Source organism: Ochotona princeps, chromosome 6 (genome assembly GCF_030435755.1).
Source record: "Ochotona princeps isolate mOchPri1 chromosome 6, mOchPri1.hap1, whole genome shotgun sequence".
NCBI lineage: Eukaryota > Metazoa > Chordata > Mammalia > Lagomorpha > Ochotonidae > Ochotona > Ochotona princeps.
In genome coordinates this window covers 6431657-6494265 of record NC_080837.1, presented here as the reverse complement: position 1 = coordinate 6494265, position 62609 = coordinate 6431657, and the positions used below count along the sequence as shown (strand labels likewise).

The window sequence follows — 62609 nt, the reverse complement described above, 5'->3', positions numbered from 1 at the left end:
CAAAATGCCCACATCCCACCTTGGAGTGCCCGGGTCCAAGCTCCAGCTCCATTTCCAATTCCAGCTTCCTGCTAACATGCACCCTGGTGGGCAGCAGTGATGACACAGAAGTCACCGAGTCCCTGCTCTCTATGTGGGAGACTTGGATCGAGCCTTGGCTTCTGCCTTTAGCCCCAGCTCAGCCTTGGCTATTTGTGGGTGTTTGGGTGGTGAAGCAATGGGTGGACACCATTTCTGTCTCTTTGCCTTTCAAGAATCATTACAAAAAACACAAAACAGGTCAGAGGAAGATCATGAGGTAAGAATGTCATCTCTGAAAGACAGGCTGTCCATATAATAATCTCTACATCTAACGTGTGCTTGGCTGTTCTTTACTAGGACTTATAAAATTGGCAGCCCTGCCCCTGCCCAGCCTTCTTGCCCTACAGCCCAGGTAAGATCAGATGTTTGCTTTTCTCTGAGACATTTGCCCTTCCTTTCACTACCCTACGGATCAGAGGAACCTAAGGGGGACCAGGCATATGATCAAGCCAGATACAGGCCTCCTGACCATGGTAGAAGCAACTCAATAACTACCACTGAAACACAGGGTCCAAGCCAGCCCACCAACCAGCACAGCCAGATGCCAGTTCCTGGGGAATAATATGGGGCTCCTGGAGGCTGGAGATGGAGCAGGGTGGAGTGAGAACACGTGGCTGGTGGCAGCAGCTGTGACGAACAGGAGGCAGGCACTGGCCATCATGAAGTCCACCTGTCTCCTCCCCTTCCGTGACAGGGCCTCGGTGCTCTTGGGACACTGCTGCTGGGTGCCAGTCTGGGCAGGGCCAGCAGCCAGGAGTGAGATGTGCTCCTCCAGGCAGGTGGATTTGCCTTCTGTTCCAACTCAAATCCTATTCATCTGAAACCTTCTCTCCGGGAGCAGTCACAAAGGTGCAGGGAGAGGGATCCTGGGGCATCCCTTTTTCTTTTTCTGCTATTTTTTTTTAATTTTATTTTTTAAAATAATGATTACATGGTTGATCAAAGTGGGAAGGATCGAGGTTTAGGAAAAATTGAGTGAATGCATTGCTTCCAAATTTGCTTGTTGTTCCTGGGGGAGGGGAAGAAACCACTCAAAACTTTCCACATGTCCTAATACCTAGGGATGAGGAACTGCCACCTCATATCAACCCGGAGTCTCAATGTGTACATATTCCGAGGGTTCTGTCCAAGTGGTTTGGACAGTTCTGAAATGCTGTTGATTTCACCGATCCAAGGATGACATCACCCTCCCAATGTCCATTGGCTCCATTCACCAAGATTTTTTGCTGTCATGGTTTGTTTGGGGTTGTTGTCCAGTTAGTTCTGTTACAGCACCAAATGTGTTGCCATATTCTCCTTTTACAACAAGGCCTATGTCCACTGCTCCACCTTTTTCATTAATTAGGGCATGTTCTTGCAGGTGAGTCCAAGTACCTGGGCCAGGTGTCCCAAGCATCACTGGATCCCCCACCCCTGGGGCACACAAACCCAACACCCACCTGCTAGGTGGGCCCTGGGACTTGAGTCAGGAGACCCAAGCCCCGCCAGATCCCCCACCCCCAGGATTCATGAAACCAACACCCCCCTAGAAGGCAGGCCCCAGGACCTGGACCAATCGACCCACACCTCATCAGTTCCCCTGTCCCCAGGGCTCAGGAACCCATCCCCCACCACACATGTGGGTCCCATGACCTAAACCAAGCTACCCTAGCCCTGTCAGATTCCCTGTCCCTGGGACTCATGTGCCTGGCTCTTACTGGGGCCCAGGCTGGCATGACTCGCCTCACCTCAGCGTCTGCAGTCCTATTGTGCAACCTGCCCTAGTCTAGTCTGCCCCCTTGTTCCAGCTCCTGCTAGTGGGTGCTGCAGCCTACCCCAGCCCAGCCTGATTGCTGTCCTGGTCCTAATGTGTACAGGCTGGTGTTGCAGCCCAATCTGGTTCTTCCTGCCCCCCGGCCCTGGTTCTCAGATCTGCCACTGGGTGTTATGTGCTGGCCCAGACTGGTCTGTCCCCAGATCTGACCCACATGTATGCCGGCTGGTACTGTAGCCTGGCATGGTTCTGGGCTGTTCCTTACCTTGCTTCTTGTGCTCACCAGCAGGGGCTGGGTCCCAGAGAAGGAGTTTCCCAAGCTCCCCCATGGAGTCTCTTACCAGTGACAGTTCTAACACACACCACTGGGTCGTTGGCCCAGGTTGACTTTGTCCACCTCCAGTCCTTAGGAGAACTTGCTCAACCAGCCACACCCACTCTGGTTCTTATTGGTTGTTGCAGCTCAGTGCTACCTGGTCTGTGCCAACACAGCTTTCATGTGGTTCAGCAGGAGTCAAGGCCTAGCCTGGCCTGTTCTACACCCAACCTAGTTCTCACAAGTACCAATGGAGGTTGGAGTCAAGACCAATATGTTGCTCCACCATCCCAGTGAACACCCACGCTGGTGCAGCTTGTAGCCACGTATAGCCATGCCTGCTGCCCTCGATCCTACTCTTGTTCTCATCAGTGGGAACCCCAACCCAGCTGGGCGGGGGCTTTAGATCCCCAGCAAGGTCTGACCCCATCTGCAGTTCTTGGATGAGCCACCAGTTCCATGGGGGTGAGCCCACATTGCCCCCACAGATTCTGCTATCAGACCCACTTCTCTCACTCTTATTTTCCCCTAGAAATCACTTTAGTGTCAGTCCCCTACATATATATACATGTCATGGACTTATAAATGGAAGTCCTTCAGCTGTAATTCCTAATTGGGCATAAAAACCACAGGTCATCTCCCACTGCCACCTGTGCCATCCCATCATTCCCCCTGTACATCAAGATTCTCTAACCATGAAGGTGTTCCCAGGGGCACACCAAGGGGCTTCACCCAGAATTTTTGGCACCTGGACCACCCAGTTATAGGCACCCATGCAGGTCAAAGAAACCTAACCTCCAGGATGGGGTGGTCCTGGATGCTCTCTGAGCTTCCCTTCTCCCGGGGAGCTTGTGTGCTCAGCTGGACATACCTGCCTGGGGATTGGAAAGCCTCCAAGTAGGGGCTCTTGAAGGCCCACTGTGAGCTCCCCTTCCCCAGGGCAGCACGCAGCTCAGCTGCCCATCCCTTTTTCTTGATGACACATCCTGTTCCCCCAGTAATCCCTTGAGGGACAGGGCATCAGGCACCTCATCCTGGGCACGATGAGCCTCTGTGCCCTGGATAACTGGGCTGCATAGGTGAGCTCTCTCTGGTGCAAAGCATAGCTCTCCATTTTGTGCTGGCCAGGAGACGGTCCTGATCAGATTCTGCTTTTTCCTTGCATACGTATAGGTTCATACTAAAGTGGTCTTTTCCACAGGCAAAGGCAGAGACCTGGGTGCAGGGTGAGAACAGACTTGGGGGACATCCTCAGCTCTCACAGCAGGCCAGCAGCCCCATCCTAGCATGGGTGATCACTGACATGGCAAATTAATCAGATACCTGTCCACCGCCACCAGTCTCCTTCCTCTTGATTCTGCTCATTGCATTAGTGTCTTAGCTCTGAGCTTGACAAAGCCCCCAGTCCTTCAGGCTCTTCCCTCCATGGGAACCTGCTGCTTTGTGCTGCAGTGTCACAGGTAACTTCTGTCCCAGGGAGTGGAGACTCCAGGACCTGTCAACTCTGGCTCCTCCTGTCTAGGGACTGGTGATAGGGCCACAGCCGTGCCTGAGTCAAGTGGACCCCAATTAAGGGATTCTTCGTACCCAGAAGCCGCTCCTGAGTCTGGCTGGATTGGAAGAGGAACTTGGGGCCCTAAGGCATACCTGCCTCAGGTGGCCTTACCACACGCTCTGCTGAGTCCACATGTGACTGCCACACACTGAAGCGCTTTCCGGAATAACAGTCATTAGATGAGATGGTGCATGCGGACAGGCAGCAGCAATTAGCTGGCTGTGCCCAGGACACAAATGCTACTTCAGCTGATGCGGTAGCCTGGTGGTTAAAGTCCTTGCCTTACATACACCAGGATCCCATATGGTTGCCAGTTCTAATCCCTGCGGCCCTGCTTACTATCCATCTCCCTGCTTGTGGTCTAGGAAAGCAGCAGAGGACAGCCCAAAGCCTTGGGACCCTGCAGCTGCGTGGGAGACCCGGAAAAGGCTCTTGGCTCCTGGCTTCGGATTGGCACAGCTCCGGCCATTGCAGCCATTTGGGGAGTGAATCAGTAGATTGAAGATCATTCTTTGTCTTTCCACCTTTCTGTATATCTGACTTTCCAATCAAAATAAAATAAATCTTTAATTGTACATTATTTGATAGGCAGAGTGAGGGAAGTTGGAGGAGAAAGAGAGAAATCCTCCATCCACTGGTTCACTCTCTAAAGGGTCACGTCCCCAGCTGTAGGCAATGGCTGGTTAATGCCAAATTTGTGTTAACTATACCAGGATACCAACATAGTTGCTTCTTTTTTTCTTTTTTAAGTGCAGAAGGCAGGACACTCTGGGCTGGGACACACTACTCCAGTCCCTGGGTGGAGGGGTTGCATTGGGCAAAGTGTCTAGGGACATATTGGGATGGAAGCATCTGAGGGCATGTTTGACAGGGAGGGAATGATTTCCAGGGTCTTACACAGGCCTGGTCCTCTCTACTTACAGGTAGGTGAGGGAGCTGAGCTGGAGTGGTTAAGATGGAAGAAGCCAGAGGCTATGTGTGGGTCAGGCCAGGGCACCTGCCCACGTGCTAAACCTGGATTCGGCTAAATAGCACTGCCCACCACCCATGGGCACTCTTAAAAACTGGGGCTGGGAGCATGTCTGCCTGGGCTAGGCTCTAGTACCCACCCCTGGGTGTTGAAGGAGGTAGGCCATGTCAAGCTGGGCCTCAGCACCCAGCAGAACATGAGAAAACTGGTTCTGGGAGCAGATTCTGCAGGGAAACTGTGGGCTTACCTCTGTAGGGCTGCAACACCCATCAGTTTACCTGGAGAGCTGGGGGTGGTGATGGGCCAAGCCAGGCTAAACCATGAAACTCACTCTTGGTCGTGTGCCTCTGTCACTCAGGCACTCTGACTTGTGGCCTCCCCAGTACCTGTTTGCTCTCTGGCTTCCCAAGGACAGACTCTGAGGAGAGCCATCTCTTGAGCATGGCCCCTGTATGTCTGTATTCCTCACCCTCTGCTCACTGCTTGGCTAGAACAGTAAAGGTGTTAGTGCTAAGATGCTTTGTATTTCTAATGTGTGTGCTTTCAAGAGTTGCAGGAGAGGTGAGGCCTAGCAGTAGTGGAATTTGGGCAGAGAAGCCGGGGAAAGGTGAATGTCTGCAGCTTTGTAAGTGTGCCCAGGTTGTTCAATGTATGTCTCTTAGGATAGCTTATATTTTGGGGGGAAGCTGGAACGTAAGTCTTCAGTTTAACAGATGGACTTTATGATAATGACCATTTATTCTTTTGGGGCTTTTAGTTGACTGGATTGCTATTTGGATTTGTGATTTGCTATTTCTAGTGGGCCTGTTATCACCAAGCTTGGTTAATAAGGACTTCTTAATAAACCTTCAAGAAATAAGTAAATAAACCATGAAACTCACCTGACACTTGTGGGAACCAGGGCTGGGAGAAGGCATGCTAGGGCTGGGATTAAGGACAGACCATGCCAAGCAGGGCTGTAGCCCTTGCTGGCAGGCGTGAGATCCAGGGATAGGAGCAGACCTGGTAGGAGAACTTGAGGAACTCCGCTACCAGTTTACAGCTCTTTCTTGTGAGCATGGGAGTTGGGACTGGGGGCAGGCCCAGCCACACAAGGCTGCAGCACTCACAGCATTTGTGTGCTGGGTCTGGGGATAGGCTGGGCTGGACCAGGTCCTTGTACTTGCTGGCACACAAAAGAGCCAGGACAGGGTGTGAGCCATGCCCAGCTAGGCTGGGCTGCAATACCCACAAGTGAGAAGCTGAGACTGAGGGTGGGCCATGCCAGGTTGGGTTGAAGCACCCACCAGTGTGTGCATGACCTGGGGCTGGGAACTGGCCTGACAGGGGAACTCTGGGGATTCCCCTGCTGGGCTGCAGCTCCAATTGGTATGAGAGCCCAGGCTGTGAGAGGACCAGGAGGGGTGCAGCAGTGGCAACTATTGGCCTATGCGAGGGCTGGGTCTGGGGGCAGGTTGAATTGAGCTAGGCCACAGTACCCACAGGAAAACATGAGAGGCAGATAGGATATGGGAAAGGCTGAGTTAGGCTGCAGCCAAGGCTGGCATGTACAAAAACCAGGCCTGGGGCTGTGGTCCTGGTGAGGTTATTGAGTGTCACTCTGACTAGGCCATGCAGCCAACGGTATGCATGAGGACCTGGTCTGTGACAGGCTGGCTGGTTGGGCCACAGCACCCATTGGTTTATGCGATATGTGGGGTTGGCGCAGAACTGACCAGGCAGCTGTATCCACCGGTATGTGTGTATTCCAACCTTGGAGAGCATTTTCGGGACTGGGGTTCCTCAGTTGCTGATACCTGTACAGCGGAGTGTCCAGATGCACGTGGGGGACATGAGGGCCAGCAGAGGACGTTGAGTGCCTTGTCAGAGGGCGGAAAGCAGGTTAGGTTGGGTAATTCTGGCCAAGCTTTGCAGCACGGTCTGTGGATGCATTAAAGTGGACTTTGTCAACCAACAGACCTTAGAAAGATTTTCTCAACTCTGAGGCAATAAAATCAACTTCTAAGAACCATCAAAAGCACTCAAGTAATACCTTCATCACACTATTGGGGTCTCTAAGGTGCCATCAAAGAACTGTCCCCCATCCCGCGATGCTGACGTGGTTTAACAGCAAGGAGCGGCTCTCTCCCCCTGCTCCCTTGGGACTCAGGAGGAAAACAAAGCTGAAACACATGTCCCGCCCACTTTCCTCCATACCTGACTCTTCCCACCATTTTCAGAGGTCCACACGAGCTTCCATGTCACTCAACTCTATAAACAACATTTAAAATAAAATAGAAAGAACAATGTCCACAATGGCTAGGGCTGGCCAGACCAAAGCCAGGTGGCAGGAGCTTTTCCGGGGAACTGCAATGAAAGTGGGACAGTTGACTCTAATAGGTGTCCATATGGGATGTCACTGTCACAGGCAACGGCTTAACCCACTATGCCACAATGCCAGCCCCTCCAGATTTCTTCTAAAGAATTCTTTGTGTCTGAAGCTTCCTTTTCTTCTGCATCTCTTTTATCATTTTAAAAAAACTTAAAATTTTTTTTTCATAATTACATGGTTGATCAAGGTGGGAAGGACTGAGGGTTAGGGATATATGGGTAAAATCATTATTTACAAATTTGCTATTTCTTGGCCTGGCGCAGTAGCCTAGTAGCTGAAGTCCTTGCCTTGCAAGGATCCCATGTAGGCGCCGGTTCTAATCCCAGCAGCCTTGCTTCCCATCCAGCTCCCTGCTTGTGCCACGGGAAAGCAGTCAAGGACAGCCCAAAGCCTTGGGACCCTGTACCTGTGTGGGAGACCCAGAAGAAACTCCTGGCTTCAGATCAGCTCAACTCTGGCCGTTGAGGCCATTCAGGGAGTGAATCATCAGACGGAAGATCTTCCTCCCTGACTCTCCTCCTCTCTGTATATCTGACTTTCCAATAAAAATAAAATAAATCTTAAAATTTTTTTTTGTAATTTCTTCTTGTTTCTAGGGGAAGGGGAGAGATAAAGAGGGAAGCCACACCTGGCTTTCCAAATGTCACAGTGCCCAGCTATGGGGAGCAGCCACCCGATGTCCACCCAGGGTCCCAGTGTGTGCATGTTCCCAGGTTCTGCCAAAACGGTTTGGATAGTTCTGAAATACTGTTGATTTCACCAATTCAAGGATGATGCAGCCCTCCCAATGCCCACTGGCTGACATAGTCAACCTCAGGATTTTAAGAATTTATTTATTTTTATTGCAAAGTCAGATATAAAGAGAGAAGACAGAAAGATCTTTGATCTGCTGATTCACTCCCCAAGCAGCTGCAATGGCTGGAGCTGAGTCGATCCAAAGCCAGGAACCAGGAGTCCCTTCCGGGTCTCCCATGTATACCTAGGGTCCCAAGGCTGTCGACTGCTTCCTCAGGCCACAAGCAGGGAACTGGATGGAAAGCAGGGTCGCCAAGATATGAACCAGTGTGTACAAGGTGAGGACTTTAGCCACTAGGCTACCCCAATGGGCCCTAAAAACATTTTAATAGCTGCAGGAAACAGCTGCTGAATTGCTCAAGGGATAACACCAAGGAACCCTGCCACTCATTAGCATGACCCTATTTCTATCTTAAATCAGCGGTGTTGGTCCCTGGTCCCAAACCTGGCACTTTCTATCCCTTCCTACTGTCAACTCTCCTTTCCCCATCTTCAAGTCACAGCCAAGGCCAGTCTGGGGAAGATGGCAAAGAGCCTGCCAGAAAGCAGCCCCTCTCCTCCTCCTCCGAGGCCAGCAGGCAGCCCTCTGTGCACAATGGATCCTGGCTGGAGTTGGGGAGGTTCCAACCAAGCTGGTATACGGACTAGAAAACCCCAGAGGGTTCTCGACAGGAACTGGAGAGTGCAGTAGTGAAGCGAGGCCTAGAAACAGTGTGAGGCTTCCCATCTCAACAAATGCCATGATGAAGAGCAACTTAATCCCTCTTCAAACACCAAAAGCATATTCAGCTGCCTCCCCTTTCCAGAGATGGGAGGCTATAGCATTATCTGGACAGTGGCTGTCTGCACAGCCCTGTGTCTGCCCAGACCAAGCAACAGGGCCACAAACCCTGTCACTTGAGCACTCACTGTGGCCCTAACCTTACACGGCTTTATCAATTGTATTTTGGTTGTTTTTTCATAAATTGATTTTTAGCTTATAGGCTCTAACACATAGCTCAAAATGTGGGTGGATTGGGGCTGGCATTGTGGCATAGCAGGTAAAGCTACTGTCTGTGACATTGGCAAACCATATGGTTGCCAGTTCAAGTCCTGGCTGCTTGCCTTCTGATCCAGTTCCTTGCCAAACGGCCTGGGAGAGTAACAGAAAGCAGCCCAAGTTCTTCAGCCTCTGCACCCACGGGGGAAACTCAGGAAAAGCTCCTGGCTCCTAACTTTGACATAGCCCAGTCCCAACAACTGTGGCCATTTGGGGAGTGAACCAGCAGATGGAAGATCTCTCTCCATCTGTGTCTCCCTTTCTGTAACTCTTTCAAATAAATAAATCTTAAAACTTGGAAAGGTCTGCCTGACTAAGGTAAACTAGAGGGCTCAGTGTGATGGCTCAATGGCTAAATCCTTGCCTTACTAACACTGGGATGCCATATAGGCACAGGTTCATGTCCCGTCTGCTCCACTTCCCATCTACCTCCCTGTTTGTGGCCTGGAAAAGCAGTAGAGGATGTCCCAAAGCCTTGGGACCCTGCAGCTCTGTGGGAGACCCAGAAGAAGCTCCTGGCTCAGCTGTGGCTGTTGTAGTCATTTGAGGAGTAAACCAGTGGGTGGAAGATCTCCCTGTCTCTCTTCCTCTCTATAAATCAATGTTTCCAATAAAAATAAAATCTAAAAAAAAGTTCATAAAAAAGTTCATAAAAGAGCTAGCACTCTGCAAATGTGTAAGTATTTATATTTGTATGTTGTATTTGTAAAGTTGAAACACATATAAAATACTGCTTACGGGCCAGTGTGATGGCTCAACTGGCTAATCCTCTACCTACAAGTGCCAGCATCCCATAAGGATGCCAGTTGGAGTCTCAGCTGCTCTATTTCCCAACCAGCTCCCTGCTTTTGGCCTAGGGTGGTGAAGGATGTCTCAAGTGCTTGGATCCTTGCACCCATGTGGGAAAGCTCCTGACTACTGGCTTTGGGTCGGCTCCGGTCATTGCCACTTGGTCATGAACCAGTGAATGGAAGCTCTTTCTGTCTCTCCTCTCTGTAAATCTGCCTTTCCAATAAAAACAAATTTAAAACCTTAAAAAAAAAAAGTAATAGTGCTTGGGAGAAAGGTGGAGAGGGTTCTTTTCCATGTTTATGTATATCTAGGCTAAAAATTAAGCAAATAATTAGGCAAAAGAGGAATTACAAGAAGTCATTGCCTTATGAAAATTTTCACTGTCTTATTTATGTATTCATTTATTTATATTGCAAACTCAGATACATATATAGAAGAGAGAAAGAGAGGAAGATCTTCCGTCCATTGATTCACTCCCCAAGTGACCACAACGGCTAGAGTTGAGCTGATCTGAAGCCAGGAGCCTCTTCTGGGTCTCCCACTTAGGTGCAGGATCCCAAGGCTTTGGGCTGTCCTCGACTGCTTTCCCGTGGCACAAGCAGGGAGCTGGATGGGAAGCAAGGCTGCTGCGATTAGAACCGGCGCCCATATGGAATTCCGGCACATGTGAGGCAAAGACTTTAGCCGCTAGGCTACCACACCAGGCCCAATCTTCACTTTTTGACATCAACACAACATAGCAGTGAGAAGATAAAAATCTAACTAGACTCAAAGTCCCCAGGAAATATGAAACACCCTCTTGACTTAATGGCTGAGAGAATGGAGGCCAAAGGAGACCAGGATGCTTTGTCAGTTACAGAGCCTGGAACCGAGGGCTTCCAAACTCTAGTGACTGGCCTCCTCACGCTGTTGAGTGTACTCAGCAAAGACTAGGGATGAATTCCTAAGGAAGTAATTCTGCACTGCACTGATGAACTGCAGAATTTAAATGTCAAATAGGAGATACATCAATCAGGTTGATGTGGTAGGGTGAAAGTAATTACAATTCCTAAAAACAAAAAATTATTTGGACATCAGAGATATGTATTTTCCATATACTGGCTCACTCCCCAAATGCCTTCAACAGCTAGAGGCCAGCCAGGTCAAAGATGGGAACCAGGAACTCCATCTGTGTCTCCCTTGTGGGTGCCAGGGGCCCATATAGCTGAGCCATCACCTGTTGCCTCCCAGGGTGCACATTAGCAAGAAACTGGAATTGGGATCAGAGCTGGGACTTTAATCCCAGGCACTTCTCATGTGGGATGTGGGGATGGCAAGCTAGCTTGTCCCCCAGTGACTGAAAATAATACCTTAAAGGCTACGCAGCAATGTGGCATATGGCCATTACATGGTATCAAGAGGGGAAAAGTAGGATACAAACCCAGAGAGACTGCAGTGATGGTTTCCTTCAAGGGTGAACAGCAGCTCTGGCACCCCAAAGCCCAGTTTTAATGTCTCCAAAAAGATAAAACACCTGTCTCCCATGGGACTGAGAGAATGACTAAGGACACCGCCTGCAGGTGAGCCAGCGGAAGTGTCAGTGTTGGCCATCGTCACGCCCGCGATGGTGTGCTGAGCTCTGAAGGTGCCGAATAAGGACTGCAAAATGACAGAAATGAGAATGGCGCGAGCTGGCGGGCAGAGATTGTAAATGTGCGCCTTCAGTTTTCTCGGCTAACATTAACTCATTTTTGTATTATAAAAAGGCCCTTTAAACAGGAAGCCCCAAGATTCCCTGGGCCTTGGCCTCTACTCTTCTTCTCTCCAGGGGCCCAAGGCCCCCTGTCCCTGGGTCCCAACAGATGTTGCGGTGGAATCTGTTCATGGAGAACAGGAATAGCAGCTTGGGACCCTCAGAAAATCAAGGTGTACCATGATCTGCAAGGGCCTGTGTCGATGAGGTCACACCCTGTGAGAACTCTAGTCACAGCAGTTGCATTGGGTTCTTACACACACACACAACACTTTCTCTCTCACACATACCCACTGACACTCTCTGAGCCATTATTCACAAGGAATCATGTGTCAAGTGCTTTTGAGAACTACCCTGACCAAGGACATTGAGTTGAGATACTTCCCAAAAAAACGGAACAAGTGGAGGGAAAAAAAAGCAAGCTTCAGAACACTGGGTACAGAATGCTACCATTTGTATTAAAAATAGATATATAAATATACATATTTATAAACTTGTAAATGCATAGAATCGCTCTGGAAGGATACACAAGATAGAGATAACAGTGATTAACTCAAGGATACGGGAGGGGAAAGGGACTGGAGGCTGCCTTCCATCGGAAAGATTACTTTTGTACTGCTGAGTGTCTTGCCAGGCATATGCTATGAGATTTTCCAAAAACAAACAAACAAAACGTCCAAGAAGCTGCTGGGTGCTGAAAACAGTGTTAAGTGGGGCACACAGCTTCCTCAGTCTTGGAGAGGGCCAAGTGATGAACTTGCTGGGCCACAACTGTTAAGACGTTTCTTTAAAGAAAAAAAAAATCAGACTGTTGACTGGGGGAAAGGTCTTCCTACAACAATTAGCGGATAGTAATTTAGCATAGCATTTTACAAAGATAAAGCAGTCAGAAAATAAATATTAGTCATTGGTGAAGCCTTCGAGCGTGTTAAGTCGGAGTTTCTTACAAGGCCAGGCATCTTCTCTGTTTAACTGGATCGGCGGCACCTTCTCGGTAGCAGGACGTGTGGCCAAGTGCTTGTTCCAGCAAGCACCATCTGATGATGACACATGATAACATAACCAAGAAAAAACAGCCAGGAAGAGAAATCTGGACACACTGGACTCTGCGGGGTTAGGCTATCTGCATGGGGCACGGTGAAGCCCAAGGAGAAAGAGCAAGCTCACAGACCTTTGCCCTGCACTTCAGGAGGTGAGAGGCAAGTGTGATGTGTGGTGCCTCGCTTGGGACGACAAGACAGACAGACCAACCCTAGAAAGAACCTGGCCCTTGTGGGGTTTCCCTATGTGGGAAGGAGAAAAGTAGGCTGTTGGCCAGCCTTGGTCTCTAAGGCAGCACAGCGAGGGATGGGCAGGGCGCAGTGAAGGCCCTGCAGGTGGCTCAGCCAGTCATATAACTCTGAGTGCAAGTATGGATTTTTGAGAACAAGATGAGAGAATCATATGAATGTTCAGCAAGATCCTAGGCAAAAGAACAGGGCTTAGAATGCCAAAACCATTGCTATTACAAGAGGGCAGGGGTACCAGGCCAACCCAGCAGCTAATGGGCACCAAGCTTCAGGCATGCCCCATGAGAAAATCCCCCACATTTACCGTCTCAGTGGGATGGCAAGGGACCAGCTCCATTTTGAAGGGAGGGGCTAGGTTAGTGGGTTCATTCAGAGCTGGTTCAGCACAGACCCCAGGTGGTGAGCCAGGTTTCCCGGGTGGTAGCTCTGCCTCCTTCACCCCCAACCACTTCAGAAAGGAGATCTGGGGAGACCTGTGGTTTCAGGAATCCAGCTGTCTGTTTCAAATCCTCCCACCAGTCCAGAACTGTCCTTGTGAACAGATCCAAAGTACAGAGCTGGCCCCTGTAACTGGCATTAGGGAAGGGGCAACGGCCAAGTCGGGGCTCACACTGGCTTTGCAGGTGGCTAGAAACAACCCCTGCCTGCCCTCACTGTGTGGGAGGCAAGAAGCGGGCAGCCTCGCCAGAGAGCAATCAGTAAAACAGTGCAGCCGGCTGGCCAAACTCACTCTGAAACCCAGGCAAGGCAAGCACTAACCTTTGCCCATTAGCGTTCCTATTAGCATTTCCCCTACAAATTTGGCATATGATAGAGAGAAAATATGAAAGGTCATGCATGCTTATCTGACCTGGTTTTTAACTGACATTCAACGCTTCCTCCAAAAGGTCATCTCTAAGCGCCCAGTCAGTATTCACTCCTCTCTCCTCCGTCCTGGATCCTGCTGGCCCCAGCACCAGGCCACCTGGGTGTGAGGTCAGAGGACAGGCAACCTCTTCCCCTGCCCCTCCTGCCTGGGCGGGCCTTAACTCCACCCTCAGTGACAAGACATCCTGCCAGCCAAGCCTAACCCTAGTTCTGAGGCCTCAAGAAAGCTGCAAGAAGAGGATTACACAATGCCTCCTCTCCCTCCCTCACCAGTAAAGGTTCTTCTAATTTGAAAACCCACTTGGGAGGAAAATGGAGCTGCCTGGAACACTTCAGTAGGCCCTAGAGTCACAGCCACTGGCCCAGGGGAGACCTGGGGCTTTCAAGATGGCTTAGGGGGCACCAAGACAATCCCCAGTACCACCAAGCCTCTAGAGAACCAGGAAACATGGGCGGAGCTCCCAGTTGGTAATCTACAAGTTCAGGCAGTGGAGAGGACCTTCCTTGGACAGGAGGAAGTAGTGTCCTCAGAGGCAGGACAAACAGAAGCCTGAGGAGGGTCCCTGGGAAGGCAGGGTGGGGCCAGGCTCACTAGGAGGGCAATACCTGCATGGTAAGAAGACATTTTTATTTGAAATGTAGTCTGAGCAACATGAGTGTAGCCAAGAGGATGAGGGGCTGACCTGCTTGGGGCAGCAGCTCTTCTAATGGCACAGGAGCCATGGTCCGTGTGCTCCAACCCCACTCACCAGGGAAAGGCCAAACAGCAGCGGAACAAGGCCCACCCCCAGCACCTGCCATGGCCACGCCGCCTGTGCTCCCAATCCCAAACAGACAGGCTGAACCAAGTTTCTTTCCCCTCAAGACATGATGCGCCATGGGACAATGTGTTCTCAGGGCTACTTGTAGAGAAAAGGATCAGAAGACAGGAAGGAAGGGCAGGAAGACCAAGGACCCCCCTCCCCCGCCCAAGCCAGGCTGGCAGAGTTATCCCAGAGAGCCTGTGGCAGCAGCCCTCAGTCCCTGCTTGGGGGAGGTGGTAGAAGGAGAGCTCTGAGGGGTCACCTGGCTGAAGACAGCAGGCAGGGCACTCCTGCAAAGAGCACAGAGATGGAGCGTCTCCAGCCAGGTGGACAGCACTGGGGCAGGCCCCGTAAGCAGCCTGGGGCTGGAAGGACACAGACAAGAGTCGGACTCCAAGAAGCAGCACAAAGCCATAAATAACCGAAGCAAGTTCAGAGCCAAGAGGGCCCCCAGCAGCACCCCGTCTGGTGGGGCTGGAGACCCCCAGCACCTGCAGCACACACACACAGGGCCAGAGCCGTCCACACTGCACAGCCTGCGGTCACACCTGAGGAGAGGGTGCTGGGCTGGCCTGGTCCTGAGAGGCTGTGCGTTGGCCCTGAGTGTCTTGGGCAGCGTCTTCCTGCAGGGCCAGGCCCAGGGCTCTCCTTGCTTCCATGTTGACCAACAAAGGATCACCAGCACCCGGCTCCAGTCCGTTCTCTCTCGTCTCCCCAGGTGCCTCCTCCCCGGAGCCCTCTTCGGCCTCCTCCGAGGTCTCCATCTTCACCTCCACTGTCGCTGGCACAGCCGCTGTGGCCTCCTCTGCCTCCTCCTCCTCCTGGTCTCTCACCTTGTGGACGATGAAGAGGTGGCGGCTGAGGGAGCTGGTGGAGGTGTAGCACAAGCCACAGAGGAGACACTGGGCTGTGGAGCTGTCCACCTGGTGCTGAGGTATGTGGCTCTGGAACTCGAGCCCCGAGTCTGTGGCAAAGCTACATTTTGCACACTGGAAAAGGGACTTGGGCCTTTTGGTGGCATAGACAGTTATGCCATTGCTAGTGCCTGCAGTGTCCCCGGCTCCGCTGAGCGGCCTTTTTAGATGGTTCACCTGAAAGGAAAGACAGTGAGTAGAGTCCACGCCCAGCCCTGGACACAGATACCCTGACATGACATGACTGGTGCTGTTGAAGGACTCAGGGTGCCGTCAGCCAGGCCAGGCATGCTCCAGCCAAGAACACTGGCTTCAGTCTCTCTCACTTCAGTTCTTTAACAGAACACACATATGTGAGGCAGCATCCCAAAGACATGGGAAGGTGATCTCCAAAGATTACCTGGGTGATGATTTCTGAGAGAACCCACAGAAACCACACCACTGTCTTCCACAGGGCAACAGCGTCCCCCACACACCTTCCTTCCTGAACATTCCCTGGAGCTTATCCCTAGCAGCACACACGTGGAACTCCACCCCTCTTTGAACAGCAGCACCCAAACCTGCCATGGGGACAGCAGTCCCCTCTGGTGGACAATAGCCACACAGTACTACAGCCAGCACCTCAGACATTTCTTTATGCCCAAAGCCAGGGCCCTGGTATGGGAGCCCTCAGGACCAAATGCTGAATCACAGGACATGTGTATTTCAGAGGAGAGGATGTACAGGTAAAGTCTGTGGACAGAGGTCACCAAAGATCAGCAGAGACACTCCACTGACCAGCCAAGTTTACAGCATGGAGAAGCACACAGTGACGGGAAACGGAAACAGGAATGGGCCTGGGGCTGGTCTGTCCTGTAGCCGGCATGGGGGAGGGGGAGGTGAGTTCGTCACAATTCTCCCCTGGTGAGGCAGCTCTTCCAGCCCTGCCAGCCCTGCCAGTCCCTGCTGCAAGGCAGAAAGAGGATGGTGCGTGAACATGTGCCGCATGTGCAGAGCACGTGCACCCACCAGGAGGGCCACGTTGCCAGGGCACTCCTGCCACAGAAGCCAGAACGTGGCATCGCAAGCTTCTGAGACTGGCTCACATGGCGGGATGTGTCACACTTGCTGCCCTGTGGCACAGCCACATACAGATTCCCCAGAGCTCAGCCCTCACCCACCTGAGAGGAACGTCCACCCACTGGTCTGACGTGGGATGTCTGGCTCAAATCAGGGTTTCGGATACCGTGCATAAGGCTGATGTGGCTCTCCAGCAACGAGGGGCGGGGAAAGCTGGGGCTGTCCTCACCGCAGAACCTAGAAACAGTCGCCCTGTCAGGCAAGCTCAGGCCCTGGGCTCCCACAGGGGGTCCTCAGGCTGGCCAGTGCCACCTGCTGTTCCACCAAAGTGGCTGCCAATCAGAACACAAATTTGTGAGATACCTAGCTCACAGCCACAATCTGTGTCCAGGATCTCCCTGCGGAGTGAGCAGTCAGTGTGCAAGGGCCAGGGCACGTCCAAGGCACTGGCAGATGTCACCAGAGTGGGACAGGCCTATCTTCCAGGGGGCTCCTAACCCTCAGTACTTGCCCCACTGACCAGTCGAGTAGCCCAGGTCCAGGAAGCCAGGGCAGGCTTGGGAGTGTCTGTCCCAAGAGTAATAAACTCCCACTCTCTTGTCCTCCAGCCCTGTGTTCACAGGAGAGCTGAGGTGTGGACAGGGTTCCCTAGCCTCCAGGCCCCTCGGCAGCATCCCCAGGGACTCACCCACACATATAGACCTTCTTCACAGTGTCGTGGCTATTGCGGATATGTTTGCGCAGGCTGTTGGGGGTGTGGAAAGACTGCTCACATTGCCGACACGGGTACCGCTTCATTGTCTGCCAGAGAGGAAGAAACGACATGTCAGAGCCAGAAGATGGTCCTGGGGACGTTCCTCCAGCTTCGGGATCTCCCCCACGTGTCAGAGCTGGAGGATGGTCCTGGGCACTTTCCTTCAGCCGAGACTCCCCCAACGCCTCAGAGCTGGAAGGTGGCTCTGGGTAACTTCCTCCCCCAGGGGACGCCCCACGTGTCAGAGCTGAAAGATGGTCCTGGGTACCTTCCTCCAGCTGCAGACCCACCCTGCCCAAAGCGTCTGGAAGACTCTCTGTGGGCCCATGCAGCTACACTCACCCGGTCGTGGCTCTTTTTCATGTGGGAAATGTAGCTCTCCCGGTCGGGAACCCACTCCTGGCACTCTTGGCAGGTCCAGCCAGTGCTCCTTAGCCGGGGTCTGGCGTCCACCCTGCGATGGCTGTCAGGCTTGCCCCAACGGCCTGGGGCCAAGGAGTTGCCCCTGGCAGCCACGCTAGCAGCTGGGGACTCGGTGGGGGCTCGAGAACTGGAGCGGCTCGAGGATGTGTCTGCTGAAGACTGGAGGCTCGACAGCTCGTCCACATTCCGGGGGACACCGTGGGTGCTCTGGGGATGGGGAGAGCGATTACTGACTGGGCGAAGGGAGAGATGCACAGTCAGACCCTCGGCCCACAGCAGGTGCCCGCCCCGGCCTCCTCCCTCAGCACCCCACCTGGACGTGCTGCATCAACTCCGGCTTCTGTGGGAACAGAAGTGGGCACTCAGGGCACTTGAAGACGCTCGCCTGGGCCTCCCTGACGTCCTGGTAGAAATGCTGCTGCATGTGTCTCTTCTTGTTGAAGACCGTTTCGCAGGAGCACTTATAAATGAGCCTGACGAGACAAGGCCCAGGACACAAGATGGCCCGGATCTGCCGGCAGAGTCCCCCCGGCTTCCACCCCTCTCTGCCCCCTACATTGGCAGGTTCCAGCACTCCTGCACCTAGCCCCGGCTCCCTGTCCACCCCGAGCCTGTGCTCCTGGAGTGCACTCACTGGGAGGGCTTGTGGGGCTGGCTGGAGTGCTGGGAGGTGCAGTGCTCTGCAGTGCTGCTGGCAGTCTTGAAGGCCATGGGACAAAATGCACATTTGTGGAAGATCTGGCAGTGGTGCTCCTGGATGTGACTCTTCAGCAAGGACAGGGTCAGGTGGACGACACCACAGTGGATGCACCTGTGCAGCAGAGAGGGTGGTGTGCTTGTGGACGGAAGGCAGGCACCGTGCCATCTTAGGGATCCTGATCCCTCGGTGCTCAGTCTCCCCTCTTGCGCATACACAGTCGAACGCCTCCTTACTGCACCACTGGGGCCTGGGACAGGAGTGGAGAGAGGTCCTCCCCTCCCCCCACCACTGGCCAGAGGCAATTTTTCGACAAGTCACAAGTTGAAGCCCACCTGAGAGGCTGGCGGGAGCTGAGAGGGAGGCAAGTGGTTTAGTAGCATCAGCATCTGTCCACACCACGTGGCTGCATGAGCCCGAGAGCCAGTTCAGCAGAAGGCTGTGGGAATCTGTGCCTTCCCACAGACTGGTAGTGACCAAGCAGAGACTGCCCCTGACAATACAGCCAGCTGGGAAGTGCTCTGTGCACCGTGACAAAAACCACCTTAAAATGAACAGGCCCATAGCCCAGGAAGACACTCTATCTACAGCGGGCCGTCCATGGGGCAATAAAAGGAAGAGACTGCACTCCAATGGGAACTCAAAACCCATACAGACTGGCAGTTATTGACGGTATGACTAAAGCACCAATCAGTCTCCTGGGTGGTGGGGGGGATAAAGGATCTTTTCTTTCTACCAATTTGTATTTTCCAACTTTTGCATTGTAGATACATGCTTTTATGATGTATGAATAAATGAAGTAAAAAATGGCTTCAAAGAACTTTTCTGAAATTGAGGCTATATGGACATCTTCTTTCAACTCCAAAATGTCTTAATAAATACTGTCTTCCCATTTTTCCAGTATCACAGAAAGACATGACCTTCCTCCATGCCAATCTAAACCGCAAGGTCCCCAGTCCACCTTACATGTGCAGGGCTTCTTCCTGCCACATCCTACACAAGACAAGAGAAAACCCTTCCCTGGTCCCTACCATTCATTTTTTCATCCTTCTGTTGCAGCATTGCCAGGGATTGTAGCCTTGACATTCCAGAGGCACTAGAAGACTACTGCTCTACTGAAAGGACTTGGGTTCATTAAGAATTCTTTGAGGTACAGGCATTGGGATGTGTTGGGTTAAGTACCCCATGGGACACCCTTATCCCATTCAGGAGTGCAGGTTTCAGTTTCCACTGCTCTGTGCTTCAACCCAGCTTCTGCCAATGCATCCAGGGTGGCAGCAGAGGACAGTCCAAGCGCCTGGGTTTCTGTGACCCATGGAGGAGAACTGCATGGAGTTCCTGGCTCCTAGCTTCAGCCTGGTCTACACCTGGGTTGCTGTACGCATTTGCACCCATGTAAGGAAGATTTCTTCTTCCCTCTCTTTCTCTGTGTGCCTTTCAAACAAATAAATCTAAAAAAGAAGAAGAAAAACAAAAACAAACTGTTTGGCTTGGGCCAGGCACTTGTGGCACAGTGAATTAAGCTGCTGCTTGTTAGGCCTACGGTCCATGCCAGAGTGTCTACTTTGACTTCCACCACTCTGCATCCATGCAGCTCTTGATAATGTGTGTGGGAGGCAGCCAACAGCGTAGCTGATTCCCTGCCACCCATCGGGAGACCCAGCTTAGGGTCAGCCCAGCCCCTGCCCTGGGCATTGCAGCCTTCTGGGAAGGGAACCAGAGGTTGGAAGCTCTGTCATCTGCCTTTCAAACAGATCAATAAATCTATAAAACAAACAACTAAAAACCACAACCAACCAACTAAAAAAAAAACCCTTAAGTGACTATTCGACCAAATTTCTGCAGAAACAATATAAACACACTCTTTTCAATGTCACTGAACATATATTCCATTTTCCCAGCAGATGTTCTTTTAGAAACTTAATTAAAACTACAAAGGGGTAAGACACATGCAAAATATTCTAAGTGTTCAATCCAGCAAACTGGCAAAGACCTGCACAGAAAGACATGTAAAATACTTTCTTATTGCCAATTAATCACAAATAAGAAAATAACATGAAGTCACCCAAAACTGGATGGAAATACATATTGTGAGAAAGCTTTGCATGAAAATGTATGCACTAAAATGCAGTCATCTTTTACTCCACTTTCCCATGAACTCTGTGAAGTACCCTTGCACTCACTTCCTTTTGACACCACTGGCTACTCTCCAAATAATTAACAAAGAGCAAGATAATTTACCAAAATTCTAAAATACGTATTTTAGAAACTACATACATACCTTTTACATAAAACACATATAAATTATGTACACACACAATGTACAGGTTATTTACAACTATCTTAGGAAAAAAACCCCAATTCAAAACTTAAAGTTATATTGTAAAAACCTAGAGTCACATTGTAAAACTCTGCAGAACAGCTCAGTGGAATGGAACAAGGATATCTTTTAAGAATTTACTAAGAAATAACCCAAAGGGAGAGAGGGACAATAGATATTTCTTAAAGATTTATTTATTATTTATTTATTTATTGGAAAGTCAGATACACAGAGAGGAAGATCTTCCGTCTGCTGATCCACTCCCAAGCGGTTGCAATGGCCAGAGCTGCGCAGATGTGAAGCCAAGAGTCTGGAGCCCATAGTTTCTTCCGAGTTTCCCACATGGGTGCAGGGTCCCAAGGCTCTGGGTCGTCCTTGACTGTTTTCTCAGGCCACAAGCAGGAAGCCCATGGGAAGCAAGGCCGCCAGGATTAGAACTGGTACCCATATGGGATCCCAGTGAGTACAAGATGACAACTTTAGACACTAGGCTACCACGCCAGGCCCTATCACAACTCTTAAAATTCCAAAAAATAACACAAGCACTCCAATTTAAAAAATGGGCAGGGGCCCCCTAATATGGGCACTGGATTTTGTTCTGGTTGCTCACTTCAGATCCAGCTTTTTACTTACAGTCTGGGAAACCAGCAAAGGGTGGCTCATGTCCCTGCAACCCTTTACCCACACGACAGGCATGTGGGGAATGAATGAGCACATGGAAAATTTGTCTGTCTGTCTCTTTGCCTTTCCCTCTCTGTACCTGAGCCTTTCAAATAAAAAAAATCTAAAAAAAAAAAAAAAAAAAAAAAAACCCAGAGGATGTGAGTAGAAGTCTCTCCAAAGAAGATATGCAACTAGACCAGAATATATGCTCAATATCATTAGCTATCAGGGAGAGAGAAATTAGAAACATAGCTACATAGCACGTGTCATCCAATGTTGTGGGCTAAGGAGTTAATTAGCTCTTGAGATGAGCAGTAACAAGAAATGGGCTTGTGGCTAGTCTAAAAACACCTGGACTAAATGGACTCGGCAGCATCCTATCGTTTGGCTAAAGGACTTGAGGGGGAAAAGTATAAAAGGAGTAATAAAGGGAGACTTGAGAGAGACTTCTACCATCATTGGTCTCCCAACGGTGCTTCATCCCCACACCCTCTCCCTGTCCACATCACTGGCTCTGCTGGTCGGAGCAAATGGCACCCAACGTGGGGCACAGCATGAAGGACAAACTGAGGATCCCCTGGACCTACAAAGGACCTAAAGATTTTGCAGGGGCATAAGTGATTTCATCCCCAGACTCTCTTCCTCTCCTGGGGCACGTGGGATAATCTGAGGGACCCCGGAAATCTGGAGGCAAGCTTAGAATGAAATATTTTGCAGGGGCGTAAGTAAAATTTATCAAGGGGCAAGAACTCGCTAAAGTGCAGATGATTAAGAGAATCAGAGATGTGCTCCAGTCACAAGGCACCAACACTAAGCTTAAGACGTCGCAGAAGTTCGTTGAAACTGTCTGTGCTGTATCCCCATGGTTTGTTCTACTTGTAGCCACCTTTTTCCTCTGGTGCTTGGTAAAAAAAATGCTTTGTCATCCCCTCCAGCGGTGGTGCAACCCTTGTTTGAAAAATTAGAAGGGGGAGTGAGCCGCAAACCAGAGTAAGACAGAAGGAACCCCAAACTAGAGTAAGAAGACAGAGGACCCCAAACCAGGGTAAAAAAGGAAAAGGAACCCCAGACCAGACAAAGTTTGGAGAAAATGTGTGAAGATTCGCTGTCCTCTTCTGAGGAGGAGGAGGAAACAGAAGAGAATGGAAGTGAGTTTGCCGAGGATCCTCCACCCGTAGAGCATGTGCCAAGCAAAAATCTCTTTTGGACAGGCAAGGAGCCCTCTGTGCCACCTGTGCCATTGGCACCATTAAATCTGGGCGCAGCTGTGGTAGATTTACAGGAGCAACTTCAGCATCTCTCCCTTCAGTTGAGGCAGGAACAGGGCAGACGGATGCACCGTCGGGGCTTGCTTGGACCCCTGCTTTCAACTTCCTTTTCAGCTGTGGAACATGCGGTACAGCAAGCGCAGGAGTGGGAGACCCTGAGGCAGCTGCCCTTGCTAGGAGCTTTGCTTTCCCAGTGGTTGAGGTAGAAGCTCAGCAAGGGCAGAGAATCAGGCAGCACGTGGCACTGTCTTTTAAGGACATAAAGAATCTGAGGGACACTGTTGCCACGTACAGCCCGTTGGCCCCATTCACCGTTTCCATGATTGAAGCATCTACAGACTAGACCCCACCCACTGGAAGCTTGACTGAATCCTCTGCTCTGATAGCAATTCTTCGGAAGCTGATTTTGTCAGTCAGGCCTTCTATTGCTGACAGCTGGCCGCGTTTGACAGATCCAGACTTCCATTACCTGACTCACTCTCTGCTGCCTGGTCACCCACTTTTTAAATATCTTTAAAAAATGATAAAGATAAAAAGGTCAAGAAAAAAAGAACGATTTTATAGAATTTATTCTCTAGGCTTGCAAATTGTACCTTGGAAGGTCTTTTGTTGTGATATGTTTGGCAAGTTAACTTAATTTGCATATCCATGGCAACTTTTTGGAATTTAGAATTCAAAGATTTCTGTCTCTTAAGGTTTTAATTTGTGATATTTTCAAAAATGTGAAATTTTACCACAAATGATTTGGCATAGAATTAAGTTCAAATGTACTATTAAATTATTTCAAGGTATAAGTTAAATTAATGTGGTATTCATTGCATACAAAGCATTTTTATATGTTAAGGTAATTCTTGTGTTTTCGGCTGGTTATCAAGTTTCTCACTGCTTTAAATTGGTAAAGGTTTTGTATTTACTTTTTGTTTTTTATTAAAGATTTATTTATTTTTATTACAAAGTCAGATATACAGAGAGGAGGAGAGACAGAGAGGAAGTTCTTCCGTCCGATGATTCACTCCCCAAGCGACTGCAACAGCTGGTGCTGTGCTGATCCGAAGCCAGGAGCCTGGAACCTCTTCCAGGTCTCCCACGTGGGTACAGGATCCCAAAGCATTGGGCCGTCCTCCACTGCTATCCCAGGCCACAAGCAGGGAGCTGAATGAAAAATGGAGCTGCTGGAATTAGAACTGGCACCCATATGGGATCCTGGTGCATTCAAGGTGAGGACTTTAGCTGCTAGGCCACGCTGCCAGGCCCCAAGGTCTTGTATTTGTTTTAAAGGTATTTGAGTGTTGATTTCATGTCAATAACTGAGTCTAATCTATAATGTGCTATGTTAACTTCAACAAAAAATCTTGTTTCACATGTTTTTAGCCATCTTTTTCTTTTTTTTTTTTTTAAAGATTTTTTTTTTTAAATTGGAAAGTCAAATATACAGAGAGGAGGAGAGACAGAGAGGAAGATCTTCCATCCGATGATTCACTACCCAAGTTACTGCAACGGCTGGAGCTAAGTCAATCCAAAGCCAGGAGCCAGGAGCTCTTCCGGGTCTCCCACGTGGGTACAGGGTACCAAAGCTTTGGGCCATTCTCTACTGCTTTCCCAGGCCACAAGCAGGGAGCTGGATGGGAAGCAGAGCTGCCGGGATTAGAACCAGCGCCCACATGGGATCCTGGGGCATTCAAGGCAAGGACTTAAGCTGTAGGCAGCTGTTGGGCCCATTTTTAGCCATCTTTAAAAAGGCATCCAAGAATTCAAAAGTTTCAAATTCTAGGGCTTCCCTTGGTATTCCTGTGATGACTCAAGAATGCCAACGGATTAATCTCCTTTTTTGTGGAGACAGTTAATCAGGCTGATTGGATTATATTAACGTTATTGCTAAATGGAGAAAAATTCTTCATGTCAAAATGTTGTATATATCCATGGAGTTGTGACGGTTTAATTTTAGCATGCTTTTAACTAAACAGTTGTATTTAGTTGTTCACTACATATTTTAGGATAGCTGTATTACTGGGAAGATTGAAATTCGTATTCTTGCATTGATGGAGTGATTTCATAGCGGTGACTTTTTTTCTTAGAGTCTTGGTTCAAGATGACTTGATGGTTTTTCAGTTACTGGTTTCTAGTAAACACTACTAAGCTTGGATGAGAATAATTTTTTTAAGTCTCAAAATGCATGTCTTTGTATGTGTGTGTGCACGCATGTGCTTTAACATTTGTCTTTTGTACAAGTTGTTTAACATTGTTATCATGTGGGTCTCAGAGCAATGGCCTAGCAGCTTAAGTCCTTGCCTTGAACGCACCGGGATCCCATATGGGTGCCAGTTCTAATCCCAGCAGCTCCATTTCCCATCCAGCTCCCTGCTTGTGGCCTGGGAAAGCAGTGGAGGATGACCCAAAGCCTTGGGACCCTGCACCCACGTGGAAAACCTGGAGGAATTTCCTGGCTCCTGGCTTCGGGTTAGTTCAGCTCCAGCCGTTGCCGTCACTTGGGGAGTGAATCATCAGATTGAGGATCTTCCTCTCTGTCTCTCCTCCTCTCTGTATATCTGACTTTGCAATAAAGATAAAAATAAATCTTAAAAAAAAAAAAAAAAAAACCTGGGCCCTGTGGTGTGGCCTAGCAGCTAAAGTCCTTGCCTTGAATGCGCCAGAATCCCATATGGGCGCCAGTTCTAATCCCGGCAGCTCCACTTCCCATTCAGCTCCCTGCTTGTGGCCTGGGAAAGCAGTGGAGGATGGCCCAATGCTTTGGGATCCTGTACCCACGTGGGTACAGGGTTCCAGGGAGATCTGGAAGAAGTTCCTGGCTCCTGGCTTCGGATCAGCACAGCACCAGCCGTTGCAGTCGCTTGGGGAGTGAATCAGCAGATGGAAGATCTTCCTCTCTGTCTCTCCTCCTCTCTGTATATCTGACTTTGTAATAAAAATAAATAAATCTTTTAAAAAAAACATTGTTATCATATGTTACTCTCTGTTTATTGGTCAGAAAATGGTCTAGTTTTTGTAAATTTAAAGTTCCTGTAAGTAACATTTATAAAGTGGGTATTTTTATTCTTCTATTTGCTGGGACGACACACTCCAAAGAATGCACACTCATAGAAGAACTTCTCTACACACAACACAGTATCATTTAGCCACAAAAGGGAATGAAATACTAATGTATACAACACAGATAAAGTCTAAAAACATCATGCTAGGCCAGCGTGTTCTATCATTTATATAAATGCACAGAAGAGGCAGATATAAGGGATGGAAAGTAAAGTGGTAGTTGTCTAGGGCCAGAAGGATGGGAGAGCTGGTAGACTCAGATTTCTTTTAGGAAAATTCACACCAAGACAGAAACCCCAGGGGCAGCAACTCCCTGTTCCTCCGTGGCTGCATAAGCTGTCCAGCTGTCATTCCATCCATACTTGCTGGGCTCCTCTCCTGCCTGCTGCCCCCCTCTCCACCCCGTGGCCTAGGTCTCCCTGAAGTCCTCCATGTGGCACCTGGCCAGCACAACCGCCTCACAGGAAACCCCCAGGAGGAGCCTGCTGACATGCACAGCACTCACACAGCTCCACTGTGCACGCCCCTCTCGGCTCCTAACTGCTGGCTGCACAAAGCCAAGATGTCTGCCAAAGTCCCACCCCATTCCAACATGCCACTGCTCACCATTCCTGTGACCCCAAATTGAGCCTCTGCCAAACATGTTTCTCCCATTGCCATGTTCCACCTGAAAACCTCCTCATAGATCCTTTATGACGCTCCCTTGGCTTCTACCCAGAGCACCACAACCATGTTGCGAAACAGAGCAGTGCAGCAAAAGCCAGAGGAACTGGATCAATAATGCCTTAACACCAAACTTGGGTCAAAAATAATTTTCAGAACTGAAAATGAACTCCCAGCTATTGTTAGGTCAGTTAAAGGAGAACTAACCGGGTCAAGGCAAACATTTTACAGCTCAGTGAGTTTCACAGGGAGGTTTCTCCTCCACTTTGATCTTGCTCCTGAAAACTGCTTCCTACCTACCTGACTGACCCAATGGAGAAGAGTTAGTGTCAAGTCGAGTTTTCTTAGGTTAGCTAGGAGGTGGATCACTTTTTTCCATTCTCAGTTTCTTCCTGTTTCTCACAAACTGACACAAAGTCACCAAACTAAAGAGTAGAGCTCCTTTGAGTCGGTGACGCACTGCCCACCCAGGAACAAAAGGAACAGCACTGCAGGGTACTACAATTAGTAGATGGGTCACTGAAATAGTGCTTTAAACACGCTCAACCATGGGACAAACTTTGTGAGCAAGAGAAATTCATGCACTTTCAAAGTCAACATTAACAGCGTTATACACACGCCAATCTCCTCATTACCTTCCCCTGAAAAGGGACTTCTTCAGTATTTTATTCTGTTCTTATTCCTCATTTTGCTCCTCCTGTCCTCTACAAGTGAGTAGTGTGTGTCCCCAACCCACCACCATTTGTGTTACCCAACTGACCTCGCACCCCCACGCCTTCTGAAGATGAAGACCTCAGCCTGAAATGAGTTATGGCCCAGGACCAGGACTAGCCCTTGAGCCACACCAGGACCATGAGCCAGGCAGCACCCACCTGTAGCCCACCTTGCGGGCATAGTGCAGGCAATTCTCCTTTACGTGGGTCTGGAAGTATGCAGAGCGACAGAGGACCCCACACTCCGGGCAGCAGTAGGGGGACTTGTGTGCATGAATCCGCTGGTGGGCACAGAAACTGCACTGGTTGGGCAGCAGCATCTGGCATACCTGGCAAGTCTAGGAAAGAACACCGAGAAAGCAGGTCACGCAGGTGCTGCAGGCCCCTCCCCAGCTACCAGGGATACTTGACATACCCCTAGCCCTCGTTTCAGAGTGGCACTGGCACTCAGGCAGGAATTGCCTGACGTGGATTTCATTAGACACACCTGCCATTCTTCCTCTTTACCCTCAAGCCAGCGTTCCCATCCTCTGGCTTACCCGAAGCCTAGTCTGGCCTCTGTGGAGGCCCAGGGCACCTTCGATTCTACAATCTTGCTGCACTGCCAGACCCAGCAAGGCTTGGGCCTTGATTCTGCAGTGACCCATGGGAGGGGGACCTATTCAGTACCTCTTGTAGGCAGATTAGTGACTTTCCATTCCCTCCAGCCTGTTGGGCACCAGCTAATGAGCATACCCCCAGACAAGTGCAGGTAAGGCAGCAGTTTTGCTCCCAGCTCCAGGAAAAAAAGTAGGGAAGTGGAGCGCTACAGACACTCAATACAGTTTTTGTTCTTGTTTTTTCCAGAAATTGCAAGGGTGGGGGAGGGCAGAGAAAAGCAGAATTGACTGCTTATAAATGACTGTCAGAGGTATTTTCAACCAGTTGCAAGACTGGTTGAAGATCTAGCCCTTGGTTAGATCCCGATTCAAACAAGCTGAGAGTAAAATGAGATGACCCAGAGATATCTAATCATTAAATTAATGGTGACACTATCAGGACATTTAGCATGGAAATCAAGAGTTGAGATTAAGAAGTTATAATTAGTATCCAGATGCAAAAAGCCCTTGACAAAAAAAGAAAAGCTCTGGTATCCCTGTTCTACAGACGGGGCCACTGGGATTTGTTTAAAACTAATCAACCCACCAGAATGGAACCAAAAACATTTGAACCAAGACAGAACACGAGGTAGTCACTGTAAAAAGGGTGTCACTGTGTGCATTCTCCCACTTTTGTACATGCTTGGGACAGTACAAAAGAAAACATTCTGGCTTCTCTTTTTAAGTGTTTACTTTAGTTGCAGAACACCACACACACAGCATGCTATACCTCATGTAAAAGCAAGAACAGCACAAGCGCGTGTGCACACACACACACACAGGCAAAAGCACAATACAGGGATAAATGAAAAACAAATCTTTAACAATGGCTACCTATGGGAAAGGAGGTAACAGGCTGAATGGGGAAGGTCAGGGGTAGAAGCAAGACCTTTCTAAATGTACCTTATAATCCTTGTAACTAGGGGATCTCATTTTAGAATTATCTGTTACATAATCTTAAAATGCCAATGCTATGGGGCCCGGCGGCGTGGCCTAGCGGCTAAAGTCCTCACCTTGAATGCCCCGGGATCCCAAATGGGCGCCGGTTCTAATCCCGGCAGCTCCACTTCCCATCCAGCTGTCTGCTTGTGGCCTGGGAAAGCAGTGGAGGACGGCCCAAAGCTTTGAGACCCTGCACCCGTGTGGGAGACCCGGAACAGGTTCCTGGTTCCCGGCTTCGGATTGGCGCGCACCGGCCCGTTGCAGTTCACTTGAGGAGTGAAACATTGGATGGAAGATCTTCCTCTCTGTCTCTCCTCCTCTCTGTATATCCGGCTTTCCAATAAAAAAAAAATGCCAATACTACGAAACTCGCCAAACAAGAGGTTACTTAAAAACGCAAAAGCAGATGGCCAGTATTGTGGTACAGTGCTTTGAGATAGTACCTACAAAGCCAGCACCCCATGAGCACCAGTGTGAGTCCCGTTTGCTCTGCTTCTGATCTAGCTCCCAGCTAACGCACCCGGGAAAGCAGCTATGACCCAGGTAAGAGACCCAGATGGAATTCCCAGCTCCTGGCATTGGCTTGGCCAAGCCCCAGCCATTGTGGCTATTTGAGGGGTGAACTAACGACTGGAAAGTATTTTGCCTCTCCCTTTCTTTCTGTAACTTTCAAATAAACAAAAACGGGCCCGACGGCATGGCCTAGCGGCTAAAGTCCTTGCCTTGAATGCACCGGGATCTCATATGGGCGCCAGTTCTAATCCCGGCAGCTCCACTTCCCATCCAGCTCCCTGCTTGTGGCCTGGGAAAGCAGTTGAGGACGGCCCAAAGCTTTGGTACCCTGCACCCGCGAGGGAGACCCGGAAGAGATTCCTGGTTCCTGGTTTCAGATCGGCACAGCACTGGCCGTTGCAGTCACTTGGGGAGTGAATCATCGGATGGAAGATCTTCCTCTCTGTCTCTCCTCCTCTCTGTATATCTTTGTAATAAAAATAAATAAATCTTTAAAAAAACAAATAAAAACAAATCTTGAAAAAACAGAAACAAGTCGCCTAAACATATATTCATATGATATAACCAAGTAAGAAAAAAAAATATTCCCAGAGATTTATATATACTTAGTGTAATATATTTTCTGAGTTTAAATTTTAATTGATTTTTGTTTAAAAGGCAGAGAAAGACAGAGTTCTATCATCCACTAGTTGGTATCTCCAACGTGTGTACCAATCGTGATGGACCAGGCTGAAACGAGCTGGCAACTCCACCTGGGTCTCCCAGGTGGGTGGCAGGGATCTACATACTTGAACCACCACCTGCTGCTTCCCAGGGTGTGCATTAGTAAAAAAGTTGGAATTGGAAGTAAGCTGGATTCAAACCTAAGCTCTCTGATGTTAACCTTTGCTCCAGTGCCCATCCCTTAGTCTGATCCATTCTAAAGACAAAAAGAACTGGGAATATACTAAATATTATATATTTGCCCTAATGTTAGGAAATAGTGCTGGTTTTGAAGTATGTTAATGTATGCCTATGTGTGTGCATGAATATAACTTCATGAATACCTGTATATAATAGGAAAATACTAGGAACCAAAATTTTTTTTTTAAGATCTATTCCTTTTATTGGAAAGGCAGATCAGATTTATGGAGAGAAGAGACAGAAAGATCTTCCATTCACTGGTTCATTCCCTAAATAGCTGTAACGGCCAGAGCTGAGCTGGGCTGAGCTGATCTGAAACCAGGAGCCAGGAGCTTCTTCTGGGACTCCCACACAGTTGCAGGGTCCCAACACTTTGGGCCGTCCTCTACTGCTTTCCCAGGCCACAAGCAGTGAGCTGGATGGGAAGTGGAATAGCCAAGACAGGAACTGGTGCCCATATGGAATCTGGTGCTTGCAAGGTGAGGATTTAGCCACTGAGCCATTGCAGTGGGCCCAGAAACCAGGACATTCAATATAAAATTAGCTACCTTAAAAACTCAATTATCTTAAAGTTGAGTATAAGTTTGCAATCAAGTGCCTTCTAGCTCTGGCCATTGGAAAGACAAGATGGAGAGATGAGCGCAACAGCCAGGGGCATATCTCATGCCCAGATTTGTGCCTCTAAACCTCTTTCCTCAACGAAAGGAAACTGCTGCTTTGGAAAAACAGCTGGTTCTAGGCTTAGCAAAGGAATAGCCCCAACACATTTTGTTTGGACTGTGAAATAAAGAAACCTCTTAATTACAGAATTTTCCCGGCAGCTCCACTTCCCATCCAGCTCCCTGCTTGTGGCCTGGGAAAGCAGTGGAGGACGGCCCAAAGCTTTGGGACCCTGCACCCGCGTGGGAGACCTGGAAGAGGTTCCTGGTTCCCGGCTTCGGACTGGCGCGCACCGGCCCGTTGCGGCTCACTTGGGGAGTGAATCATCGGACGGAAGATCTTCCTCTCTGTCTCTCCTCCTCTGTGTATATCTGGCTGTATTAAAATGAATAAATCTTTAAAAAAAAAAAAAGAATTACAGAATTTGTCAGAAAGATATGGGCGCTCCCACTGAACAAAGGTGTGAAATATTGGGCATCAAAAAGAATGACCTATTATGTTCATAAATACAGTGTATACATGGCCTGTCACAGTGAGTTCATTAGGACATGAAAACTAAAAATAGCAGAAGTCTCTCCATACCTCTCCTGCCCACTTCTCTTTTAAATAAATAAAAAAAAATTCTTAAAAAAACAGATTGTCAAAGGACCCACTAACTTCTCAATATATACCCAAAACAATTCAAAGCAAGACCTCAGAGTATACTCATGTTCTTTGCTTCTCTGATTGAATAATGCTAAGTGTCCAGCAACAGATTACAAACCGTGGACACTTCTCCAGTCTGAACAAGGAAGAAATTCTAACACCTGTTACGATTTGGATGAGAGGTACTGCGGGATGATGCTGTGTAAAGTCCCTGCAGCGGCCACATCCTGAGAAGCAGAGGACAGAATGCGGCTGCCATGGGCTGCAGGAGAGGGACAGGATCAGGGTGGATTGAGCGCAGAGTGCCGGCTGGACAGGAGAAGTCTCTGGAGCCGGGCTGCACAGAGCACTGTGGAGGCGTGCATGGAAAAGGCTGCCAGGGGAAGCTCCAGGGCAGGTGCACTCCACCACAGCTAAAACACAGGCTCTGAGAACGTCATTCCATGTTGTCAGAGCACCCACTCACTTCCATTTTTCCAACATAAACTATATTTCAGTGTAAGTATAGTGTTATACACAATTCCACCCAATAAATAAGAATGAAGTAAGAAACACATCCTTTTGAAATTAGCCCCAAGCAGCAACTGTTGATTCATTACTAAAGCCATGAGGTAAAACTGAGGGGGTGGGGAAGGACTCCCTTCAATCAAGCCCAGCACCCTGAATGTGAGACAGGCACTTTAGTCTTCTGACAGTGCCAAAAGAGAGGAACACGACACCCTTTGTGTCGTCCCCAGCAAAACTGAGCCTGAATCCAGGCAGGTCTTCATCACTGCCTTCGAGCAGACAGGGAAACTACAGGGTCGGGGAGAAATGACTTGTGTGAGGAAGCAATCAGTCAATCTCAGGATCCGGCTTGGAAAACACTCCATTCAAGGACCCAGTTTCTTCAACAAATGAACAGCATGTCAAAAGGGGGGTAGACACTAGCACCGTGGGGCAGCGGGCTATGCTGTTGCTCTGATGCTGGCATCACACAGCGGAGCACCAACTGGCGTCCTAGCTGCTCTCTGCTAATGCATCTGGAAAAGCAGCAGATGACCCAAAGGCTTGGGTCTGAGCCCAGGATGAGCTTCTGGCTCTTAGCTCCAGCTTAATCCAGCCCTGCCTGTTGTGTCCACTTAGGATTGGAAGATCTCCCTCTCCAATCTCGCTCTCTAACTCTGCATTTCAAATAAATATTTTTAAAAAGTGTTCTGATGGTGTGTGGTGGGAGGAGGTACTGTTCTAGGACAGGGCAATTTAAGAGACATAACAAACAAATGGAATGTGTGGCCCAAGTTTGGATATAGATTAAAATGACATAATTGGAAGAATGTGAATAGACTATTACATGGCACAAAGCAATTCCTTTTAGCTAGGATAATGACTATATGATAAAATAAATTTTAACAACAAGAAAAATAGAATCCCTCTGTGCTGCCCCTCTATTTCAGCAAGGTGGCAGGGCGGGAGAGCAAAGCAGCAGTCATAGGCCCTGCACAATGGCTTAGTAGCTAAATCCTCACCTTGCAAGCGCCGGGATCCCATATGGGCTCCAAATTGTGTCCCGGCTATTCTACTTCCCATCCAGCTCCCTGCTTGTGGCATGGGAAAGCATCCAAAGATGGCCCAAAGCCTTGGGACCCTGCACCCACATAGGAGACCTGGAGGAATCTCCTGCTAGGATTGCTTCAGCTCAGGCCATTGCGGCTATTTGTGGAGTGAACCAGCAGATGGAAGATTTTCTTTCTGTTTCTCCTTCTCTCTGCAAATCTGCCTTTCCAATAAAAACATTTTAAAAAGAGAAAAGCTACAGTCATGGCAACAGAAGGACACTTGCTTTAGTGCACTGCTGGACATAGACAGGGTCAAGCACACCATCCTGCAGGCGTGTCTCCAGAGGACCCCACGCTCCCTGCCAGGACCTGGGCCTGAAGCCTGGGCAATGCTGCTGGGAGGCCAAGCCAACGGCAATTAAAACTGGCTGCTTGGGCCCCAGCATGATGGCTGAGTGGCTAAAGTCCTTGCCTTGAATGCACCTGGATCCCATATGGGCACCAGTTCTAATCCCAGTAGCTCCACTTCCCATCCAGCTCCCTGCTTGTGGCCTGGGAAAGTAGTGGAGGACGGCCCAAAACCTTGGGACCCTGCACCCGTGTGGGAGACCTGAGGAGGTTCCTGGCTCCTGGTTTCAGATCGGCACAGCACCGGCCGTTGCAGTCACTTGGGGAGTGAATCATCGGACGGAATATCTTCCTTTCTCTCCTCCTCTTTGTATATCTGACTTGCAATAAACATAAAATAAATCTTAAAAAAAAAAAAAAAAAAACCTGGCTGCTCACAGAGACACTTGGACTGTGTTCCCCTAATCTCTGACCCTCAGGATTTGGCTAGAAGCTTCCAAGGCGCTCTCCTTGTTCAGGTACCCCAGCCTTCTCTCCCTCCCTGTTGGGGTGCTCCCAGTCTTCTCTCTCTCCGTCGGGGTGCTCCAGGCCTGCTCTGAATAGGGGAGAAAGTATGGAAAGGGCATCAACCTGGGATCCCTCTCTGCCCTCAGGTTTCAGAAGACCGAACATTGTGACGAAGATGACACAAGCCCTGGCCTCAGACCACCATCACCAAGGGACCCAGTCACACAATGAAGAAAAGAGTGCTCCTGGCCCAAGGCAAGCATGCCAGCCAAGCAGGAACATGGAGGTCCCGGCTGAGGGGCTGAGCCGCCAATACTTGATTTGACTCATCTGGAGGCAAACGGAAACTGAAACGCAAAGCAGGTGAACATAAGCAGCCTGAGAAGGGCACTGTGGAACCCCGGGGCCCCTTCAGAGAGCTGAGTCTTCGGCATAAGCCCTGCATACCTACTGGGCTCAATTCTTGTCTTTCTACCACAACGCCCCCCAGGGTCAGCCTCTCCCTGTTCCCACTCTGCACCTCACAAGCCCTCCTTCAAGTTCATCCCTGCAGGCCCAGTTTCAACATCACCTCTGCAGGGCAACCTCCCTCTGCCTGCAGTCCCTACAAGTCAGTCCCTCAGCAGCACTGCAACCAGGGTCACGGCCCTGCGAGCCTTCATTTATCAGGTCTGTAGCCCCATGGACAGACTCCCTCCTGTTGGCACCTCCACCCAGTACAGCCCTGTACACGGTGGACACTGGGGAAACACATGAAAAGCTCCATGGCCAGCAGCATATGCGCAGGCCCCTGGTTGGACCCGAGTCAAAACTGTCTTGTTTCGCCACAGGCCTCTGTGGGCCTGTCCAGAGTCCCCTGCCCAGGACCTGCTGACACACACGGTGGGAATGCACAGAAGGTCTTCTTTAGAGAAACAGTCCTTTGAGCACAACTTGGCACTCAGCCCAGCTGCTGGCCTGAGGCAGTGAGAACATGAAGGGCAGGAGGTCTGCAAAGCTTGGGCACCTCGGTCTGGCCCCCACCTCCTGTCACAGGCCCTACTGCAGTACCCAGAGGGACTGCACAAACATCCACAGCAGGGAAAATGGATCCCACCCAAGACACAGTTCTCAGAGAACAGAATGAAACACAGGGCCAGGCCTCACCAACCCAGGCCACCAAGGACTTCGTATGCACACCGCGATCATGCCCACGTGCCAGGGACCTGAAGACTGTCCCACAGAGGGCCACTCAGGCCCTGCACTACATGCTGACAGCCCCTGGAGGAGGAGCTGAGCAAGGAGGGGTGAGACCCGTCCCTCTACTATGGTTAGGACGCTGTTTCCAGCACTGAGCAAATCCTGCAGATTCAGGTGGGTTACTAACTGTGGGGCCAGACATCCTGAGACTCCTCTGCTGCCCCCACAGCCAGGAATTTTCCTCGCCATGCCCCAGCCCATGCCCCAGTGGGGGAGGGTCTGCTTACCAGCCCCTCGGTTTCTTCTGTCCTCTGGAAATGCGCAGCCAAGACCATGTAGTCTCGCATCTGCTTGTGACACTCGGGACACTTGCTTCCGTACCGGATGAGCCTCACGGGGTCTGGGTAGAGTGGCAAGGCTGGAGGAGATGGGCTGGCACTGCCGGAAGTGGGACCAGGCTTGGGGGAGGTGGGAGGGACTGGGACTGGGGCCGGGGCCGTGGTGGGGGCCAGGGCTGCTGGTGTGATGGAGTTTGCAGGGAGCGGCACAAACATTTGGTCCGCGGAGATAGGCTTCACGAGCAGCTGAGAGCACTGCATGACCAGTCCTTTGCTCTTGTGGTCACGGGCGTGCCGTAGCAGACTGCACTTGTTGAAGAAGAGCAGCGTCTTGGAGCACAGCGTGCACAGCACCTCGATGTGGACACTCCGCCGGCCATAATGCTGGCTCAGGCTCTTCTCTAAGGCAAATGCATCCCCGCACTCAAGGCAGCAGTACCCACTGGCCGGCACGTGGATCCTGCTCTCTGCAGGCGGGCTGAGATTGGGCGCGTAGAGGGGCACGGGATTGGAGCTGTGGAGGACCCTGTTGAAGACCTCCACAATGAACGGGGCAGCCTTTTTCACCTGGTGGACCAGAGGCACCGACATCTGTGTGGGCTGGTTCCGTCTCTGCGCTGAGGACTTGGCCGTCACAGACGCAGCCACGCTGTGGGGGACCAGGTTCAGGTTGGCCAGGTGCACGGCTTTGGGTAGCAGGCTGGCTGGGGCCAGGGCTGACACCTGCAGCACTGTGTTCTGTTGATTCTTGCCTGACTGTGAGCCCGGGGCAGCTCCCTTAGGGACCCGGGCCCCAGAACAGGGAGATGAAGAATCACTGGCCTTTGTCGTGCTTTCGTCCCCATTTCTGTCCCCTTGGGGGCTCCCTGAATCTGTGCCGGCCTCAGCCAAGTGCTCCTCCATAGGCAGGGCCACAACTTCATCCCCTGGCACCTCGCTCGGGGCCTCAGCAACAGGGGTCCCTAGAGGTGACCCCACGGGGGACTTACTTGGATCATCAGGGTCTGGAAGGATCCTCGTGACGGTCCGTTTGATTTCCCCCGAGGATGTCTTAATGGTTTTGATCCTGACTTTGGGAATTGCTGGTGGGGAGCTGGCAGCCACTGAGGGGGAGCCTTTGCTGCTGCTGTCGCTGCAAATGCTCCGAGGGCTGTCTGATGGCTTGACACTTTTCCTAGTGGCCTCCAGAGGGCTTCGGGGGCTCTTTGGTGACTTGGGCATTTTGGGGCTGCTTTTAGGACACTCTTTAGCAGGACCTGAGGAATCCTTGGTGGTGCCTGGCAGACCCTCCTTGGGGACACTGGCCACTCTTTTGGCCTGCAGGGCCACCAAGGCTGCAACACAAGAAGACAGCTTGGAATGGGCTGGCTTGAGACGCTGCCTGGGCGGGACAGAGGAGCAGGCACCAAGGTCCGAGGCCAGCTTCCTGGGCTCTGCAAGGCTGTTGCTACTGTGGCTGTTGAACTCCAAAGCTTCGCCAAAGAATCGGTGGGCATCCAGCTCTTTGAGGGGCTCCACTGCTTTCTGTCCACTTCGTCCCTGCTCCTGCTGGGGTCCCAAGGATAGGGGTTCTGGCTTGGGTTCTTTCTTACAAAGGTGATCAAACATGTGCAGCTCTGGAACTGGAAATTTGCCCAGAGCCTCCAGGACTGGGCCCCCCACAGTCCCGCACCCAAGAGGAGGTGAGAAGTAACTGTCCGAGTGCTTGGCCTTGGTCCCAAACCCGTTATCTTTGATGGGATCCTCAGGCTCTGGGCTGGAGATTGGACTAAACTGGTTGAAGGTGGGTAATGGCTCTGACTTGGGGGGCTCCAGCTTGCCAGCGAAGCTCCTGACACTACCTCCATTCATGAAAGTAGAATCAAACTTGCCGCAGTTGTGGGGGTCGGTAGGCAGATCCGAGCCCCGGAACCCATTGTGCAGGAGGCTGGGGGCAATGGAATCTTTCTCTGCTTCAAACGACTCCTGGCGGCTGGTGTTCTTGACAATGACACTCACCGCAGGTACATCAGGGGCAGATCCTGAGTGGGACAAGGACACGTTCTCATCCATACACATGCCTGGGGCTTTAAGAGAGCTCTCATGCTCCTCGCTGGGTGTCTGGATGGCCTCCTTGGCATCAAGGCTGGTGGGGTCTGGGATGTCAAAGGCAGCCAAGAGATCATCAAAATCTGGGGTTTTCATATCCCCCATGGCTGGACACCGGCAAGGACTGTAACAGAAAGAGGATACCTTTGTTACAGCAGCACCAGACAGGAGCCAACACAGCAGGAACTCCCACGCAGGGCCCCACACCCTACCACAGCAAGGCATACCAACAGATTTTTAAAATGCGGTGGGATACATCTGGTGCAGTAGTTTGAGTCAGATCTTGGGATGCTCACACCCTGTGTTGGAGTACTCAGTTCAAGTCCTGGCTGCTCCATGCTTCCAATTAGCTTCCTTCTAATGTTCCTGGGTGGCAGGAGAGGATGGCCCAAGGACTTGGGCTCCATGTGGGAGAACCAGACGAAGTTTCTGGCTCCTGGCTTCACCTGGCCCCAGCCCTGGCTGTTTGACGGCATTTGGAGAGCGAACTAGTGCTTGAAAAATCTTCCCCTTTCTCTAAACTAAAAAGTGAAAATACGTATTTTTTTTAACTGCTCTCTAGCAGAGAAATGTGTCTAGGTAGTGACAAGCCTGACAAGCAGATCTTAAATTTCAAGACCTGGAAATTCCCAGGCGGCTGTACAGTTAGAAAGACAGTACACTTGTGTGTGCCCAGGGAACACCAGTTGCCTTAGATCTGGTCATTGGAGGAAAGCCAGTCACCAGGCCTTTTCATTTTTTTAAAGAATATCTCTGCTCTACCGTCCTTTAGAAAATTTCTGATTCATGCATTAGACTTGATACAACCTCCTCTGCCGATTCACTCTCAGTAAGCCATCACCAACTTTGCATAACCTTTTTTGTGGGGCAGGGGGAAGTTGGGGACAGGTAGAAGAGGTTACATGATTCAATCAGAACTAAGCTAACATGCTTCTGCCAAAACATCTGTACACCTCTTGAATAAACTCTAGAGAACTATCACCCCTTGGATATTTTTTTTTCCTATGTAGCAGACACCCTTGATTCTTTGATTTTTTTTCATGCTAAAATTGTTATTGATTAGTGAATGACTCATTAAACCTCAGTAGCAAGATGACTTGCAAGGTACTGGTCAGGGGACAGTTCCAGGAAAACCTGTAACTGAAGATGCACAGAAGAGAAGCCTAAACCCTCAATGAAGCAGTGCTGCAGAGGAGGTCTAAGGCCAAGGGGATTACAGGCTTTCCCACGGGAAGCTGCTCTCATCCTCACACTGGCTCAAACTCGGAGCAAGGAGACCATCCTCCCTGCCCGTCTTGCTCAGCCCACAATCCCACCCTGTGCCAGTACACCAGCCTTCCAGGTGGACACACTACTTAGGCCAGGTCCACGCAGACATGCACGTGTCCTGCCCTCTGCACACTGAGTGGCACAACTCTCCAGAAAGTGGTGTTGCAGCTACACATGACTGGGTAAATGGCAAACCCCTGCCTCCAGGCACCTCACTATCACAAATTCACCCACGATAGAAATTCTCAGAAGTTATACATCAATTTGTATCGCTACAGCATTATAAACAGCACTTAATCTTTAATGCCAGCATCCCATGTGGGTGCCAGTTATGTCCCAGCTGCTCCACTGCTTACGTGCCTGGGAAAGCAGAAGATGGCCCATGTCCTTGGGCCTCTGCACCCATGAGGGAGACCCAGAAGCAGTTCCTGGCTCCTGATTTCAGTTGCCCCCACCATTGTAGCCATTTGGGGAGTAAATTTTTCTCTGTCTTTTAAATAAATTTTTGGGCACCAGCATGATGGCCTGGTGGCTAAAGTCCTCGCCTTGAGCCCGCCAGGATCCCATGTGAGTGCCAGTTCTAATCCCGGCAGCTCCACTTCCCATCCTCCTCCCTGCTTGTGGCCTGGGAAAGCAGTAGAGGACGACTCAATGCATTGGGACCCTGCACCCGTGTGGGAGACCTGGAGGAGGTTCCTGGTTCCTGGCTTCAGATCGGCATAGTATCAGCCATTGCGGTCACTTTGAGAGTGAATCAGCAGATGGAAGATCTTCCTCTCTGTCTCTCCTCCTCTCTGTATATCTGACTTTGCAATAAAAATAAATCTTTAAAAAATAAATAAAATTTAAAAATGCATTATTTTTATGGAGAAAAGATGTTCTATCTGCTGGTTCACTCCCTAAATGGTCACAACAGCAGGAACTGAGCCAATCTAAAGCCGGGAGTCGGGAGCTTCTTCTGAGTCTCCTGCACAAGTGCAGGGTCCCAGGGCCACTCTCGACTGCTTTCTCAGGCCATAAGCATGGAGCTGGATGGAAACTGGAGCAGCTGGACATGAACCAGTACCCATATGGGATGCTGGTGCTTGCAGACAGAAGACTAGCCAACTGAACCATCACACCAGCTCCCTAAGCAGTATTACTTTTATTATGTGTTTCAACTTTATAAATACAGTGTACAAAAATATAAATTTATTTATACATTTTCAGATAGAGTTCTAGCTTTTTACAAGTACCTAATTTGGCTTCGGTCAGGCAAACCATTCCAAGTTCTGTTTGTTTTATTTAAGATTTATTTATTTATTTGAAAGACAGTTACAGAGAGAATCTTCATCTGCTGGTTCATTCCCCAAAGGGCTGCAATGGTTGGGACTGGGCCACACCCAAGTAGGAGCCAGGAACTTCTAACTTTCCCCCATGGGTACAGGCGCCCAAGCACTTGCAATGTGAGGATTTAGCCATTGGGCCATGGCATGGGTCCCAAATAAGTAACTCTTAAAGCACTAAAGCAAAAAGAATAAGAAAAAAAATCAGACTGCTTAAGAACAGGGCATTCCGTATTATTTAACCATTATTAAATACCTAAGGAACGATTACACGTTCAATAAAAACTAATTACAAAATATACACAGCAACAGGGAAAATTACATATAAGTTGAGTTTAAAAAGACTAATATAAAAATGTTATCAGGCTATGATTATAAAAATGTAAAACCAAGTATGTATTTGAGCCAAGAAAAAAGAAAAGCAATTATGTAGAGAGGTGAGGATACTGGCAGGTTATTGTTTTTCCCCAAAGTTTTTGGGCTGATTAGATTGATCTTATGATTTTTTTCAAAATGACTTTTCTCATTTCCTTGAAAGGCAGACAGGGGCTGACACTGTGTCACAGCAGGTTAAGCTGCCACCTGTATCCTTTATGGACTAACTGTAGGCTCAAGTCCTGATTGATCCACTTCTGATCCAACCCTCTGCTAATGTGCCTGGGAAAGCAGTGGAGATTGTTCCAAGTCCTTGGGCCCCTGCACCCGTGTGTGAGAACTGGCTTCAGACTAGCCCAGGCCCATCTCTCTCTCTGTACCCTTGTCTTTCAAATAAACGAAATCTGGAGAGGAGGAGGAGGTAGAGGAGAAAGGGAAGGAGGAAAAAGAGGAAAAGGAGGAGGAGGAGGAGACCACCACCACAAACAAAGACATCAAGAGACAGGGAGACATTTTCCATCAGCTAATTCACTCTACACATATCTACAACAGGCTGAATCTGGGAGCCGGGCACTCCATCTTGCTCTCCAACATTGGTTGAAGCAACTAAGAATGTGGGCCATGATCTGATGTCTCCCAGGATGGGTTCGTTACCAAGAAACTGGATCAGAAGCAGAGTAGTGGTTCAGGCCTTGGGGTTGGGGACAAAAGCAGCTCAGTGTGGCAGCTGTGGGGGATGCCCCTGCTGGGCCAGACCCAATGCTGGGGACTCAGGTCAAAGCCACTGCCAAAAGGCAGTGACCGAGTCCTCGGCTTTGGGCAGCCAGTGCACCAATTGGTGCCAGGCTGTGTCTGCTGGCTGCCCGGTGGCAGGCTGGGGTTTTTAGGATATGTAACTGCTGCCTAGGGACACCCATGAATAAGGCCACTGTTAGTGTAGGTGACAGATGAATTCTAGGTGATTCCCAGTGACAGGGTCATTAAACTTTCAGGCAAGCGTGGGGACTGAGATCTGATGGTTTGGAGGGGAGTGTCCGTAAGATCTATTAGGGCCAGACTGATTCACCAGCTCAATTAGCAATCCTGAGATGGGCTGTTAGCATAGAGCATCACTGACTGCCACACCAGTCCACGCCAAAGCTAGGAATGGGGGCCTGTCTGGCACACTAGGTACCAATACCTGGCTGGGTGGTGGAATAGTGGACTGGTCACACTTGGCAAGTCAAGACACTAACCAGCACGTGAGATAACTCGTACCCGGGGTAAACTATGTGGGGGAAGTATGGGCTCAATCCTGTGGAAATACAAGTCCCTCAGGTTATTTTGTGAGCTGGGGTGGTGATAGGCTGAGCTAGGTGTGACTGTGGCACCTGCCATTACTTACGGGTAAAGGAACCAATAGCAGTCTGGGCAGGTCAAGGCAGCAGCACCCAAAAGTGCATCCTAAAATAGGATGTGGGGTGGGCTGGGCTGGGCCAAGCAAACCTCAACTCACAAGAAAGAATAGAGGGCCCAGCGGCGTGGCCTGGCAGCTAGAGTCCCCGCCTTGGGAGCCCTGGGATCCCATATGGGCGCCAGTTCTGGTCCCGGCAGCTCCACTTCCCATCCAGCTCCCTGCTTGTGGCCTGGGAGGGCAGTTGAGGACAGCCCAATGCATTGGGACCCTGCACCCGCGTGGGAGACCTGGAGGAAGCTCCTGGCTCCTGGCTTTGGATCGGCGCGCATCAGCCCGTTGCGGCTCACTTGGGGAGTGAATCATCGGACAGAAGATCTTCCTCTCTTTCTCTCCTCCTCTCTGTATATCTTGCTGTAATAAAAAATGAATAAATCTTAAAAAAAAAAAAAAGAAAGAATAGAAACCAGGATGGAGCACGTGTGCTGTCGAACTAGGCTCTTACACCGACTGGTCTGCAAAAGTCAGGAATACTAGGCCACAGCATCGAAGGCAAAGATTGAGACAGGTGGGGGTCTTAGCCAATTGGGTCAGAGTAACCACTGGCATGCACGTAATCTAGGGCTGGGAATAGACTCGGTTGGGGAGCTGTGAGAGTACACCCTTGCTGGGTTGGGGTTTCCATGGGAGAGTGCGGGGGCCACAGTGAGGGCTGCGTTCTGGTCTGGATATGGCTGTAATCTCCCTTGGCACAAGTGTGAACTGGAGCTGGGCGCACCAAGCCGGGCTAGATGCCAGCACCATCTGGTGCTCTGGAGAACCTGGGTAGATGTAGGACAGACTAGGCTGGGTCTCTGTCCCTATGAGCCATGTGTGAGCAGTGTCTGGGTATGGATAAGCCTTGGCTGGGCTGAAACATCCAACATCAAGAACTGGAATGGATCGAAGGCCAGCAATGAGGGCTGACCCATGGAACTACCAGTATGCGCAAGATCTGGCATAGGGATAGAGTCTGATGGAAGAGCTTGGGAAGCTCCTCTGTTGGGATACCGTCTCTACAGGTGAGCTCAAAATCCACGATAAGGAGCAACCCAGACCAGGCCAGAGGAAGATACCCACCGACATACATTTGGCATGATGGGGGGGTACAGACCAGGCTGAACCCGTTCACATCACCCGCTGGTGAATCCGAGCACCAGAATAGAATGGGTCAGGCCAGGTTAGGTCGTGACACAAACCAGTGCACATTAAGGAATGCCAAGGTGGGGTGAGCCGTACCAGATGTGGTTGCAGTGCCCAAACAGCACACGTGAGAGCTGGGGGGAGGGGCAGAGCCAGCAGGGGGAATGTGGGCTCCCCTACTGGACAACCACTCCCACTGAAGAGCATGAGTTGGGATGGGGGTAGACCAGACCAGGCAAGGCAAGAACACCTGTGGGCTTCATGTGAGATAGATCAGGGAAGGGCCGGGTTGGGCTGTTTCGAGCGGTGCAAGCAAAAATTAGATTGGGTGAGGGTTGGTTGGGCTTTGCGGCAGCAACAGCTGGCAGAGGCTGGCAATGGGAGCTGAATCTGTCAAACTGCAGAACCACCTAGAGAGTGCACAATCCAGAACTTGGAGTGGCCTGGTAGTGAAATAGTAGGTACCTCCCTCTTGGGTTACCACTCCCACTGATAACCCAGAAAACCAGGACAGGGACAGAGAGCATGAAAACCAGGACAGGGATAGAGGTGGCTAGACAGAAAGGCACCAGGTGGTATGTGTGTGGGCTGGATAGTAGGGTTGGTTGGGTTGAACTAGGCTTCAGTGTCCACTGACATGTATGAGAGCTAAATGGGATGTGGGAAAGACTGAACAAGTCTGTGGTACATACTGGCAAGCATGGGAACCAGGGTAGGGGGCAGGCCAGGAGGGGGTTATGGGGAGTTGCCCCAACTAGGCTGCAGCTCCCACTGGTTTGCGTGAGGGCCAAGTATGAAGTGGACAGGATCGGGCTGGACTACAACACGCATCGGTTCATGTGGAAGACAGGGCTGGAAACAGAACTGACCCAGCAATTGAAACGACCAGCATGTGCATAAGCTGATTGGGGCAATGGAGTGTGCCAGACCCTGTACTGGCAAACACGCACAAGAATCAGGTCTGGGATCACCTAAGATGAAGTTTCTTTGGAGATCCCTCCAACTGAACTGCTGATCTCAGAACCCCAACCATGAAGAGACTATGTCAGCCAGTGGATTCTGAATAGATTTCATTGTGATTGGAATGGCGAGATTGGCAGCAATTCAGAACTGTTGAACTATCAAAAGTGCTTGAGCAGGACCCTTGGAGCGTGCCTCACATTGGGGACCTGGGATGGGTGGGAGGCTGAGTGGGGCTTTTCCCTTTCTTTCTCCCCTGACCCCAGATACAGGAAAAAAAAATGATGATATTAGTGTGGAAACAATGGTATTACCCACTTTCCTGTAGCTCTTGACCCTTTGTACCCTAAGCAACTAAGTAAAATTATTAATAAAATAATAAATAAAATACAAAAAAAAAAAAAAAAGCAGTGTAGCTGGATCTCAGAACTATCGAAACCACATGAGCAGAACCCTTGGCGCATGCTCTGCATTGGGAACCCTGGGATGACTTCAGGTGGCTGTTCCCAATCCCTGCGTACTGAGGCCGTTGGGAGACTAGGTGTGATTTCTCCCCTTGTATCCTCCCGTCCCCCAGGTACAGGAAGAAGAAAAAGAAAATGTGTAAACAACGGTCTCGCCCACTTTCCCCTGATCCTAGACCCTTCCTTCCTACCCTGAACAACTACATAAACATCACCCAAGAAAGAAAAGGAAAAAGAAAGAAAGCAACAGCAGCAGGCAGCAGAGTAGCTGGGACTCAAACTGAACACATGATTTCTCCTTGGACTTCTAAGAAGCAGTGAAACTCAGAAAACAAAGGAGTCTATGGAGGTCAAGGAAAACACTGGACAGGCCCAAGACCAAGGGATCACAGTGATAAGGAAACAGCTGTGTGACATTCACTTTATAAACTTACTCCTCTTCTTCTTTCTCCCACTCCCTTCCACCTAGGGAACCACAGCAGCAAAGAAGAGGACAGAAGGCTGGTCCTTTGAGGAAGTAGGAAAACAGGGTGAGAGGATAAATGAAGTGTGCCAGGAGCAGCCAGGAGCTTGCTATGCTCCCCCACTCCCAAAAGCGGCAGGAGTCTGCAGCAGACACTCAACATTGGAAGAAGGTGACGTTTCCCTTACAGAGAAATCTCAGGGACTGGCTAACAATGGTCAGGGGTGAAGGAAGTATCCTTTTTCTAGGAAATCAAAGCTTACAGTTGGTGTGGTAGTGCAATATCAGCAGCAGAAATAACTTTCTTCAGATTTTGAATGCCAAAGATCATGACCTGTTTGTTTAGTCTAAAGAAAATAAAAGGCAGAAGTCACTGACAGTGGTGAACAAGGAGCACAACAGTTTGTATTTCTTTGCACTTTGCTCTTAAGTGAATATCACAGTTTATGAGAAGACAGAAACTAATGAAAATGGACTCTTATAAAAGAAAGAAGTGGGGCTGACAGACTGGACCAGTTTGTTGCACATACTGGCATGCACAGGAACTGGGGCCAGGGGCAGACCTAGTGGGAGTTACTGGTGTCACTCTGACTCAGCTTCAATTCCCATTGGTGCACGTGAGGGCAGAGTGTGTGGTGGGCAGGGTTGGGTTGGGCCACAGCATTCATTGGTTTGCATAAGACAGGGCTGAAACAGAATTGGCCCAGTAACTTGCAGCCATCACTTTGTGTGTAGGCTGATGTAGGTGATGGACTGAGCTGGATCCCATACTGGTAAGAGTCAGGTCTGGGATCATCTCAGACAAGGTTTCTTTGAGGATTCCCCCAGCTGAACTGCGTGACTCAAAACTCCAACCAAGGGGAGAATTCAGGATCGGTGGATTGATCATAGAGTGCAGGTGTCAGAGCTGGTCCTCCTCAGGGGCTAAGATGGAGCAGTGGATGGCATTCCCTAATGCGCATGGAAGATACGGAAGTCCACAGGGGCCTACAGAGGACATCTGGTACCATAGAAGATGGAGGGCAGAACAAATCGGACAACTACCCCAGACAAGAATTGACAGCAAATATCTGGGCAAATGGAGACTCCAGGGTGGACTATATCATCGAACGGACCTTGAAAGGATTTCCTCATCCTTGGATCAGCGGGAATGAAAGCATTTCAGAACTATTGAAACCACTTGAGCAGAAGCCTCAGAACAAGCTCTACACTGGGGATCCTGGCATGACATCGGGTGGCCATTCCACATCCCCAGATACTGATGTGGTTGGAATGCTGGGCACGGCTTCTTAGTCCTTCTCTACATTCTTCCCTTTCTCCTATTCCTTGACCCATCCCACCCTAATCAGTGGTCCACATGGGCATGCATCATTCTCAGCTATGTAAACACCATTAAAAATAAAATTTTAAAACACACACACACTCTGTTACAGAGGGTAAAGATGCTGCCTACAGTGCTAGCACCCCATATGGGCACCAATTCTGAGTTCCAGCTGCTCCACTTCTGATCCAGCTGCCTGTTAATGTACCTGGGAAAGCAGCACCAGAAGATGGCTCCAGTGCTTAGGTCCCTGCCACCCATGTGGGAGAACCTGGAGAAAGCTCCTGGCTTTGGAGAGGGCCAACTCATCATTGTGGACATTTGAGGAGTGATGCAACAAACAGAACATCTGATCTCTGTCTCTCTGTATCTTTGACTTTGAGGGAGTTTGGCACAGCAGTTACATCAGTGCTTGAGGAAATCACATCCCATGGAGGATCATCTGAAGAGTTCATGAATCCTAGTTCTGCTTCCGAATCTGGCTTCCTGCAAATGCACTCTGAGAGACAGTGTGTGTGGGGGGGTGGTCAGTGGTCCTGGCTCCCAGGCTCCTGGCTTCAGCCTAACCCAGCTCCTGCTGTGGCAGGCATTCAGGGAGTGAATCTGAGAATGCAACACCTCTGTCTGATTTTGTCATGGCTCAGCAGCTAAGTCCTCGCCTTGAACACACTGGGATGCCATATGGGCACCAGTTCGTGTCCCAGCTGCACCACTTCCCATTCAGATCCCTGATTGTGGGCTGGGAAAGCAGTTGAGGATGGCCCAAAGCCTTGGGACCCTGCACCCACGTAGGAGACCTCAAAGAGGCTTCTGATCAGCTCAGCTCTGGCTATTGAGGTCACCTGGGGAGGGAACCAGTGGATGGAAGATCTCTCTGTATATCTCACTTTCCAGTAAAAATAAATAAATCTTGAAAAAAAAAAAAAAGAAAGAAAGGTACATGGCAGCAGGCTTTGACCACACTGCTTGGAAAGCCCACATCCCACACAGGGTCTGATGGCTTGGGTCCAAGAGTTTGGTCTCTGCTCCCAACTCCAGCTTCTTGTCAATGCACAGCCAGGGAGGCAGATGACAGCTCAAGGACTCGGGTCCTTCCTCCCTCAATGGGACTTCCAGCATGGGCTTCGACCAAGTCTAGCCCTGGCTGTGGCAGGTATGTGGGCAGTGAATTAGCAGAAGAGAGATTTCTCTTTTTGCTCTCTGGCAAGTAAATGTTATTAACTAATTATCTATTACTAATGAAACCTGACTGGGGCTGGCATTGCGGCACAATGGCTTAAGCCACAGTTCGCAGCGCCAACATCTCACACATATACCCCTTTAAGTCCCAGCTGTTTCACTTCTGAACCTGCCCCTTGCTAGCCTACCTGGGAAAATAGCAGAAGATGGCCCAAATCCTGGGGCCCCGGTGCCCATCAGGAGGCCTAGATGGGAGTCTCAGGCTTATTGCTTCAACCCCGCTCAGTCTTGGCCACTGTGGCCGCCTGGAGTGTGAACCAGCAGATAGGACACCTATGTGTGTGTATGTGTGTGTTTGTAACTCTGCTGTCCTGCTATCTTAAAAAAAAAAAAAAAAAAAAGACTGACCAAGGTTTCCCAGAAGTAACACTCATCAGTGTGGGCAGAGAGGAGGTCAATTGGCACAGCTGAACCCATCTGTTGCAGGAGTGGCCAAGCGATGCCTGCAGAAAGCCACAGGCCCCTCCTCAAACATCTGTCTCACAAACAGTGGAGTCGAACAAGACAAGAACAACTGAGATAGGGTTAGCAGTAATGGAAAGGTAGACAGTCTAATGGCTCAACAACAGCAAACTGGTTCAGTAATCTATACTATATACAATTAAATATGCAAACCCAATTTATCAGTACCACACTAGTTATGATAAATCAAGTGCCAGATCAATACCTAAGGCTATAAAAAGTGCTCCTAGGTCTAGCATGATCGCCTAGTGGCTAAATCCTCACCTTGCATCCCCCAGGATCCCATATGGACGCTAGTTCATATCCCAGCAGCTTCACTTCCTGTCCATCTCCCTGCTTGTGGCCTGGGAAAGCAGTAGAGGATAGCTCAAAGCTTTGGGACCCTGCACCCACATAGGAGACCTGGCTCCTGGCTCCGGACTGGCTCAGCTCAGTCATTGTGGTCACTTGGGAAGTGAACCAGCTAATGGAAGAGCTTTCTCTTTGTATCTCCTTTTCTCTGTATATTTCCCTTTTCAATTAAAAAAAAAAGTGTGTATATTATATATGTATATATAATATATATAACACAATACACATATAATACAAACTATTTTAAGTGGACTTTTATAAACTGTTAAAATGCATATTGTTTATAAAAAGGCTAGAACACAACATGTTAAAAACATCAACAGGTGATAAAATTTTATTATTTATCTTTTTCTAATCTATCAAAATCATTGTAATTCATAAAATTTTATATTAAATTAATATATGTATATAGACGTTTAGATTTATTTGAAAATCAGAGTTATGGATCTTCTATCCACTGATTCACTCCCTAGATGGCCACAGTGATCACAGCTGAGCCAGGAGCTTCAGCCGGGTCTCCTACAAGGGTGGAGGGGGCCCCAGCACTGGAGCCATCCTCTGCTGCTTTCCCATGTGCGTTAGCAGGGATGGGAAGTGACCAGCAGAGAAGGACATGAACCAGCAAACATGACATGCTGACGTCACAGATTGCAGCTTTATGTACTACCTCACAATGCTGACCCTAAATTATGTCTTTAATGCACAAAAATAATAAAAATTTGAGGTGCTCCTTTGACAGGAGTCAAAACATCACTAATATCAGGGCAGGCACTATTGCACAGCCAGCTAAGCCTTTGTCTGTGGCACTTACATCCTACATGGGAGCCAATTCAAGCCCCAACTACTCTACTTCTGACCTAGTGGCCTTCTAACATGCCAGGAAAAGCAGCAAAAGGATAATTCACAGGGCCCGGTGTGATAGCGTAGTGGTTAAGGTCCTCGCCTTGCACACGCCTGGGATCTCATATGGCCACCGGTTCTAATTCCGGTGGCTCCACTTCCCATCCAGATTCCTGCTTGTGGCCTGGGAAGGCAGTCGAGGACGGCCCAAAGCCTTGGGACTCTGTACCCACGTGGGAGACCCGGAAGAGCTCCTGGCTCCAGATTGGCTTGGCTCCAGCTGTTGCGGTCACTTGGGGAGTGAACCATCGGATGGAGGATCTTCCTCTCTGTCTCTCCTCCTCTCTGTGTATCTGCCTTTCCAATAAAAATAAATAAATCTTTAAAAAAAAAAATGCACAGCCCTGGGCCCCTACAACCCACATGGTTACCCAGAAGAAGACACTGCCTCCTGGCTTCAGCTTGGCCCACTCCCCACCATTGTGGCCATTTGGGGAGTGAACCAGCGATGGAAGATCAATCTCTCTCTCTCCTTCTCTGTCCCTAACTGCCATTCAGATAAAACCAAATAAATAATTTTAAAAAAACTCATTGATATCAAATTCTTAAAGCCCACATGGCATGACTCAGCAGGCAATGCTAGGTAGAAAAATTCTATAACCTAATTAAAATAAAAGACATCGTCAAAGGCATGGTCCAAATGGTCCAAATAAAAAAGCATGTGTGTCTGCAACCTGTTGAAGGCCGAAGAACAAACCACAGGCAGGCAGCTGACTGCCCAGCCTGGGACAGCTGCTTGGGACACACACTCCAGCTGAGGCACAGCTGCAGCACCAAGCAGGTAGATGCAGGCCTGCTGAACTCCAGGGATCCACAGCCCGGGCCACAGCAAGGCAAGATCACAGCGGCTCCGAGCAGATTACACCGGAAGGTCAGGGGTGCAAATCCCCCTCCCTCCCACTGCTCAGGAGGGGTGGGAATGGGTGGAGAAGAACCCTGGGGCTGCAGGCTGACACTGCACCTCCCTCCTGCAGGGCAGATCTGGAAACAAATCTAGAAAAAGTGTGTGGGGGTTATACCCCAGGGTTTATTACACAGTCTGCTGATTTGCCTGGGGAATTTTATCACTTACATAAACCTATCAGGTGCATGAAGGGGAAGGGCTCACCAGGTCTAATCAGCCAGCACTCAAGCACCACTAAGGCAAAATCACTAAGTAGGACTTTTACAGACTTTCAAGTGCCAAAAATGCCACCAAACAAACCATCAAACACAACCAGAACTCCCATAACTTGGCGAATGTGTGTTACCTGTGTGTGTTTATCTTGGGTTCTGAGGACATCCAGATTTTGGAACTGTAACCAATTCTGTGCAGAGGCGTGGCACTCCCATAAACTCCCTAGCACAGGGTTCCTAAGTCACAAAAGGCACACACACTGCCACATGTGGGTTCTCAATGTTCACCCAGTGGAAACAACACTGCTGACCGAGGACTCTTGAACTGATTGCTTTACAAGGGAAGGCTCATTCTGGAAACATTTTGGAAAGCAGCAATCCTGCTGAAGGAGGCCTGGCCACACTCTGCACTTGGTGCAGAAAGAGGCTTATCTAGGTCATTCATAAGGCACCCCCCACTAGGTACTCACTAAATATTTGCTGCAGCAATAAAGTGAGACTTTGGTGTTTGCCAGTGGCCTCAACGCTGTTCCAAATCAAAACATCAAGTCCTCTCAGGCTCAGTACATTAGAAATGCACAGCAAAGGCTCTGTCAAGGGAGGTGTGTGAAGGGTTGCTCCGGGAAAAGCAGGCTCCATTTCCACAACAGCAGGTTCTAAGTTATACTGCTCAGCCACCGGGCCTGGGCACCAGCTCAGACTGTCCCTTAAAGCTTCCAGTAGCTTCTTTCATTACATGGCCCCTCAAAATACCTGTAAGCAAGGCCACTGGCAGTGAATGAAAACCCTGACAAGCCACCTGCACCCACAGCTGCCCTAAACTTAGAGGAAATTGGAGGAGGGAGGGGCCTGTTGGGAGGGATGAGGCTGGGACAGGTTTTCAGAGAAAACCTCAAGGTGAGAACTCCTAGGAGAAATGGGGGAGTGCAGTGGAACGCTAAAATTAGAGGGGATGGGTAGGATTTAAGTCTGAAGTAAAGGTGTAGACAAAAGAGGACATCGCCATTAGTCAGAAATACGCTGGAACTGTTACAGGCAAAACCTATCTAAAAATGACTACAGCCACACATTCAAATCTACAAGTTAAAAAAACTTAAAAAAAAAAAAAAAAAAAAGCTGCAGAGGAAGTAGGACCAGGGGCTGGTCACAGCACCCCTGAACGTTCCTCCTCAACGTCAACACCTCCCAACTGCCTACAGCGTGTAACTCCAAGGGCTGTTTTTCTTAGCAATGGTAGGATGATAAAAGTTCTAGTAACAGGGTACTAAGGAGGCAGACATTCCAAAAGTGTTTAAGAAAAATTCTATTTAGTAATATTCTGCCTTATAAGACAAGGATACAAATAGCATGCACTTTTACAAAATGAAAGTGAAAGACAACATGACTGAAGAAACTCAAGACTGTGAGACAGCAAAATACAGCTTTCTGAAGGCCTTTGGATGCGACCATTGTGTAGGGAAGGAGTTACACAAGCTGTGGGTGAACTCTTAACTCCCCATATGACTGACACAGTGATACCATCTCTGTCCAATTATTTATAATGGTTAAGAATTTTTAATTTTTATTTATTTATTAAAGAAACATTAAAAAAAAAAAAAAACAGCTACAGTTCCCATCTGCTAGTTTACTTCCCAAATGACCCCAGTGGGAGCCAGGAACTCAATCCTGGCATCCCACACAGGTGGCAGGGACCCCACCCGCATTATTACCTGCGGCTTCCCAGGGTGCACATCCTCAGAGAGCTGGAACAGCAACTCAGAACTCTGATATGAGGGTGTTCCCACCAATGGCTTAATTTCTAGGTCAAATGCTCACCTCTATAATGCCTACAAATTTTGAATAGGCAAATGAAAGTTGCCCTAAGCTGTCTATTTTAGGAAAAGGAGCACCTCCAACGGACAACAGAGCAAAGAAGAACTACCTGGGATGGCAAGAGGTGGAGCTGGGTTGGCTGTCAGGCAGAACTTCTGCAGCAGCAACAGAAGCCTGGACCACAGGAAAAAGGGAACGGGCAAGTGGGCTGAGAGTGAAGTGCTGCTCCCAAGAGCTGCGGAGTGTCACCCTGAATACCAGCAAGGCACTAACTAAGAGATCTGCGGCTCAGCTTCAGCCAAACTCCAGCTCGACCAAGGACAGGGAAAAGAGAGCCCACTCTGCTGGACCAAGGACAAAGCCTTAAACTGGAAATGGCAGCAGTAATACATTAAACTGTAACCCACGGGGAACTGGCTTTCATTTCTATGCTGTCACTAGTTACCTGTGGGAAGGCCCTCGGCAGGCCTTAAAAATCCAACTTCTCCGGCCAAGCATTTGGCCTAGCGCTGTAGGCGTGACATGGGGCAGCAGCTGCCGTAGCACAGTGCCTCCATTCGGTTCCCAGTTCTGCTCCCGAGCTCGCCCTCCTGCCAATGTGCACTCTAAGGGGCAGCAGGCTAAGTGCCCACTACGCACACCGGGGACCTGGACTGAGTGGCTCCTAGCTTTGGGTCTGCCATTAGACGCATTTGGAGAGTGACCCTTCTGTCACTCTTTATCCTTCAAATAAATAAAACAGAAAATTAAAAGGAAACAACTTTAAGGACTGGCTAGCTTAGAATGTGACTGTGGGGAAATGAATATAGAACAGATTTCTACATAAACTTCACTTCCTACTGTATATATACGTGGAAGCATGCATGCATGCCCTCCCAAGGGACCCTAAGTCACAGGTGCTCTGCCGTGGCCAATGGTCAGTTTCATTCTGTGAGTCACCTGACACTCAAACCGTTATTTAAAAAAAAAAAACCTCACAGTGCTCCTCAGCAACGTGCGCCCACACAGCTGCCCAGTGCACCCAGGAAGTAGATGAGCCTCAGGCACCAGCCCCACAGACCCTCGTAGGAAGCCAGCTTCGTCAACTCCCTCCAGACCTCTGCCCCAGCTGCCTGCTGCTGCCCCCAGCCAGCCACTCCAAGGGTACATTTCACTCCATTCTCACGCTTTTGTGCCATCCCTCCTGGCTAGGAAGTTTGATATCCCCACCCCAAGACCAGCCTACTGCACAATCTCCTCCTAGTGGGTGCACCTCTGGGTTCTGCAGCCCAAGCCCCTGCCCTCACACTCTCTCCCTCATTCTTAACCCTTCCCAGCATTTCATGAGCCTCTCCTAAGCTGAGGTGGACCTCATATACCTGGCTCCTGTGACTAGGCTGGAGGGGAGGAAGTCCTCACTCCAGAATCATTCCATCAAGCCTTTCAAACCCCTGGCTGTCCCCCACCACCTGCCCGCCCCGTCCAAGGTGGCCTTCAGCAAGCAGCAACATCTCCCTGCTTGATGCTTGTCTGCCCCAAAGACCATGAAACCTCAGAGCCGAATATACTGCAAGCCCTGTGGAGACTCACAGACATTTGCACTTCCGGGAACCTCAGACAGGAGCTGTTGTGGTGGCTTCCAAACAGCTGTCCGTTACTGCTTCCTGTACTGATGCAAAAAATAACCGAGAGTGTGCCTTAGAATACAGATGCCTAGGGCCAACAGATAGGATTGTGGTCACAACACCCCTGGGGCCTACTGGGGCGCAGCAGGTTAAGCCATCACCTGCAGTGCCAGTATCCCATACGGGTATCAATTTGAGTCATGATTGTTCTCCTCGTGATCCTAGTTCCATGTTAATGACCTGGGAAGAGCAGAAGATGGTCTCAGTCCAGTACACCGATCCTGTTCAATCTCTTCCTTTCACACCTGGAGAACTAAGGCTCAGAGCAGTGACGATCATCCAGCAGTTAGTGAATGTCACAACACGTGGCTGACACTGAGGACTCCAAGCTCAGTCCAAGTACTGCCTCTGACCCACACAAGCCACTGAGAGTTTCCTGAGGGCACAGGAGCCCTGCAGGGTCCCCACACCCATCCTTGTGTGCCCCTGTGCTCCATATACTCTTCCCCCACATAACCTTACTTTGACCACGGCCATTCTCTCCTACTACTTCATTTTTATATTTTTGTAAGATTTTTATTTACTATTTTTATTGGAAAGTCAGATATACAGAGAGGAGGAGAGACAGAGAGGAAGGCCCTCCATCCGCTGATTCACTCCCCAACCAGCCACAATGGCCAGAGCTGAGCCAATTCGAAGCCAGGAGCCAGGAGCCTCTTCTGGGTCTCCCACACGGGTGCAGGGTCCCAAGGCTTTGGGCCATCCTCAACTGCTTTCCCAGGCCACAAGCAGGGATCTGGATGGGAAGAGGGGCTGCCAGGATTAGAACCAGCAGCCATATGGGATCTTGGTGTGTGTAAGGTGAAGACTCTAGCCACTAGGCTACCACACCAGGCTCTCTCTTGCTATTTGTTAAGCCCTTCCCTCAACAGGCACTCATTAAGTTATTAACTGGTATCTCCAGGGTTGGAGCTCAACTTGGAAGTCTAACAGTCATCTAACCCTTAAATGCCCAGGGTCTTCCACATTTCACTAGACAACTCCTTTCTTCCAGCCACCCTCAATGCAGCAGTGGGGAAAGCACAAGTCATACCACAGACCTATACTCCTCAAAACCCAGAGTAAAGTACAGGTTTTCCCACACGCCAGCCCTGCCCAGGCGAGAATGCTGGCCCTGTCTCCTGAGCCCCGCTCTCGGCTGATGTGTTCTACCCCACAGGCCTGTGCAACATCCTCAAGCACACCAGCAAGGAGCCCGCCTCGGCCTGCAGGGCCTTGTCAGCACACTGGCGTGCACCCTTCAGGTCTCCAGCACAGGTCACTCTGACAGGAGCCTTCCTTAACCATGCCATGGGAATCCCCACGCACCTCTCCTTAGCCTTGGGTTCATGGCGCTCCGTACCCGACACACAGAGCAGCTCACTTCATGCCTGGCTGTTGCAGAACCCCAAGATGCCTGCTCGAAGGTGATCCACCCTGAGAAAGGGACAACCGGCCAAGCTCTGACCCAGACTGTTCACAGCAGAGTCCAGGCCAGTTCATTACAACTCAAGCATCTGGCAAACAGACAACATCCTTTGTGCTTAGTTTTTCTCCCTTTAAAATGTATTTACTTTAAAAGTGGAGTTACACAGAGAGAGAGGGGAGAGAAAGGGAAGAGTGATCTTCCATTTGCTGGTTCACTCCCCAGATAACTGAACCAGGGCTAAGCCAGGAGATTCATCTTGGTGTCCCACATGGGTGCAGGGATCTAATCACCTGGGCCATCCTCAGCTGCATGCTCGGGTGCGGCAGCAGGGAACTGGGTCAGAAGTGGAACAGCCAGGTCTCAAACCAGTGCCCATGTGGGATGCTGGCCTCACAGGCAGCGGCTTAATCTACCAAATCACAACACCAGCCCTTGTGCTTAGCTTTTATAACTTGATGAGAGCTTGTCAGTAGGAAGGGGTTGTGAATCCAGAACCCCTATCAGGATGATTAAAGGTGTGTATATGACTGCTGCCCCAATGTCCCCACTATAGGTTTGCCTGTTTTGAGTGTGGCATCAGTGTGACACCTGGGGAGACGAACAGCCAGTTCTGAGATCCACCTGAAGAGGAGGTCATAGGAAGTCCTAGGTCTTAGGAAAGGGGAGCCACCTGAAGCCACCGAACGATGCTCTTTAAATGTGCAGGTAAATTACATCTCAATATGTCCATTATGCTTTTTAAAGATAAACAACAAAAGGGCTGGAACCAGAGGGCGCTGGGGTTTCACAGGCACAGGGCAAGGTGGCACCAATAGCTGAGAATCTCAATGAAGGCTGCCACTTGACCTTCGACTCCTTTCCCTTTCATGACTTGAGATGGACCACCCTGTGAGACGGGAGCAACCTAGAGACTCGAGATAAGGGGGAGAGTCCCTCATCCTCCCAGGCTAGGTGAGACCTTCCCATTGGAGCTCACAGAAGTCCCAGTTCATGGCTAAGGGACCCTGCCTACAGCAAGCAATAGCAACCTCACACCTGTAGAACAAGCCTGCACTGTGTGAGCACAGGGCACTGGACGGTTCTGAGTGTGCTACCAGTCTCACCTGCCAAGGCGAGCTACAGGCCCAAGGACTCTAAAACCAAGAGGCATACACAATTAGTATTGGGGTATCCCCATGGCCGAATGAGGCTGGTACAGGAGTTGAGGAGCTGAGGGGCCAAGAGGTTTCTCAAGACTGTCTCCCAGGGGTCCTGCACTTGTTGCCCCACCTCCACCCCCTCACTCATTCCACCCCACACACATGCATACACACCTCAGCTTCCCACCAGGCCACATTCCCATTAGCCCCCTGGAAATTGCAAACATCCTAAGTAGAAAATGCACTGAATACACTTAGCCTACTGTTACAGCTGACAGCCTCTTGCAGAACTCCAGCTGAAATTCAGCACACAAGGCCGGGCCTTCAAGAGGCAAGTAGACCTTGAGGGTTATGCACCCCACAATGTCTCTGCACCTGCAGGAGTGACTTTGGAGTTCAGCAGGTGTGGTGGACCTCTGCTGTGGGCCAGTCCAGTAGCAAGGCTCTCAGCAGATAGAACCCCCGGGTCATGGACTGCCCACCTTCCAGCACTGCAAGCCAGAGTCTTCTATCATCCCTGATGATGCCCCTGAGTATGACCCCGCATGGCAGCAGCAGGCAATGGACTGCCCGTTCTGACCCCCACCCTGAGGAGTGAGCACCAGGGGCAACCCAGCATCAAGATCACACGCTGATTGCTGTGGCCTGGATGAGAATCCACATTCACATCCAAGATGCAGTTTCCACTGTCTACTGCTTTCACGCCATTGTGAAGGCAAAAAATCTTCGGTCAACCATCACCCTTGGCTGGTCTGGTCTCCTCACCCTCCTCCTCTCTCAGGCCCCTCCTCCAAGGAGCGTTTGCTCTCACTTGCTCTCCCTCTAGCTCCCTCCTTTCACCTCCCCTCTCCATAGAGATCCGGGTGAGCTCAGTGTGGCCAACCCTCTGCGGGAAAGCGGGGATCAGCCAAAGCACCCTTTCCTGGCAACCCAGACAGGTACCCTGGGGCGCCCAGGAGCCCCTGCAGGTGTCCCTGATGTTCTGAGGGAATGAAGGGGATGTATCCAAAGGGACAGCCCTTTGTCTCCTCTACCATCACACAAGAAAGAACACGAGGGGCCCTGACCTGTAGGAGATATGCTGTAAAACACTCACAGAGTAACTGACGTGCATGTTCAGGGGACTGCTTCAGAACAACACAGGCAAGAAAGAGCAGGAAGGGGACATGTAAATGAGAGGAGACTGGCGAAGAACTGACAGCTGCAAAATGTGCCTAAGGTGTTAATGGAGGCTTATCACGGTATTTCTGCTGTGTCGGTAACAGGAACCCAGAACCTGGCCAGTGGACTCCGGAGGTCCTACTGAATAACCACCAAAGAGACATCCATGAGGATGTCCTGTTGTTTTTACTAAGAACAAAAGAAGAAAAAAGTATTAATGACATGAGAAGAAACTGGAATCTTTGTGCATTGGCGGTAGCAACATAATAGGCCACAATCACTTTAGAAAACTGTGGCAGCGCTTCAAAAAATTAAACACAGGGCCCAGCACAATGGCTCAGTGGCTAAACTCTTATCTTGCTAGCACTGGCATCCCACATGGGCACCAGTTCATGTCCCGGCGGCCCCACTTCCCATCCAGCTCCCTGTTTGCAACCTGGGAAAGCAGTCAAGGATGATCCCAAAGCCTTGGGATCCTGCACCCACGTGGGAGACCCGGAAGACGCTCCTGGTTCCTGGCTTAAATCAGCTCTGCTCCAGCCATTGCGGCCACTTGGGGAGTCAATCAGCAGACAGAAAATCTCCCTGTCTCTCCTCCTTTCCGTGTATCTAACTTCCCAATAAAATTTTAAAAATTAAACATAGAGGAGAGTGGGTGCTGTGACACAGTGGGTTAAGCCTCTGCCTCTGACATCGACATCCTGTATCAGAGCACTGGCTCGACTCCTGGCTACTCTGCTCCTGACCCAGCTCCCTGCTAACAGACCTGGCTAGATAGCAGAAGATGGTCCAAGGGCTTGGGCCCAGGCTGCTGGCTTCAACCTGGCCCAGCCCTGACTACTGTGGCTACTTGGGGAGTGAACCAACAGAAGGGAAGATCTCTTTCTGTCTGCCTCTCTTTGTCAATCTGCCTTCAATTAAATACTTAAAAAAAAAAAAAAAAAGCTAAACACAGAGGACACATGATGTTTAACAACTCCAATGCTGAGAATATAATCAAAAGAATGAAGAGTCCAGTATGGAACTACTCGGATACCCGAGTATCCACAGCAACGCTCATAGTACCCCAGAGGAAGAAACCCACATGTTCATCAGTACAGACGAATGGATAAATACAGTGTGCATATAAACACAGAGGAATCTTTTTTAGCCTTAAACCAAAGGAAATTCTGACGTGTGCTACCCATGGATGAACCTTGAAGGCATTATACAGAGTGAAATAAACCTGGAAACAAGAGGGTCAGTGTTAAAGGATTCCACTTGCATGGCATCCCTAGAGTAGGCAAATTCATAACAGACTGGAGGGTGAAGGGTGGCTCCCAGCTGGGCTGGGGGCCGGGGGGGGGGGAAGGTGAGGCGCTCCTGTTCGATGCCTACATTTCAGTATGGGACATGCAGGGTGTGAAGAGGGTGGTATGTATTCCATGCCGCTGACCTGTGTGTGCACTGGAAAATGCTGTTTTGTGAAAGTGTATTTTACCACCAGCAAAACCAACCCCGACCCAAGCAACAGAAAAAAGTCTCTGTGTCCAAGTTCTCAACTCCTCCAGGCCAGCTCGGGTCACCCTGGACATCCTACCTTGGTAAGGTGCTCAAAACAAGGGTGTGGTGAGCGTGGCTGGTGGAGCAGAGCTGCGGAGAAAACAAAAACTGCCCAGGCACATGGTCTAGAGCCCACGCACCACCTGAGGAGAGAAGAGAAACAAAACACTTATTTAATGGGCTTGAAGGTTATTTCAAGTTATTAAAGTAAGGAAAGATCATTTAAAAAACTAAAGCAGTTAAACAAGCATAGGCAAGACCCTGAAAAAAAAAATCCCCAAGCATGAATTCAAGGCAGGTCCCAAATGAAGCCACACAACCTACCCCAAGCCCCAGCTCTGCTGCTCCCTTGCGTGTGCCAAGGGCAGGATCCTTCACCTCCAGGGCTGCTTCCCCTGACGTAGTCGGGCAATTACAGACATTAAACTCTCTCACACTGCCCTTCACAAGCAGTGTTTGTGAGACAAGCTCAGCGGGAAAGGGGCTGCAGCCGGGCCTGCTCCTCCAAGCCCTAGGATGCCACTGGAGCTGGGGAGTAGAAGGAGCCCGGGGCAGCAGGTGGCAGCAGTGACGGGAAGAACCGGGAAACGCTGGCAGGAACCCCCTTTTTAAAACTAGCTGGTGCTCAGTTGCAGCCGCCCCAGACCCATGTTGGCTACTGCCCAGAAGCCCTGGGTAAGGAGTCCATGCAGTGCCAGCCTCACACAAGACAGAACAAAAGATCTGACACTCTTAATTCTGCCCACTCTCCCACTAAGCCTGCATTTTTTACCCGACTTCATTTCATCGCAAACTTACAGACCAGACTTTAGTGTGGAGCCCAAACAGGAACCAATTTACATTCATGAAAAGCGAGCAGGGAGCAAAGGAAACCAATGACCCCAACTCCACAGAAGACCAAAGCAGAGGCCTTCCTTGGGGATCCTCCTTCTCTTGTTCAGACTACACCAGCAGAAAGGCCCTGCACTAAGTGAGGGCAAAGTCAGAGAACCTGAAGCCAGGGGCTGTCCCAAGCCTGTCCTCCCACAGGAGTAAGGTCTGCGGTGCTCCAAAGACTACCTGGTTACTTTTCCCATTAACCTTGTTTCTTCCGGCACAGGATCCCGCTGGCTTGCCCAGTCTCCTGTGGCAGAGGGGGCGACCACACCTGAGCGTCAGGCTTCACTGACCCCAGCCAGGCCACCCCTGTCACATACTCATGCACACAGCTGCACAGCTGTACAGGAGCTCTGCAATTGCTGACTCATTGAGAACCAGGACTGGCACTCAGCATCCTGTGTGCTCCCAAGGACCAGGCTGCCCGACTCACAACTCCAGACCAGGAGGTCAGCTTTCACAGACCTATTTCCCAACACCCTCCCCTTCCCAGAGAGCCACCTCAATTTGCTGTTGAGCCATCCACTACAGCCCAGGGCATAATTATGACACACCTTAGGGTGTTGCAAGAATGGGATTAAAAAACAGTGCTCTAGAATAATATTCTGGATCCAAGGTTCTTCCACCTCAAAAGATGAAGGATTGTCAGAGCCAGGCAGACTGCAAGAAGACACTAAGTGTAAGCTGGCTCTATAGCTAGAAACAGAGGCTTGCAGAGGTAAGGTGCTTAAATGAGAAGAGACACAAAACACAGCAGTTTTCATCATCGTGGACTGGGCCTTTCTGGCCCAGGAGCCGATGCCTCCCACGATTCTCTTCATCAGATGCCAGGGTTACGTCTACCTAAGCTTTACACCGGTGACTCTCAGTCCTGTGTGTGCCTTACAAACACCTGAGTAGCAATCCTAGCCTTGACCCCAGCTTAGGACAGTGAATCCCAATCCTGGGTGAGCCCTTCCAACCTTCCCACACAGCCTCTCCATGTGACGGGTACTCCTCCAGCACCCTCCAACCTCCAGGGCTGCTCTGCCCTCTCTCTGGCACCCACCTACCCCCTTCAGATCTTGGTGTTCCTGATTCCCCATTTAAAGTGGAAAATCCACTTTCCACCTCTCCCCGACCTGCCATCCCTTCCTTTTCTCCATTATACTTCCCCCACCTCTCACACTTTGTATTTTCCTTGTATTAGAGTATGGGATCCAGGAGGGGAGGCTCTTGCTGGTTTTGTGCCCTGCCGTTATTCCCAGTGCCTAGAACAGTGCTCGCATACAGCTGGCCCTTGAGTATTTATTCTAGGAATTAATGAACACCCCAGAAACACCAATCACTAACATGACTCACACTAAGAGATCACAGAGTAGCCGATTAGACCAACACCACTTCTCCACTGATCTCATCTCGGTCAAATAGGCTGGAGGCCTAATAAAATAGAAACCATTAAAAAGTAAGTATTTCCAATCAATTAATCCAATCCAAATGGGTGTGTGAGTTGAAGACAGTTTGTTCTCAGAAACAGATAAGAACCACGGAGACAGAAAACACAGCTGAAAGACAGTGATGGAACAAACAGGTTTCAGAGCCTGACCTGGTTTGTGTAGGCTCACCAGAAAGCCAAGGGCAGGCACAGCTGCACCCAGACAGGAAGCAGGCTGCAGCAGACCAGAGCAGACAGGCGCCTCTCCCGGGTTAGTCTGTGTCACGGGCTGCTTACCACCCCCACCAACCTGACACACCAGTCACATCGCCAGAAGGAGTCCCTCTCCTCAGCCCGTTTTCAGACCCCACTTCCCTGACTCAACGAAAACCACCACTGGCAGGCCCTGAAGTGTTTTCCAAGCGGGGCACACTCAGCAGCTACCTCTTTGTCCTGCCACCAAGCCCCATGGAGGCCACTTGGCTCCATCTCACATCTGCCAGGCTGGACTCTTTCTCACCACCTCAGATCTCTCCCCACCCCACCACGATCATTCTGCGTGTCTCTCTAAGCTCGGCCCATTTTCCCTGAAACATCCCTCTTATGAGGTTACTCTCTGCTTGGAAACCCAAAACCATCCCCCTCCCCAGCAAGCTGATCCCACCAGCACCTGCCTCAGGCCCAGCGTTCTGAGCTGCCACTGTCTCGACCTGGACCAGGCACGGTTACTGACCTTGCAGTTCAGCTGCTGCTCCCTCACCTGATTCGGGGAGTCAAATCCCTGTCTCCCCGCAACACCACCCCAAGAGACGAGATTGTGAGGTCTGGCATGGACTGTCAGGAATACCTTCATTCTCTTCCACCCCTCTCACATTCACTCTCTCCAACATGAGCTTCTCTGCTGCCCTCTCCCACTCCATCTCCACTAGGCATATGCATGCACACACATCCATCCATTCAGCACATGAAGGGAGCGCCTGCTATGTGCCAGGACGTGGGTACCACAGTGAACAGATCGGAGTGCCTGCCCATGTGGCACGGAGGGTCCACTGGAGGGAGTCAGGCAGTCTCAGAGCCTGTCCCAACTGGGCTTCCTCGCCTGCAATGACAGTCTGGAGTGTACATATTCTCCAGGCTGAGGCAAGGGAAACAGCAACTGCACAAATAAGGGGAAGAGGTTCTAGGCAGAGGGACAAACCCGGGGAATGGCCCCCAAAGCAGCAGCAGGGGATGGGAGCAGAAGAGCGAGGCTCTCGACCTCCGGTGGAAGATGACAGGATGTCCTGGACAGGAAGAACACTGACCTCTGATACTTCAATGCTTTTAAAGTTTGTATTTATTAGGAAGGCAGAGAGGGAGACAGGCAGAGACAGATCCACTGCTTCCCTCCCCCAGTACCCAGCCAGGAGCCAGGAACTCCACCTGGGTCTCCCACATGGGGAGAGGGGCCCAAGGACCTAGGCCATTACCTGCTGCTCTCAGGGGATGCAACGGCAGGAAACGGGCTTAAAAGCAGCAGTAAAGCACAGCTCAATCCCAGGCCCACCAACGTGGGACACGGACTTCCTCCGTGGCATCTTAGCTGCTGG

At 50.1% G+C, this 62609-nt stretch overlaps 1 protein-coding gene across 2 annotated transcripts; it reads right to left on the bottom strand.

Moving 5' to 3' along the window:
* Window positions 1-14169: 14169 nt before the first annotated feature.
* Window positions 14170-60226, bottom strand: ZNF592 (zinc finger protein 592). Of its 2 annotated transcripts, XM_058665510.1 has the most exons (10): window positions 59790-60226; window positions 58768-58873; window positions 35046-37308; window positions 27045-27223; window positions 18148-18324; window positions 17827-17986; window positions 17433-17720; window positions 17025-17137; window positions 16438-16573; window positions 14170-15454 (listed from the first exon to the last, which is right to left on the bottom strand). In XM_058665510.1, exons 3-10 carry the CDS (start codon window positions 37287-37289, stop codon window positions 14906-14908), a joined length of 3846 nt encoding a protein of 1281 aa, XP_058521493.1. In that variant the 5' UTR covers window positions 37290-37308; window positions 58768-58873; window positions 59790-60226; the 3' UTR covers window positions 14170-14905. The 2 variants fall into 2 exon arrangements, with proteins under 2 accessions (XP_058521493.1, XP_004594659.2); XM_004594602.2 differs by lacking the exon at window positions 59790-60226 and having other exon boundaries at window positions 58768-58956.
* Window positions 60227-62609: the final 2383 nt, after the last annotated feature.

Bases quoted from the DNA above. Each gene is read 5' to 3' on its own strand.
- ZNF592 (XM_058665510.1), bottom strand. From the start codon at position 37,289: ATGGGGGATATGAAAACCCCAGATTTTGATGATCTCTTGGCTGCCTTT. The intron at 17,987-18,147 runs GTGAGTGCACTC...TTGTCTCGTCAG, and splicing joins CAGCCCCACAAGCCCTCCCA to GCTCATTTATAAGTGCTCCT. The intron at 15,455-16,437 runs GTGGGTGAGGGC...CTTTCCTTTCAG, and splicing joins TGGGTGGACGTTCCTCTCAG to GTGAACCATCTAAAAAGGCC.